At 36.1% G+C, this 69,487-nt stretch overlaps 3 protein-coding genes across 3 annotated transcripts; all 3 read right to left on the reverse strand.

Annotated features, from left to right (window-relative positions):
• Positions 1-6,018: 6,018 nt before the first annotated feature.
• Positions 6,019-9,568, reverse strand: LOC125659975 (uncharacterized). Its single transcript, XM_048891817.2, has 6 exons — positions 9,480-9,568; positions 9,318-9,376; positions 9,091-9,225; positions 7,638-7,752; positions 6,733-6,776; positions 6,019-6,632 (listed from the first exon to the last, which is right to left on the reverse strand). The coding sequence occupies exons 1-6, from the start codon at positions 9,566-9,568 to the stop codon at positions 6,019-6,021; spliced, it is 1,056 nt and encodes a 351-aa protein (XP_048747774.2).
• A 1,116-nt stretch (positions 9,569-10,684) lies between these two features.
• On the reverse strand, positions 10,685-22,582 carry LOC130050593 (uncharacterized). The gene is made up of 4 exons (XM_056150830.1): positions 22,549-22,582; positions 14,052-14,166; positions 13,702-13,736; positions 10,685-13,599 (listed from the first exon to the last, which is right to left on the reverse strand). Exons 1-4 carry the CDS (start codon positions 22,580-22,582, stop codon positions 13,001-13,003), a joined length of 783 nt encoding a protein of 260 aa, XP_056006805.1. The 3' UTR covers positions 10,685-13,000.
• A 2,623-nt stretch (positions 22,583-25,205) lies between these two features.
• LOC125659970 (nuclear pore complex protein Nup107-like) lies at positions 25,206-59,670 on the reverse strand. The gene is made up of 27 exons (XM_048891806.2): positions 59,519-59,670; positions 59,326-59,381; positions 58,369-58,466; positions 55,605-55,679; positions 55,388-55,476; positions 53,654-53,716; positions 53,490-53,562; positions 49,413-49,572; positions 47,486-47,615; positions 47,077-47,160; positions 46,029-46,120; positions 45,747-45,822; positions 45,207-45,320; positions 44,053-44,223; positions 43,016-43,218; positions 42,205-42,247; positions 41,147-41,216; positions 38,627-38,745; positions 37,916-38,051; positions 36,594-36,757; positions 35,681-35,783; positions 35,313-35,401; positions 35,067-35,138; positions 29,804-29,977; positions 29,590-29,658; positions 26,327-26,491; positions 25,206-25,466 (listed from the first exon to the last, which is right to left on the reverse strand). Exons 1-27 carry the CDS (start codon positions 59,519-59,521, stop codon positions 25,362-25,364), a joined length of 2,796 nt encoding a protein of 931 aa, XP_048747763.2. The 5' UTR covers positions 59,522-59,670; the 3' UTR covers positions 25,206-25,361.
• Between the last annotated feature and the right edge of the window lie 9,817 nt (positions 59,671-69,487).

A 69,487-nucleotide genomic window follows, 5' to 3' on the forward strand; every position in this document is an offset into this window, starting at 1 on the left:
TTTACCCTAGCCTATTACTTATTTTTATTTTTTGCCTACCTACTCTCTCCTCTACGCGCTTCTGGAGCTGTTCCCATCAGACTGATTGAGTTCCCTTCTGGAGCTGTTCCCATCAGACTGATTGATTTACCTTCTGGAGCTGTTCCCATCAGATTGATTGATTTCCCTTCTGGAGCTGTTCCCATCAGACTGATTGATTTCCCTTCTGGAGCTGTTCCCATCAGACTGATTGATTTCCCTTCTGGAGCTGTTCCCATCAGACTGATTGATTTCCCTTCTGGAGCTGTCCCATCAGACTGATTGATTTCCCTACTGCAGGATCTTATATACTACTGGACCATGTCTATCCAAAAATGTGGGCTTTTGAAATTTATGTTTTATCAAAGTTGAGTAAAACGTTTTCGCTTTTTGCTTTAAAAACAAAGTTTTGGTTTTATTTTGTGCTTTGATATAGGGAATATTAGAAAATTCATACATGAATTCAAACTTTTTAAAGATATGTTGTTTCATCTTATAGGCCTTTCCGAAAACGTGAGTTATCTCTCTTTATATTCTTACATTTAGTGTGAATATGACAACTTCTGGGTAGTAACACACTCATACTTCGCATACATTATAAGAGTTATATTAATATGGGTACTGTTCAAAATCGAAAACAGTTGAAATCATTTGTACGAGATAGTAAGAAAATGTTAATGGAAACAAAAACGAATTTCTTGATTGAATCGGGTGTGATTGGGGGGGGGGCGTTAAAAATTAAATTGGAAATCACGCAGACATTCATTTGCTTACTTACGACTGGCATAATTATTTTGTATGAAATCAGAACAGAACTTCTGATTCTCAAGAGATGATGGCATCTCACAAGGATCGACACGTGCAAAGATCTTGCCTAACACCCCCCCCCCCTTTTAAAATAGTAAAAAAATCAATTAAATTAGGAAATCAACGCTCTCATTGTTTTATCAGGGCTAAAATTATTCCACAACTACCAATCGACTCTTCCAAAAATAAACCAGACTACAATGTTTGGGTAATTTTCTCCAAAGTACCTCGACGTGTTCATTCTGTGTGCAAATCATTTGTACACTGCTGCATAAGCTGGAATTGTTAATATCAAATGATATGTTGTAAATGCAGAAAAATAGTTAATTAAATTATTTTTTTAAAATTGATTTTGATCAATATTGCTCGATTGATATAGATTATTTTTCATAGATCTGTGTGATCCGGAGGGGGGGGGGCTGCCACATTCTCAGATGTACTCTCTGGGGAAAGGTAAGTTTAACCCCCAATAGAATGCTTTTGACGTCTCTGTATCTTCCCTCTTTTACTCGTTTTAGCCCCCTTGAAATGTACTTGATTATGTATAGGCACGTATCGTGTCATAACAGAAATTGCAATGACAGATTTGGATTCCCCTTTTCGCCACAAATTTACATAATAATTTGAGTAAAACTCCAAATAATTTACCCAAAATGGCTGTATTTACAGGTACACACTCTAGCCGACTATAAATTCAGGGCGTTCAATTATAAGTTATTTTATTTTCAAAACATTGCATGTGAAAATGTCATTTTAAAGATGGTTTGTGACGACGAATTTCCTTATGGTTATACTTGTATTTGAAACTGTATAAAGTTTGTGGACAGACAGCTAGAAATATGTCAGTGGCCTCTCACTTACAAGTGCAGGTTGGGATAAATTTTACTCGCCAATCGAAGAGATGGACATTTTCAAAATCCAGAGGTGTCAGTCCGACATATTTATTGATGAATGTACTACATTGATATTGAACAAGTAACTTCTGATATTCTATTATAAATCTGACTGTATTAAAACACAGGCTAAAGATTTTGAGGAAATGTATGCAATATATTATATACATGTATTATAATTTCAGTCATAAAACACGTACAATCTTGGAAAATAGGGGGGTGGGGTAGTTAGAATAATCTAAAAGCGTCTCGGGACAGGCACTTCACTTTAACGATAGAACATTCAATCGGGGGAGGGGGGATCCTCCTCTACTTACAACATTGATTTTCTATTATCTTTACATGCAAAGTTGGTTATTTTCACGTGTATGAAGTAAACCTATGCATTGGGATTTTTTTTAATAAATGTTAAAATATTTGTTGGCGTGATTACTGTAAAATTATACAGCAATATCTTTGCTGCCTTCTGTACTGTTGATAATGACGCTTCTCGAATATACTACCCGAAAGTCTTAAACTACTGTTACGCAAGCGCACTACGTCCCGGATCAAGGAAAGATAACTCATGTTTTCGGATTGGCCTATACTCACACAGAAGTGTTAACTAACTAAATAATGTCAATACTTTTCAGAAACTCTCTATATATTTTAATGATATGTTTACTTGTAAGAAGGCGTGGAATCCACATTGCTTTTTTAAAATGCTTTCAGTTTAGACACTAGATCAACTTACCTATAACACCATCTTTATATCTCCTTTCAATGTGCTCCTTTTAATTCTATGTTTTATTCCAAAAAAGTTAAATAACAGGTATTCATGTCTTTTATAAACTTAGTATTTGGTAATTCTAAGATGCTTGCAACATAAATAAGTTTTATAATAAAGATAAAGCTCTTCTTTTCCATAATTCAAATAACATTTCAATTTCGCGATATATTTTCATCCAGTTTTTACTGTAACATTCATTTCGTCTTGTCCTATATAAATGCCTAAAGACTTTACGGCTTTCTAAGTTACTTTAATTCCTTCTACTGTTTCAAACTGGTTTTTAAGGTTTCCAAGTAAAATGTATTCTGATTTGGTGAAGTTTATTTTTAAACCTGCTTATTCACAGAAACTGTTAAGAGTTTTAATCGCTTGTTTCAGGGACTCGGTATCACTTAATGCTATTGTCATGTCGTCCGCATGTTGGATTTTTTTTATTTCATTCTCTAGGTTTTTAGATGTAAAGCCGCGGATTGAGTTGTTCGTTTTAATTTTATTTGACAGAATTTCGACAAGAATGAGGTATAGAATAGCTGAAATCGGACAGCCTTGTCTGATTCCCCTGTTTGCCTTTATTGTAATGTCGTATTCTTAATGGGATTGATAAGATTGATCAGTGTTCGTTACCGTCAATAAAAGCAGGCGCGTAGCTACGTTTACGTCAAAACGCCCGGGCGTACACATAAAAAACCCTATTAAATGCTACAAACATAGGTGAAAAATAAGTGTCTGCAGTATCTGCGGTACATTAGTCTCCCTATTGGTACTGATATCTTGGATATCTTGTTAGTGTTACACCTTTCCGGGTCTAAGCCGTTGTCGTTACGGCATGTTTTCTCTATTAGACACTTCACCTTACAATAGGCGTACCCATTAATTAACTCAGGCTACGCCACTGCTAAAAGTACAGGAATGTTGTGGTAGCGCTGAAATTTTAGACAAGACAAGTCTTTAACGCATGTCATTTTTGGTGCACTGTTAAAAAATAATGACTATTTCTGTTCGTTCAGTGTGTTACAGGTTGACCGGAATTAAGAATTAAAACAAGATCTTAACCGTTTTCACTTTCACTTTAAATTGTAGATATATTGTCCATAATCACTATTCACTACTGGGTTAGGTATTCTTTACTAGCAATACAACCTCACATTTAGTCCAAGAAAAAGGGACGGAAGAGTACACCATTATGAATTTATGACTAAATTATTCAAAACTGTTCGATTCCTTGAGTTATTTTGGCTGGACGCCGTACCTGCAGTACATGTGTTTCAACCATTATACGATTGTAATCAAAATCTATAACAATATATGATAATTATGCGTTAAAAGTGACAAATGTATGGCACAGGTCTGGTAACAATTGCTTGTTGATTTTTTGCACAAACATCTGGCCCATAATTACAAATAAAGATAAGTTCTCATTTAAAATTCAGTATTCATTTAAAAGCATCTAACACATATTACATGTACATGTATCTAGAGCTGTTCACAAGGAAGCGAGATTACAAATTAATCTTGACCTGTTCACTAGTAAGCGGCATTAGACGTTTAATTTGAGCTGTTCACTAGTGAGCGAGAAAAGTTTAGTCTAGAGCTGTCGACAAGCAAGCATGACAATAACTTTGAGATAGAAATTTTGACTCATAAATGAAACGAGAACTTCAGATCTATCCAGGGGTCTGTGTTAGCCTAACTCTCTATTCTATATTGCTTATAGGAGTCATGAGATTGATCACTGTTCGTTATCTTCGCATTTCATAAAACCAGTAAGCGAGACAACTGTAGTATATAAAGGAGCTATCCAGGCCGATATCCACGGTCTATATAGACCTAATTACTACATTCCTTCCTCCTTAAATAGTCTTCGCCCTCGAAGACACACACAACCCAGGTTCTTTTCGCCCTGGTAGGACAACCTGCAAATCCAGGGGTGGTCACGGCACCAAATATAGTATAGGAGACAGGAGAAAATATGTGGCTTGACCGGAAATCGAACCCGGGACCCCAGTATTACTAGTCAGGTGCTCTAACCACTGAGCTATGCAGGCCGATATCCATGGTCCGTATAGCCCTATTTACTACACAACCAATGTAATCTAGAATAACGTTAATCTACAGCCGTTTACTAGTGGGGGGAAGAACTTTAAATGATAATTGTTCACTTGCAACCTCGGTAATCCAACGCAACGGTTCTTTGTCATCCAAAATATGTTAGATGGTTATTCATTGGATACTATGTGAATATATAGTTACTATAAGCTAGATCGTGACAGGTGGAGGTTCAATCACAAGTTATGAGATTCCAATTAATTAGTGGAGTGGATGTTTGAAGTGTTTATCAAAATTCATGATGTCATGTCGAGTGTTTGAATGATTTGAAGAATCATATCATCTGCTTTATGTAATTTATGTACCTTAACCTACAAGCATAATATAACAAAGTTCATCATTTCTTTAACTGTGAACTTTATTTCCAGACTAATTTTTGTATTGTTGTGCTATGAATAAAAACTGGAAAGGATAAACAATTTTCAGGAAACGTAAGAATGTCAAGCAATGCAATTTGAAAATATATACTAATAGCACAAGCGTGTTGTGAAAATATATCTGCACATCTGTTTCCTGTTATTTTACAAATGAAAGAAATTTTTAAATGTTTGTTTCTTTGTTTTTTTTCCCTAGAATTCGGATGCCATCATCTGCAAATGAAGTGTCACAAATTTAGACCTACGCATGGTGCTCAGACCGCTAACATTGGTTGAGTTTATTTTATCAACGCCAAACGAAACATGGTACCTTGGTTTGTAAAGTCTCATTTAAAAGACCCATGACTCTCACTTCTAAAGTCACCTTTGGTGAATACAAGAGATTAATCACTGACTTTCTTCACGATACGAATGATTTGACCACTGATCGAAAACGATCGGTAAAAGTAAAACTCTGAACTGATACAACACCGTCCTTTTCAACTGTGGAAGCTACTATCTTGACATAATAATTGCACCTCGGCACCTTAGGACTGGCAGTTAAATAGGAATTTTGCTTTGGAAGTTTGTGCTTTGCTTCATCTTTGATTCGCAGTGACGTGTCGGGGAATATAATAGTATTAATGTTATTGTGAAATAAAAGAAAAACAATACGTTGGCGATGCAGAGAAATGTAAAACTATGTAGTATATTCACAAACTCGTAACCCATAAATCCAGTGCGCCAGGTGTCACTAGCTGCATACATACGAAAACAGCGCTTTATACAATGATCCAATATAAATCAAACCATTTTAAAATGTGAATTTCTGTCATAGCTAATTCAAAATTCTAAATTGGAATCTTTCAATATCTTAATTTCTTGATGTCTGCAATCTCCGTGGAAGGAAAAAAGTATTTCTTTGTAAAAGGCGCGTCAATATATCGGTATCTCAGTATTTTCTGTATGATGTTCCTCAGTATCTCAGTATTTGTCCGGATGAGGTTCATCTGTTTTTTAGTATTTTTCTACTTGTATGAGGTTGTTTGCATATGAATGCAACTTTAAACTACACCAAATCATTGAATTCGGTATCTTCAGGGTACTGTTGAAAGTTACGCAATTTTCTTGACAATTCTTCTAAGTGCATTGCTTCTATCTTCACCTTTACTGATGAAATTCCATTTTTCTTCATCATACCAGTTTTAAAATGTCCTATTTCGCGGATGTCATGGGTTCCAAATATATCTGCTGTTTGTGAATTTTTGTTTAGAGTTTCGCTGCACTGCTTTACGGACAATAAAGATCCATTTTCGCTGTTTTTCGATGAACACCCCGAGTCTGTATTATTGCAACAACTGTTTGAACTGTGTGGAGAGTAGAAGTCTTCATCAGTTTCCTGACTACTATCGAATGGCAAATCTATTATGTCGTAATGGTCGACTTCCATGTTCATATGACAGTACACACTGTCTGATGACAACAGCTTAGCATGACTATTCTCTTTTGAACTTATCGAATTATCAGTAAAATCATTTTGCTGACAACACATTTGAGGTTCTAACGGTTCAAACTTCCCGCCGTGAAATGTTGATTCTGGATCGCCACTATTAGCTTCGTTACTGGAAGATGGACTGAGTTGAGGGAATCGATTCAATGGTATCGTACTGACTTGTAATCCGCCTGTGTGTATAGTTTAGGAAATTTCTAGAAAAACTTATACTTCTCCAATTATATTCATTTACTTTAAACATCTTTGATACGAAATATGAGTTAGAATCACCTTTTTGAATCAATGAATCTGGAGTCATTAAGGTTCTGTTTCTGCTGTAATACAAGAAAAGTATATACTTAATCAAAATCGTTGGAAATAAACAGGCAATTCGCACGGAAGAAGAAACAGCAAGTTGCCTCTTTACACTTTGAACACGTTTATCAAATCAGCACGAAATGCCGTAGTCTTGAAAGATTTGATGATAGGCAATAAGTACATATGTCAAAAGGTTTTAAAAATGCAATTTGGAGAAAAAAGCCACGAGTTCCAAAAATTTATTTTAACAAAAAAGAAAGACGCTGGTCGATTTGATTAATTGATTGATTGTATCTTGCTTAACGCTCGATAATTTTTCACTAATATAGAGACGTCACCACGACCGGTAAAGGGCTTAAAATTTAGGCCTATGCTCGGCGCTTACGGTCATTGAGCAGTGTGGGTTATTTAGCGTGCCACACCTACTGTGACACGGGACTTCCGATTTTAAGGTCATCTCCGAGGACCCGTGACATTCACACCTGATACCGAGCGTTTGGCGATGGAACTGTCACTACCTATTTTAACGACATAGGTCTGTCGCGGCCGGGATTCGAACACCGGCCTTCCGCATGCCAGCAACCGTTCTAACCTCTCGGCCACTGCGGCGGTTTGGCGGATTTGAACACGGGATCTGCGTCTCAGTACCCCGATACGTGTCAACTGAGCTACGTAGATATACAGCCAAAACGATACAAGCCATTTCACATGGCATTTGAATCGCCATATTATGTATTTAAAAATTCTAGAAACATTTATATTTCCGCAAACACGAGATAAATTTCTTTTATAGAAACCATAAAATTATCAAATCATCAAATGATTCTGAAGACTTCCCAAGCTCTCATCCAATGCCAAGTGAAATTTTCCCATTTTACCTCTTTTTGCAGTAGATGACGATAACTATTATGAAAGTAAGACTTCCTGCCAATGATGAACCAATGATAACGCTCTCATTATTGGAATTCTCTGAAATAAAATTGATATCCTTATCTGGAAATATAAGAATAAGAGATAAATCAGTTTCTGGTGAAAATTATCTGACATCGGTAACTCTATTTGTAACAGAGACTGGTATATGCCTCTGTTGGGAATCAAACCCTGGACCTATGGCACAAGTGTCCAGTGATCTACCGATCGAGCTAAAGGAGTGACTCACTAGCCACATCTAATTGGAAGATCATGCAACTGATACTACCACATATTTAATTTATGTAGTTTATGTGACCAATTTTAATTCTTGTTAAAGATGGAGAGGGCTTACGGTGGGTGTGACCATTCATAAGGGGATGCTTACTCTTCCTAGGTACATTATCCTATCTCTGGTGATTTAGTGTTCGCGTTTCCCCAAATTTCAACATCGTATTCCCTATAGGATTGATCACTGTTTGTTATATTTGCCTTTTCCCCCACTTCACATGTATAGGGACATTCTACCATCACGTTAATGTTTAGACTTTCCTTTTCTGCAGTCAATATAAAATAAATAAATAGTATTCGTTATATACATACATACACACATACATACATAAATACTAAGGATAACCCATGAAAGCTCGAAAGCTTATTTCCAATGGGGTCCTTTGATGCACGGATGTTTGCGCTAGGGGGTCATTGATGTGGGAGGAGACGCACGTGTCCGAGCGGGCGACCGCCATACCCTCTCACATACAACCATTGCTGATCACGGGGATCGAACTCAGGTCGCAGCAGTGAGAAGCGAGAGTGCTACCTCTCCGCTACCCGGACACCCCTCCGTAAAGGATAGGAGAAGAAATAATGTTCCATACGTTCACTTTTAATCTTCCAATAGATGGATTCAACATGAAAATTTATCACGTGTTTACTCCTTTCTGCAATGGATTTCACCTATTACATAATTTTTAATTATTACACTATGTTTTTCCACGCTGTTTGTCACGTCACAAACAAACGTCAATTTTACGTAGTTTATTTACAAAATGTCTCGAAACTAAATTCCCGACAAAACAGCAACGTAAATGAATAATCGGTGGAGGAGTGTTAACATGTGTTGAAGATTATCTTCCTTGGTTTGTGGTTTGACAGGATTTATATCCAACTCGTGTGTTTTCTACCCCCTCATAAAGGCTCAGCGATAGAAAACGCACAACTTCTTGAATATAAGTCATATCAAACTACAAACAATGGGAGATCCTGAATGTATCAAAATGAAATAAAATTTTGTGGATTAAGATAAAAGTGGATTTGTAAAAGCTATTGGTCAGAAATATGTAATTATCAATGTGATCTTAGAAAGTTTGCGATTTCAGACAAATAACACTGAAAATTACACACAAATATTTTTCTTACCAGTCTGAGTTGAAGAATGACACCCAGAGACTTTGTCGCATGAAGAACAATTACAGACTTCTGCACATAAAGGTCCATAGAACCCGTCAGGACAGTCCTCCTTACAATCTATGCCAAAGGTGCCTGGCCAACATTCTGCTCGAAGACATCATTTATGATACATCAATTACCATAATAGAAAATAGTTCAAACAGTTCAGAATTCTCAGAAACTTTTCTGATAGTTACCTTCACATGAATCACCACGTAGTTTGTAATTACGACAGCATTGTAGAGGGTCGCCTTCACTGTTTGGAGGAAAAGTTTTCATTCAACAATGAATGGAGATCTTGAAATTAGAATATATCAAACATCATAAAATTCGTAACATACAATAAAACGTTTACATACTTTGAGCAGACTCCAAGATTCACTGTCTGAGCATCTGATATCACAACTAAACCATTCAACAGCCACACCAAATGAAATGTAGAACGCATTATCATGCACAATATAAAAGACCACATTACTAAGGCAGTATCATGGGCTTTCTGAACAACAAAATGTTTCCCAACGTTCTACCAGTATTTATTTACCTTCCCAAATAAACAATTGAATTCGGAAAAGTGCTTAGATGAGATTTCTGGTTGAACTTCCCTCTCATTTGAAGTGACACATCATTAGATACTACAGAATATATAACATACTTATCGTACGAAAGTGTGCTACAATTGACACCATTGATACCTGATCAAGATGTAGAGTGTACGGCGGGTATGACCGGTCGATAGGGGATACTGACTCCTCCTAGGCGCCTAATCCCACCACGGTGAGTCCAGGGTTTAGTGTTTGCCCTGCTCTCAATGTTGTACTCTTTTGAATTGAATTATAGGAGTGATTATTATTCGTTTCCTCCACCTGTTTCGTATGAAAGGTTTAAATATCCGTGTTTTCAATGGGACGTAAACAACAAACGCACCAACATTCACCAATCATCTCTCAATTAGAAAACTATGCTGTTGCCATAAAACACTCACCTTTTACCATGGAAATCTTTACAGTACAATATAAATTTTTATTGAATTTGGAAATATTGAAACCTTGTATTCAAACACATATCTATCCACATCAAATCGTTATAATGAATTCTCTCTGACGTGATTCATGCCAATTGTTGAGTTGTTGTATATATACTAACTTTGAGTACGGATTTTTTCGTTACCTCAATCAAAATATAGGGCTTACGGCGGGTGTGGCTGTTCTACAGGGAATACCTACCAGACAACACAAATGCAATGCACCTAACTGCGATTCATTTAAACGTTTTGTTCCTCATCCAATAGTTCATTTTAATTCATACAGCATTTGTCGAATATTCTACTCTATTCCTACCAAGCTCCATTTCAAGAAAGTGTTAATCAGTTTCCGGATTTAAAAGTTTCGCATTTTTTAAACTTTATTATGGTAAAAGAAAGTACTGTGTCACTCTTGGATGAAAATAAAAGCTTGTTATTCTTTCTACATATTCAAAATTGATTAAAGAGTAATACGATAATTTCCTACTTCTACACCAATACATAACACATGGTCTTAAGTAATTAAATGAAGCAGGCACATGTTTATATAAAAATTCAATTCAATTTAATGCATTTGCTCAAACCATGTTAAACAGTTCATGAGGTACAAGAAATATAATACATGCAAGAAAAATCGTCAGAGGTTCATACATGGAACAATGCAACTTTCTTAGATATCAGAGGGGAACATAAAATACACTGTATTTATAAATAAACATTATAGTAATACTTTTAAGAGGAAGCAGAAGACCAATTACGAAAAACAACAGACAATATCAAAAATATGACAAACAAAAACACAGAGATTTCTTAATATTTTCATATCTTGAGTTGACAATAGATTAGAAAACCTCAGAACATTTGGTCTTTCATAAACAAATTTGTCTATGTGTTTTTCCTTAATTGTGAAAAAGTTGGAAACTGTGAAACAAAATGGAAATCATCTCCTGTTTCTCCTTTATTACAAAATGTACATAGTCTTTCATTCTGGGGAATACTATACCATCTTCCTGTCTCTGGTTAAACGGTGATTTGAAGTGCGAAAAAAGGTGTTGCACGTCTCATTTTAATTTTGCATGAAAGATCGATAAAATTAAGTTATTCAAATACATGTACATGTATATGATAAAATCAATCGGAATTTATGTCTTGATTCAAACATTTTTGAAAATAAGTTTTAAAGACGTGTATTGACAAACATTAGTCAAAATAATTCGAGTTTAAATCAAGCAATAAGCGATTTATATGATGTTTAGCGTTAAAATGAAGGGATATTCCCGAATTTAAGAAACACTGCCTCCGTGAAACAAAATAAACTTAGTAAGAACATGATCTTCAAGTTTTCCACTAAAAACCTTAGCTTTGAAATTCTGTTTTACAAGGACATTTTTTGTAAATTTCAAAAAATCGAAACAATTTTACTGATATTATTTTCAACTTCACCTCTATGGTAATTTTCCATAGGAATGTAAGGTCTACTGCGTGGTCCAGTTTTAGGTCATCGACTTTTACATAAATAAAAAAGGTCATCGACTTTAATGGGTAACGATGCTTTCTTTTTTAAGGACACTGTATAGTTTGTGAATAGGACTCGCAACAAACAAGCTGAATACAGCATGCAATGCCTGTTGTTTTTAATAAGCAAGGTGGCTAAAGAGAATTTGTATGTTTTTCTAACTGAAAGTTGTTGACAAAGGCATGGTGTCTTTTACGAAAAACCGTTGTGAACTTTGCAAAGTTTTGAAAGAAAAACTTTAGGGCCAAACAAAGTAAATAACTGTTAAACAGTTTGAGTGGAAAAGATTATATGTATTCCAGGAGCGAATTTCTAAAATGATGAATCAATGTACTTTGAATTATGTTGAACTTTATTAATGCTTATTAAACTTCCCATGTTTTGTTTTGTGGTCAGAGTCATTTACAATTGCCAACTGTTGGTTGTAGAAAATAATGCATACGAGTATACGTGATTTTAAACTGTAGAAGTACAAAATATTAAATATTTAATACACTCGTAACATGTAACCGTATACATTGTATCTGATACTTAGAAAAGAAAGACAATTTAATTTTCACGATTTCAAAAATTATGTTTAGACTACATGTATAATGTATTGACACATAAAATGTATTAGGCTTGTCCTTAGTACTGGGGAATCCTACAGGTACTTAAATGGCAAATACGCAATAAGAGAATAAATATGGATGAAGGTCAGTTCTACGTCACGAGTGCTGGCACAGAGCTCCGATTAGGAAACATTCCCGCTTCGGTGCAACACCCTCTTTCATAAATGATTTTCTTAATTTTACAGGCAAAGTAAGTACATATTTCTCTAAACCATAACAATGTTTGAAATGTTTATAAATCTTATCCTTAGAAGAGTCATCAACATCAGAAGACCATTTCTGAATAAATTGATCTTTCAAAATCAGATTAACTGCTGTAGATAACCATTTAACATTTACACAATAACCTTGCTCATTCCAAATATTTGAAAGTCCACACACGACTAAAATATTTTGAACACAGTCAATCCAAGGGCTTTTATATCCAACTTTATCATACTGGGTACAAAAATATCTCTAAAGAATATTAACAATTTTATTTTCTGAGTATAACAATTTTGCCCAGTATGTAACCATTCTTGTAAAAACTTTGACTTGATATAGATCGGAAAACTCCCAGATTTTCCATATATCATATGATTAGGAGTTGAGCTTTTCAAATTAAAAATAGTTTTCAGAAATTTTAAATGTACACGTTGAATTATATCTAGATTTTCATAACCCCATATTTATGAGGTAGGTCTGTATCTCAGTATTTGTATGAGGTTCGTCTGTACTTTAGTATTATTATTATTCGATATCTTCAGGTTTCCTTTTAAAGCTATGCAGTTTTCTTGACAATTCGTCCAAGAGTATTGCTTCTACCTTCACCTTTACTGATGAAATTCCATTTTTCTTCATCATACCAGTTTTAGAAAGTCCTATTTCGCGGATGTCATGGGTTACAAATATATCTCTTGTTTGTGAATTGTTGTTTAGAGTCTCGCTGCACTGCTTTACGGACGATAAAAATCTCTTCTCGCAGTTTCTCGATGAATACCCCGAGTCTGTAATATTGCAACAACTGTTTGATCTGTGTGGAGAGAATAAGTCCTCATCAGTTTCCTGACTATTGTCGAATGGCAGATCTATTTTGTCGTAATGGCCGACTTCCATCTTGAGATGGCTGTACACACTGTCTAGAGTCGACAGCTTAGCATGACTATTATGTTGTGAATTTATTAAATTATCGGTAAAGTCATTTTGCTGCAAATACATCTCAGGGTCTAACGGTTCAAATTTCCTGCCATGAAATGTTGATTCTGGGTAACTACCGTCAGATGCATTACTAGAAGATGGAGTGAGTTGAGGGAATCCATCCAATGGTGTCGCACTGACTTGTAAACCGCCTGCATGTATAGGTTAATAGGTTAAGCAAATTTCTAGAAACCTGATTCTATCATTTTCATTACCTTCAAAAATATTTGAAGCAAACTATCAGTTTGAATTACCTTTTTGAATCAGTGAATCTGGAGTTCCGTTTCTGCTGTAATACAAGAATAGACTGATACATGATCGGAAATAATGGAGAATTGGAACGGAAAAAGAATTATCTTTTTTTTTTAAAATCAATACACGGCGTTTTAAATTTTTTAGAAATATCTGTGAATTCTTTGAAAACTATGACTAACAGAAGAAGACAGAAAACATATGCGTTTAAAAATTCTAGAAAATCTTCATATTTCCGCAAACAAGAAATACGTTTCTTTTATAGAACCCGCAAAACCAACGTATTTCGGTAAATGATTCTGAAGACTTCCCAAGCTCTCATCCAATGCCAAGTGAAATTTTCCCATTTTACCTCTTTTTGCAGTAGATGACGATAACTATTATGAAAGTAAGACTTCCTGCCAATGATGAACCAATGATAACGCTCTCATTATTGGAATTGTCTGAAATAAAATTGATATCCTTACCTGGAAATATAAGAATAAGAGATAAATCAGTTTCTGGTGAAAATTATCTGACATCGGTAACTCTATTTGTAACAGAGACTGGTATATGCCTCTGTTGGGAATCAAACCCTGGACCTATGACACAAGTGTCCAGTGATCTACCGATCGAGCTAAAGGAGTAACTCACTAGCCAGATATAATAGGAAGATCATGCAACCGATACTATCACATATTTAATTTGTGTAGTTTATGTGACCAATTTTAATTCTTGTTAAAGATGGAGATGGCTTACGGTGGGTGTGATCATTCATAAGGGGATGCTTACTCTTCCTAGGTACATTATCCTATCTCTGGTGATTAAGTGTCCGCGTTTCCCCAAATTTCAACATCGTATTCCCTATAGGATTGATCACTGTTTGTTATATTTCCCTTTTCCCCCACTTCACATGTATAGGGACATTCTACCATCACGTTAATGTTTAGACTTTCCTTTTCTGCAGTCAATATAAAATAAATAAATAGTATTCGTTATATACATACATACAAACATACATACATAAATACTAAGGATAACCCATGAAAGCTCGAAAGCTTATTTCCAATGGGGTCCTTTGATGCACGGATGTTTGCGCTAGGGGGTCATTGACGTGGGAGGAAACCCACGTGTCCGAGCGGGCGACCGCCATACCCTCTCACATACAAGCACTGCTGATCACGGGGATCGAACTCAGGTCGCAGCGGTGAGAAGCGAGAGTGCTACCTCTCCGCTACCCGGACACCCCTCCGTAAAGGATAGGAGAAGAAATAATGTTCCATACGCTCACTTTCAATCTTTCAATAGATGGATTCAACATGAAAATTTATCACGTGTTTACTCCTTTCTGCAGCGGATATCACCTATTACATAATTTTAAATTATTACACTATGTTTTCCTACGCCGTTTGTCACATCACAAACAAACGTCAATTTTAAGTAGTTTATTTACAAAATGTCTCGAAACTAAATTCCCGACAAAACAGTCATTGATGAACCAATGATAACACTCTCATTATTGGAATTCTCTGAAATAAAATTTATATCCTTATCCGGCAATATAAGAATATCAAATAAATGATATAAAAACCTGATTAAAAGTCACTAACATCTGTACCTATACTTACTGTACCTATACTTACTTCATGTAGCTTATGTGACCAATTAAATTCTTGTTGAAGATGGAGAGGGTTCATTATCATATCTCTGGTATATCCAGAGGTCCGTGTTTTCCAATTCTTAATTTTGCATCCCTTGTAGGAGTTGTGAGATTGATCATTTTAATTTTTGCCTTTTTCTGGTTTCCCCGTATCACTTTAGCAAGTATTTAATACTTTGAGCGAAATAATGTTCCATAACTTCACTTTTAATGTTGTATTATTATTTATACGTGTTTGTCCAACTCTCTATGACCGCCGCGGTATTTTAGAAGACGAGCGTTCCCCCCGCATGCGGATGGTTGGGTTCGAATCCCGGCCGCGACAGACCCAAGTCCTTAAAACAGGTAGTAACATTTCCATCGCCAAACGCTCGGCATTAGGAGTGAATGTCACGGGTCGTCGGAAATGACCTTAAGAACGGATGGGACATCACAGTGAGTGTAGCACACTAAAGAACCCTCACTGCTCAATGGCAGTAAGCGGCGAACAAAGGCCCAAGTTTGAAGCCTTTCACCGGTCTTGGTGACTTCTCCATATGCGTGAAAAATTATCGAGAGGGACAAACAAGATACAATCAATCATACAATCCAACTCTATTTTGTATTCTCTATAGGAGTACGATATTGATCAACGTCCGCTATCTTCACCTTAATAGGAGTACGAGATTGATCGTTGTTCGTTATCTTCACCTTAATAGGAGTTATGAAATTGATCAACGTTCGTTATCTTCACCTTTATAGGAGTTATGAGATTGATCTCTGTTCGTTATCTTCACCTTTATAGGAGTTCTGAGATTGATCACTGTTCGTTATCTTCACCTTTATAGGAGTTCTGAGATTGATCACTGTTCGTTATCTTCACCTTTCTTGGATTCAAAATGGGAATATATCAAAATGAAATAAATCAGCGAAAAAAGGATCAAGCTCGTGGTGTAAGGCCTATTGGTCAGAAATATGAAATTATCAATGTGAGACTACAAAGTGTGCGATTTCAGAGAAATAAGGCTTAAAATTACACACAAATATTTTTCTTCCCAATCTGAGTTGAATTCGGCTGACACCCAGAGACCTTGTCACACGAAGAACAATTACAGACTTCTATACAAAAACGTCCATAGAACCCATCAGGAGAGTCCTTACAATCTATGTCAAACGAGCCTGGAGCGCATTCTGTCAGAAGATATTACTTATATAATATATCAATCTGTGATGAAAATCAGATCTTTGATCCGCTCCGTTATTGTAATGTTTGTGTAGCGACATTACAAAAACGGAGCGGATTAAAGATCTGATTTTAATCAGATTGATAATACATATTTATATATTTGAAAATAGTCCAATTAGTTTAGAATTCTCAGATATTATTTTGATAATTACCTTCACATGAATCACCACGTCTTTTGTAATTTCGACAACATTGTAGAGGATCGTCTTCAATGTTTGGAGGAACATTTTTATAAAGCAATGAATGGAGAATTTAAAAATCAGAATGTATAAAAATCATCAATCATACAATAAAATGTTTACATACTTTGAGCAGACCCCAGGATTATATATCTGAACAAGTGATATCACAAATAAACTATTCAACAGCACCACCAAATAAAAGCGGTTTATTATGCACATCATAACATTACATTACCAAAACCAGTATCATAGCTTATTCTGAATATGGAAACGTTCCCTAACATTCTAATAGTACTGATTTACCTTCCCAAACAGGAAAGTTGATTTGAATATGTGCTGAAATGAAATATCCGGTACAACTTCCTTCCTATTTGAAGTGACAATTAAACATATTGAGGAATATAAATTTGTTTTGTATAAATTTCATTTTTAATTACTACGAAATATGCACCATAATCATCATACGAACGTGTGTAATAATTCATAACATTTATACTTGATAAAGATAGATTCACGGCGGGTGTGGCCGGTCGACAGGGGATGCGTACTCTTCCTGGCCACCTAATCCCACCACTGGTATATCCAGGGGTTAGTATTTGTCTTGTTCGAGCTGATGCTGTTCATGAAGTATCCGAGAGTGAAGCGTAACATTTATTCCCTGTCTATACAAACATGAAATTCATTTCCTTTCAAATAAAAATGTGCTTGAACAGAGTGATCAATATTTAAGACAAATTTCGTTCAATATCCATCAATTGATTCAGAACACAATCATTTCAAATGTGACGCGCTTGCAAGGTTAACGATAAACTTTTCCCAAAACAGTATAAAAGTAACAAACACAAAATTGGAATGAGGTGTCTTATTCAAAGTTCTATAAGTTTCACATTTTATGTCCAAACTACTTTCCCTAGTTTTAACCTTGTACAAAAGAGTTAAATGTATATAATTTTATTCTTAACTTGCTTCTATACAGGTAAAGTTAATGATATTCACCAGGTCTAAATTTAGATACATGTGTATATATTCACTTGAAATACCAGTTCCGAGTTAGTTTGGGCGTAGCAGGCAAAGCGTGGACAGAGATAGTTGGCACCCAGTGTTTTATATATTGAAAACTTCACTTACTAATTTCTCAATTAAACCAGATTTCTGATGTCCAGGGTACAAGTACACCAAATATAGAAAACATTGCCATTCGCTAGTTACACCTCTGCCCGCCAAAGTTTGGGAACAAGAACATATGATGTGGAAGCAGAAACCAACTTTAATTTCATTAATTTAATGAACTGTAGTAAACAAAATATAATGTACAAATATGTAAAAGAGGAGAACAAACATATATTGTAAAGTGTTTTGAAGTTTGTCATTTATATATATATATATATATATATATATATATATATATATATATATATTGACAAGAACTCGGTCAATCTTTGACAAGAAGCTATGAAGTTGAAGATATATGTTTCATACCGACTGCTAGGTTGTTCTTGGCACACTGATTTTGAGTACGGATAATTCCGTTTACCTGATCAAGATATAGGTTCATGGAGGGTGTGACCGGCCGACATGGGATGCCTACTCCTCCTAGGCACCTAATTTCCCCTCTGGTATATCCAGGGTTCCGTGTTTGCCCAACTCTTTATTTTGTATTGCTTATAGGAGTTATGAAATTGCTCAATGTTCGTTATTTTCACCTTTCATGTACATGTATTAACTAATTCATGTTTTTTTTTACTTTCGGAATTCAAAGAACTTAAAACAACGGAAGAAAACAAATTAAACAAATAAACTTTATATTTTTTTTCCTGCCTTAGAGAAGTGCTCGAATCATATTATGTACAACCTTTAATTTTGGTTTGAGATTGATTAATTGATTGATTGATGTTTCCGCCACACTCAACAATTTTTCAGTTTCAGTTTTTATTGGAAGAGAAAACCCAGATAAAATGTACCTGGGAAAAGACCACTGACCTTCCGCAGGTAAACTGGGAAACTTCCTCACTTACCGGCGCGAGCTGGATTCGAACCCGCGCCGAGCAGTGATCGTGTGATTTTGAGCGCGTTGCTCTAACCACTACGTCACGGAGGCCCCTTGGTTTGAGAACACAGGTGCTTGTGGATAAAGGACTTCCACACACCACCCCGCCCCTTTCCCTATACTTTTAAATGTTCGATGCCTTTGGTATTTCGTGTATATGTTTCGCAAAATATTCAACTTCAGAGCTAGTGTTTTACCTCATGATTTGAGCTTTCAGATCAGGTGAGCTTTTCCGATCACATGTTGCCAGGCGCCCGTCCTTCTGTACGTAAACCTTTCACATTTCTATCTTCTGCAGAAACACTGCGCCAATTTCAAACTTGGTATAAATCATCATTGGGTACAGAGAATTTAAGCTTGTTGAAATGTGTGTATGTATGTATATATGTATATACCAAATAAACATTTATTTATTTAAGTATCTCTGTTGGAATATCTCTCGTAACTATTTTTAATAAATGCAAACACATTTATATAATAAATAACTTGAGCCATTCGAGCAATAAAAATGAAACTCATATACAAACATTTGTCTTACCAATCACCTGAAATCCAGAGACCTTGTCACACAAAGAACAATTATAGACTTCTGTACACAAACGTCCATAGAACCCGTCAGGACAGTCCTCCTTATAATATATGCCAAAGGTGCTTGGCAAGCATTGTGTCAGAAGATTTTACTCATTACATATTTATTACCATAGCTGAAAATAGTCCAGTAAGTTCAGAATTCTCAGAAACATTTTGATAATTACCTTCACATGAATCATCACGTTCTTTGTAATTGTAGAGGTTAACTTTTACAGCTTGGGGGAAAGTTTTCATAAAGCAATGAATGGAGATCTTAACATTGGAAAATATGAAAAATTCAAGGGGAGTATCATACAATAAAATGTTTACATACTTTGTGCAGATTTCAGGATTATCTGTGTGATCATCTGACATCACAACTAAACCAATCAACAGCAACACCAAATCATATACGTACAACGTATTATTATCCATAACATAAAAAGTACATTCCCAAGACCATCTTCTCAAGGCAAGGGTTATTGATTCGTTAACTCTCACTATAAGTACATAAATGAATAACCCCTGACTTGTGAAGATATACCATGCCAAGAATCATAGGCACGTTTTAGAAATAAAATGTTTCCGAACATTTTATTGGTATTGATCTACCTTCACAAACAGGAAATTTTATTTGCATATGTGGTTTAATGATATTTCCGGTTAAATTGAGACAAATTTGGTTCATTCATAGTGCATGAATTGTTGCAGATAACAATTTTGTCAAATGTGGCATGCTTGCAACGTTAGCGATTAACTTTTAACAAAAGAAGAATTGGAAGGAGGTGTTTTATTTAAAGTTTCGTAAGCTATAAAGTTGAAGATATTGATAAATATTTTTTTTTAAACTTGGAAAATTAAAACAACTCAATGCAAAGGAAGAAAACAAAGTAAACAAAAAACTTTACATTTTGTCCTGCCTTAAAGAAATGGTCGAGTCACACTAAAAACCATGAAGGACTGCCTCACAAAACCCTACCCTTTCCCTGTAGTTTTAAATGTTCAATGCCTTGGGAATTCCGCGTATATTTTTCACAAATTATTCAACTTAAGAGCTAGTGTTTGACCTCACTTCAGCTAAAAGAGCTTTCAGATTAGCTTTTCCAATCACGTATTTTCAGGCGTCTGTCCGTAAACTTTTTACATTTTCATCTTCGTCAGAACCACCGCGCCAATTTCAACGTTGGTACAAATCACCCTTGGGTACAGGGAATAGAAGGCTTCCAGACATAGTGTAAATTCAAATTTGTCCAAGCCATGACCACAGGGTTGAGATCAGTCCACAATGGGGATCACGTTCAGATATTTTTTTTTTTTAATTTTTAAATCTTGGCCCTGAGAACAATAGGGCCATGATTAGTCATAAATATATGTTAGCATCCCCAGTTAGTGCAAATTCAGGTTTCTTCACATTGTGGTCTTGTCCACCATAGGGGCTCAAACATTCAAACAGAAGTATATAGGGATAACATATTTAAAGTTCTTCATTTCAACAACAGCAGGACCATGATTTACAATGTTACTATGCAAACTTCTTCAGGAAGTTGAAATGGATTTTTTTTAATTCAGTAGATTAGATTTTTATAAGGGAATATACAGGAAATTTATCAGAAAAATTCGTCTCAATTTCAACAGTAAGAGGGCCACATTAAACCATATCAAAATGTAAACGCTTGAAAGTTTTGTTGAGTTTTTTATTCGTGTTGTTAACTCTGGGGTAAGGATGTATAAAATTTGACATATTGCATGTATGCATGAATAAAGATCTTTTTCAGAACAGCAACGTGATGTTAGTAATATTGGTATTGAGGCATATCCATGTTGTGTGAATTCAAGTTCGGTTTTCCTTTGAGGCTAGGTTGGGTTAACAATTTTTCATGTGAGTGAACATTGGAAAACACTTTAAAAATCACAACAGCTGAACAAGAGCAGGGCAATGGTAACTAGGTGGGTGATGTGGTCCATGGGCCTATTTTATTTCAATGAAATAAACAAATCCCACCCAAAAACCTATTTTATTGAATGCCATGTGCAGTGATTATAACAGATGAACTTTGTGATCATAAGAAAATATTAATCTAGGGTGGGGTGGGGTGGGGTGCAAGTCCTGTCCATAGGGTACGGATACGTAGGTTTCCTACGGGTACTCCGGTTTCCACCCACATAATGCCCCTTGTGACAAAATCCGTGCACCAAAGGAACCCAATGGAAATAAGTTTTCATGTGTTATCCTTCGTATTTATGTATGTATATTTGTAAGTGCATTTACATGTATACCGAATAAACATTTATTTATTTAATCAAAATTGGTACCGTATAAGTTTTACATTAAGTGAGTATCTTTGTTGAGATATATCTCGTTGTTCTTTATGTCTATACACTATCCGCTGAAACTTGTGCACAAATATTTTTCTTACCAGTCTGAATTGAATTCGGCTGACACCCAGAGACCTTGTCACATGAAGAACAATTACAGACTTCTCTACAAAAACGTCCATAAAACCCGTCAGGACAGTCCTCCTTACAATCTATACCAAAGTTGCCTGGCCAACATTCTGTTAGAAGATATTACTTATATAATATATCAATCTGTGATTAAAATCAGATCTTTGATCCGCTCCGTTATTGTAATGTTTGTGTAGCGACATTACAAAAACGGAGCGGATCAAAGATCTGATTTTAATCAGATTGATAATATATATTACCATGATTGAAAATAATCCAGTAAGTTCATAATTCTCAGATGATATTTTGATGATTACCTTCACATGAATCTCCACGTCTTTTGTAATTTTGACAACATTGTAGAGGTTCGTCTTTACTGTTTGGAGGAAATGTTTTCATAAAGCAATGAATGGAGAATTTAAAAACAGAATACATGCAAGGTGAAGATAACGAACAGTGATCAATCTCATAACTCCTACAAGCAATACAAAATAGATAGCTGGGCAAACACGGACCCCTGGACACACCAGAGGTGGGATCAGGTGCCTAGGAGGAGTAAGCATCCCCTGTTGACCGGTCACACCCGCCGTGAGCCCCATATCCTGATCAGGTAAACGGAGTTATCCGCAGTCAAAATCAGTGTGCCAAGAACGGCTTAACAATCGGTATAAAACACGTCAGACTATGTATATAAAAATCATAAAGGTACATGTAGAAACATGCAATAAAATGTTGACATACCTTGAGCAGATTCCTTCAATCTCTGTCTGATCATCTGATATCACAAATAAACCATTCAACAGCAGCATCAAATTAAACGTACACAATGCATTATTGTACATGATATAAAAATTACATTACCAAGACAGTATCATAGGCTCTTTTGAAAAATATTTCCGAACGTTCCATCAGCATTTATTGACCTTTACAAACAGGAAGTTTGATATGGATAAGTGCCTAAGTGACATTTCTGGTTAAACTCTTAATTCTAATTTCAATTCATCCATATACATTTAAATTATGGCCTTTTCCTTCATATGAATTAACCACGAAGTACTCCAAATATACAAAAACAGTTTCATCAGTTATAATTATTGCCAAAAATCTAAATCGGATCGTGGCTCATACTGGTATATTCTGAAAAAGGATAGAATAACGGTACTTTTGGTCACTTGAAAATAGTGCTTGTGTAATGTAATTGGATTGAAATGTCTCCAATCATTAACCAATCATAATACAGTATCCTAACCACTCAGGACTAAATGTATCAGCCAATCAACCTGAGGCAAAAAATAAAATAAAAATACAACCACAAGATGATATTCAGTTACTGGTTTGCACACCTTGGACAGTGGCACACCTCAAGGTTCTGTTATCAGTCCAACACTCTTCATTATCATGATCCACAATTCTCCACAACAAACAACCGCGCCAAGTTGCTGCTCACTTTCAGTTTGCAGATGACACACAAATCCATCATACTTGTAACTCTGTCCAAATGATCCAATCACTCTCAACTATATTTCTAATTGGTGCATCGATTAAAATTTCAAGTTGTCACGACCAAAAACCGTCGCCATCCTCCTTGGCAATCCTGGTCATTCTTATCCAAAAACACAAATCCCAACGTTAAAGTCTACCCTAGAAACTAGTCCATCAAAGTAGAATCCAAGACTACTTTTCTAGGGGTCGTTTCCGATGAACACATGTCATTCAAAACTCACATTGAAAACCTTGCAAGAGGGAGGGAGAAAATGAGAAATCATGTAACAAAATTTTATATATGGATATTTAGATTATCTTATACATGAAAGGTGAAGATAATGAACAGTGATCAATCTCATAAATCTCATAAGCAATACAAAATACATGTAGATATAGGGCTCACGGCGGGTGTGACCGGTCGACAAGGGATGCTTACTCCTCCTAGGCACCTGATCCCACCACTGATATGTTCAGGGGTCAATGTTTGCCCAACTATCTATGTTCTATTGCTGATAGGGATTATGAGATTGGTCACTGTTCGTTATCTTCACCTTTTATTAGAAAGATGTTGAGGTTCCTAGATGACAGTATCTTCGTAGTCTTTGGTGATCACTGATCAGGTCTTCCAACAGTCAATTTAAAATTTCCCAAGAGCATGAATTGTGCTCTTTTATTAACTGCCATGTTCTTATATTCCTACGAGACAGAATATCAAAAAACTTCTACACGAGAAATCTCTTGCTGTGGCTTTCAACTCGACATTTAGGTATATCGACGACGTTTCATCTATGAACAATTATAATTTCCATTCATATGTAGATTCGATATATCCCAGCGATTTCGAAATAAAAGACCATGCAGTTTTCCTCGTATGCTTCATACTTATATATTTCATTGAACATGCATGTTAATAGCAAACTTGCCACTAAACTTTATGACAAACGGGATGACTTCAGCTTTTCCAGTCTACTTCCCATATTTATGTAGCAATATTTCCATTATAATCTGCATCTCACAACTGAATCGATACGCAAGAGCTTGTACTGTGTATGGTCAGTTTTTAAATCGAAGTAGGCTACTGACAAATAAGTTGATGTTACAGGAGTTTCAACAGTCTCGTTTACAGTCAGCATTTCGCTAATTTTATGGTTGTTATAGCGATCTAGTTTACCAGTACAACCTATCATTGGGTCAAATGCTATCAGACGGGCAAGTTACACAGACCCCTGAACATACCAGAAGTGGGATAATCCGCCACCCTTGGGTCAAATGCTGTCCGACATGTTTCATACCGATTGAGGTCGTTCTTGGCAGATTTTGACTACGGATCACTCCGTTTACCTGATCAAGATACAAGACTCACGGCGGGTGTGACCAGTCAACAGGGGATAATTTCTCTTCCTAGGTACCTGATCCCACCTTCTGAATTTAAAAGAATTGTAGAAACATTTCTTGATTGGATTTCCTCTAAACTGCTGTAGTTCATGATTTCATTGGATATAGCTGCATAATTTGGTTGGCAGGTATGTTATTTTCCCTTAATGTTTTAACAAGATGTTTGCAAGCACTGTGATAAATTTTGTTAATATTTTGTCCCCAAGAACCTTCAACACTAAGCAGTGGATCTTTACAACAGTATTATTGGGAATTTCGCTCTCTGACATGCTTGTAAACAAAGTTGTCTATGTAAAATCTACATGTACGTACATGTGATGACGTCACACACAGCATAGGAAATCAGTGCAATGTAATGGTTGATATCCAATGGATAAAGGCGTTAACACGTGATGAATCAAATTACACAGTAGCATTTTCTACGTTTTTTGCGGCCCTATGTTCCCCAGGGAACCCAGAGGATTAAGTCAAGTAAGTCATTTACAACCTATTTCTAAATCAAGATAAATCGACACTTCTTTATTTCAGCTGCTTCATTTTTATTTGACACGGTAACATACTATCTACAACAACAGGAGAGCAATAGTCTCGACTGAACACATTGTCATTTGACCACACACTGTCTGTGATCTTTATTCCTGGGTTCTCGTTATCAATCACCCACTAAATCGTCTTCAGTCTATGTCGTATCCCAGCGGATCTTTGTTCTGATTTAATACAGCCACCGACGACTCCCTCATCAGATGAAGTAACTGTCGCAGTTCATCTTGTCGGAAAACCTACAACATAACAGCCAACAATTACAAGAAATAATAACTGTCGCAGTTCATTTTGTCGGAAAACCTACAACAAAACAGCCAACGATTACAAGAAATAGTAACTGTCACAATTTGTCTTAATGGAAAACCTACAATATACGATTATAAACACCCGTTATCACTGTGTGGAGTAGTTGGATTGTATCACATGCTGATATACGCAAGGTGCTAAAATTGACAGCTAAGACAAAACGCGAGTCCTGTTCAATACTTTGTAATTAGTAAAATGTACCTTATATACAGACATGATTCCTAAGAAAAGAAAAAAAAGCTGAAGGGGGGTCTGGGGGTCCTCCCCCAGCGGGGTGTCAAGGGGCAGCGCCCCTGATCTGGGGGTCCAGGGGACCGAAGGTCCCCCGGCCGAAAATGGCTATTTTAACATTTGAAAGCCCCTCAGGAATGACCTCCAGAGACCCATATTAAAGTTTTGAAGGTTTGACTACCTTCTCCAGCCATTCCCATTTCGATACATTACGTAGGCCCTTATCGATAGTTTTTACATCGCCACCTCGCTGCACAACGTGTGCAGACATTGTTTTAAAACGAGATCAGTTACTTAAATAAACTGTTGATTGGAGAAACCGAATAGCGAGACGACGATTCAACCAATGAACAATCAGAAAACATATATAACTTGAGGAAGCATTTACAACAAGTAAAACCCGCATCAATGACGGAAAATTCCGGAATACTAACAAAAGCGGATTTTAAAATTTAGAGCGGAAATGAGAAATATGGAAAGCGGAATTCCGCTTTAAAGCGGAGAAAAATCATGTCTGTATATAGTACGTGCTGGTCTGAGGAAATATAATAAAATGTACCTTATACAACATGTGCTGCTCTGAGGAAATACAATCAGCTAACTGTAAACACTCGGCGTATTGTTCTGTCTGGTGTAAAATGTCGTGCAGAAGGAAACACAGCCTGGGCAGAACGAGTTGACGCAGAGATTCCAGCTGTTGTTTCCTCCCGGGGTCTGAGAAATCCTGAAAGAAACCCAAGTCATATTGTTAGTCTCATTTCTCATGTTTGTCCATCTCTTTGAAAGAATTCACAAACTGAATACGAGGTCTAAATGGAAATACTCTATCCTTCACTTCAAAGAACACAAGTACCGCAAACAGGACGTAACACGCCCGTGAAAATGCTTACATAGGGTGTTTTTCATCAGCCTTAATTTGTAGAAATTTGCTTCATTTAGTATCAGGCTGTGACATACTTTCTTTGCATAATATGAATAAAGGGTCTTAGTTTAAAACTAACAGACAAACCAAGAGTTCCGTGTGTAAAATATTTCCCCAAATCTGACCAAGTTCAACAACCTCTCAATATCAACCTCTCAATATTGAAAACGTCAAAGAAAATCAAGATCCTTGCACTATGCACTTCTTCAAATTATTTATAAATACTCTAGCTTCTACACTGTGAAAGTAACTATGAGGATAAAGCATGTCATTTATTTAATATAATATTTCCTAAAATTTAAGTAAGTTCAACAACCTGTAATTTTCTTAAAAATTTAAGAAAATCAGAATCCTTGCCACACACACACATTTTCCATACTCACATAATACTGTGTAAAATGAAAGTCCTTCTGTGAAAATTGCAGAAGGAAAAACAGACAAATCACGTTCTCTCTCTGCAATAATTCCTCAAAACTAACTAAGGGCTGTTCCATTAAAACATATGAGGTACCCGGGGACGGCAATTAAAATAAAATCTATGGGTGCTTGTCATTGGTAGAAAATTGCATATATGGTGGGTACCTACTGCCAGAAAACTGCATCTGTGGGTGGTTGTTTTGATAAAATCTTTATTTTTTACCGAAACTGAGAGGAATGCAACAAGAGAAGGGAAGTGTTGAAAGTAGAATGTGAAACGAACGCCGTTTTCTGTCTTCATTTTATCTCGGTCGATGAGGTTCCGCGATCCGGTTATCGTTTCCAGTTTGACTCTAAAATTATAGCGACCGGAAATTAGGATTATCTCCCTTGTCCAAAATGGAAAACGAAACGTGCTCGTGGTCCATTGAAACGGTTTTTGATTTTTTTTTCTAGCTGCAATAATGTAGCCCTATCCGATTTTTTTTTATTCTGACGTTTTCGGGATGAGGCTACAATTCCATAGGATCTCCGTAATGGTGCAAAATAATTTTATGAATAACCGATAATAAACTCTGCACTGTGTATTAGTCCCAAATGTTGTTTACACCAAAAGGAGTACCAACTTTGTGCTCGGGCATGTCTAATAAAGGTGTTTTTCATTAAATATATTGTACAGCATGCAGAATTCTTCGTCTGCTCTGCCATGCTTGTTATCCCGAAATCTCGTAGGTGGATCTAATGAAAAAGCTAAACATTGGCAATCCGCGCGAAAATGTAGTTACTTGAGCCACTTCGACAAAGAAAGGAAAATCATTGTTGCAGAAAGAATTTACACTCTGCTGTTCGGTTTTTAACTTGATATTAAATTCAAACCTTTTCAATACCGACGAAATAGCTTTCGCCTCCATACTTGTCCATTAATGTAAATACTACTTTATATGACATATGCAAATGAGTTGACAATCGGAAGTTGAAACTTCAGTACATCAAACATGGCGCACAAATATGAATTGAGAAATTGGAATTTATCGAAATTGTTGAAAACGATAGAATAGAGCCTCACAAATCTTAAGTTGCAGGTTGTGAATTTCTATATTGACTAAGAAACATAGAATATCATTTTATTTTTGTAAAGAGACACATTTTCTTGTTTTTTAATACTCAAAATACTAGTCAATTTTAAAACTTTTAATAGTTGTTTTTGAACATTTACAATACTAGACTTTTTATGAACAGGTAGACTTATAAAATTAATTTAGTTCATCATGTTTAAGAAAGACAGTCTTGATAAAATAAATTGATGGTTCTATGATCAAGATTCATTGATGGCCAGTTATTTGAATGGTGATGACACCCAAGATACTCTTCTTTTTACTATCATGCTTGGGAACATCTGAAAATAGACCTCTATTCAGGGGTTATAAATAGTCATTCATACATATTGAATTTAAAGAAAAAGTGTATTTCAAATTTATTTCACTTCTATGGGTGGTGCCGCACTATCTAAAATTGCTTCTGTGAGTGGTACCTCATTACATTTTTATGCTTCTATGGGTGGTTACCCAAATTTTAAAGTGCCTTCCCCAGGTACCTTATATGTTTTAATGGAACAGCCCTAAGTTCAATAACCTGTAATTTTCTCAAAAATTAAAGAAAATCAAAATCCTTGCCACATGCACACCTTCAATACCCATATAAACACTCTCTACAATAAAAAGGTTCTAACTTGAAAACTGTGGGAGGAGTTCACCGAACAAATCATGAACTCTCTTTTTAATACCTGTATTTCCTCAAAATGGACTAAATTCAACAACCTGTATTTTTCTCAAAAATTGAAGAAAATCAAAATTCTTGCCACATGCACATCTTCTATATCCATAAAACAAGATGGTCCTCACTTAAAAATTGTGGGAGGAGTTAGCCAGACAAATTATGTACCTACCATATAACAATAATTTTCAAATAAAGGGGCACAACTCCTGCGAGAGGTCAAAATTCTAATATGATCTGAAATGATCCACAAAGAAGCTATATAAAAAGCTTCAGCTTGATTTGTGACCGAGAAATGAAATTAGAAACAGAAAACCCCCAAATGGACGAACAGACGGATAGACATACCAACATTGCTGTACCATAATACGTCCCGTCTAAAGATGGGCATATAAAAAGTACAAGGTAGATTTCAAATCTAACATTATATACCTCCCTATAAAAAATATAATGTAGATTTAAAATCTTACATTACATACCTCCCTAAAAAGTATAATGTAGATTTAAAATCTGACATTACATACCTCTCTAAAAAAGTATAATGTAGATTTCAAATCTAACATTACATACCTCCCTAAAAAAAGTATAATGCAGATTTAAAATCTGACATTACTTACCTCTGTAGAAAAAGTACAATGAAGATTTAAAATCCAACATCATATTCCTCCCAAGAAAAAACAATGTAGATTTAAAAATCTGACACTACATACCTCCTTTTGGTCCACCATCCAGCCACCATTAGCAAACAACAGAACATTATAAATCAGTTTTGTAGTGCTCTGAAAAAGGAATGTCATCACTTCAGTTTTCATGAGAGAGCTTTCCCATCCTGTATCAGCCATTCATAAACCTGAATAGCAGTAACGAGTTTCACAAGTTATTAAAAGAGAAGCTTTACGACAACTTCCCACTGAGAACACTGACCTCCGTCTGAGCTAGAAGCGCCCTCTGCCAGCGATCCAGTTCCTGTTCATACTGCTTGAGTCGGTGTTCAAATGCCACTTTTTCTGTGAACGAGGCTGCATGCGGCGCCGTGGGTTTCACTGGCTTTGTGTGGTGGAACTTGTTAAACCAATCATTGAAACTATCCATGGCATCCTAGTGTATTTAATGTACACAACATTTAGAATGAAACAAGAGGTACTGTGAGCAATGCTCACTAAGAATACCCCCCGCTTACCCCAATCTCCCAAAGGGTGTTGGTAATAGGTATAAACTACCTCTTTTCTGAGTGTAAAAAACAAATGGCATGACAAACCGAACCATATTGCTACTTCGATGTCCAGTGCACGTGACCTTTGACCTTTTGACCCCAAAATCGATAGGGAACATCTTCATCCCATGGGTAGTCCATATGTATGATATGGTGACTGTAGGTGGAAAGGATAACGCTTTAGAGCCCGGAAACCATATTGCTACTTCAATGTCCAGTGCGCTTGACTTTTGACCTTTTGACCCCAAAATCGATAGGGAACATCTTCATCCCATGGGTAGTCCATATGTATGATATGGTGACTGTAGGTGGAAAGGATAACACTTTAGAGCCCGGAAACCATATTGCTACTTCCATGTCCAGTGCGCTTGACCTTTGACCTTTTGACCCCAAAATCGATAGGGAACATCTTCATCCCATGGGTAGTCCATATATATGATATGGTGACGGTAGGTGGAAAGGATAATGCTTTAGAGTCCGGAAACCATTGCATCTACAGACGGACGGACGGACGGACAGGCAGACGGACAACCTGATTCCAGTATACCCCCCCCCCCACAACTTGTTGCGGGGGGTATAACAAGAGGTACTGTGAGCAATGCTCACTAAGAAAACCCCCCCTCCGCTTACCCCAATCTCCCAAAGGGTGTTGGTAATAGGTATAAACTACCTCTTTTCTGAGTGTAAAAAACAAATGGCATGACAAACCGAACCATATTGCTACTTCGATGTCCAGTGCGCGTCACGCTTTTGACCCCAAAATCAATAGGGAACATCTTCATCCCATGGGTAGTCCATATGTATGATATGGTGACTGTAGGTGGAAAGGATAACGCTTTAGAGCCCGGAAACCATATTGCTACTTCGATGTCCAGTGTGCTTGACCTTTGACCTTTTGACCCAAAAATTGATAGGGAACATCTTCATCCCATGGGTAGTCCATATGTATGATATGGTGACTGTAGGTGGAAAGGATAACGCTTTAGAGCCCGGAAACCATATTGCTACTTCGATGTCCAGTGCGCTTGACCTTTGACCTTTGACCCCAAAATCGATAGGGAACATCTTCATCCCATGGGTAGTCCATATGTATGATATGGTGACTGTAGGTGGAAAGGATAACGCTTTAGAGCCCGGAAACTCACTCAAATGTAGCATCCAAAGAGACACAAACTCACTCAAATGTAGCATCCAAAGAGACACAAACTCACTCAAATGTAGCATCCAAAGACACACTCACTCAAATGTAGCATCCAAAGACACACTCACTCAAATGTAGCATCCAATGTGACAAACTCACTCAAATGTACAGTACGGCCATCGCGGATCCCGTATTAGACCGTGCTCCCCCGGGGGTATATTAATCCTTCCCGCGCTATCCCTCCGCTAGATTTCATCGCAGGGCAGATTTTCACCGCCGCGGTGTGAAGTACCGTTATTTACCTGTTAGGAAAAACTAACTGTACGATAGCTATTTCATTCGTCGGCAGAAAATGAGTACGGCTTGCTTATGGACAGCTATCTCGCATTACATACCGGTATATTAAATAAATCATTAAAATAAAATCAGGGACCTACTAAAACCAGATATACTTAGGATTTAGCATATTTAATACACCTCCAATTTTTTTATTCTATAAAAAAAAAAAACAACAACAAAAAACCAGCATTTAATTTTGTTTTTTAATAGTATTTTTATGCTACATTTAATGATAAGGATTAGGAGCTGTGTCCTAATATTTTTTACAGTGAAAAAATAATACCAATAGATCTACAAATGACCGTATACGAGTGCAAAATTAATATGTTCTGTCTGTTTTAATGGTGTTTGTGTAGACTTCGAGAATTGGTTCAAAAATTTATTAATAACAAAATATCATTTTGTATGTTTTAAGAATAAAAAAAAAAGTAAATTTTATATTATGCTAAAAGAAAGATTTTTGTTTTCTCATTTCAATCGAACATTGTTTATATGCACACCTGTTGGGTCCCTGCTGCGCGTGTTCTTAAAACAACACACGAGGGAGAAGACCCTGTGTGTATATGTTCAACGCGTCGAATACAGGATGTCAAAATGGTAATGTCTCTACTCCAGGGCATGCAATCTGCTTATCAGCTTACAATTACCTATACCCAACAAATTTTACCAGTAATTAAACTAGGGTGTTTGTTTTTAATTCCTTCGTCAAATGCTGGTTTCCTCGCTTATAACTTACTAATTCCTTTTATTACGGTACATATGAATGTCAGTATCATCAAAATTACTCTCTAATTGCATGTTAAATCAAAATTTAATACACGTTGTAGAGTAAGGCCACACATATACGACAGGGGTGGCGTATACCCCAAAACTGTGTTTTACTTTCCCCCTCTCTCTCAGATGTTCAAAGCTCCAAAACTGTAATGAAAATTTGAGAATTTGGATCCAATTAATATTTTATTTTAATTAGATTGATGCTTTATTTGTATTGATTACCAAGCGGTGTTTGTGTGGCTAGTCTAATGTTGTCTTGGCAGTTTCACGGGTAGAGCATGCGCTGATCGAGGTCTGGGGCGTTGAAGCAGACAGGAAGTGTTATGTAACAGATATATACACATACCCGAGACGTTCTCTACACAATGAAACTTGTTAAGTTAGGATGTCTTCACAATGTCTAGAAGAAGAAATGTACCGTGTATCTAATACTGCTCTTTCGAATTGGGGGGAAAATGGTTTGGAGAGAACATTAATTAGAACATATCCTCACATCACTTGTCCCCTCTAATCTTAACATTTTGTATCTACATCTTTCGTATGCTGCGGATCACGTTTATGGAGACGTAACTTGGGCAGATTTTTGTCAAATGGTTAAAAATTGTCCTCACTTTACACGTTTTATCCCCCCCCCCTCTCAAATTTTATATAGAGTTTTTTGATACTAGGCTTTCATTTTCCTACTTTAATATTTGCGTGATATTTGTACAAATACATGTATAGACTTATATTCCTGAAAAATAAGTTATGAAACCACCAATCTGTGATTGATACTAACAGGGATAATCAGTTTTCGTGAAGTTACTTTTGCTGTTTCACGGGTAAAGCGTGTGTCAATCGATGTCTGAGGCGTTCAAGCAGACAGGGCGTGTTATGTAACAGATATACACATACCCATGACCGTTTCTTCACAGTCCAGTCAGCTATGTTAAATAGTGTACTCTCTCTCTCTCTCTCTCTCTCTCTCTCAAATCTTATAAAGATTAGAATTTGCTGATGCAAGGTTTTCCTTTCCCTACATGTACTTTGATATACATTAATTTTATCCGTGTTTTGTTTTTAAATATTTGTACAAATACATTGTATAGAATTAAATTCCTGAAAAACAATTTATGAAGCCACAAATATGTGATTGATACTGACAGGGATAATCAGTTTTCGTGACGTTACCTTTGCCGTTTTACGGATAAAGCGTTTATATATGCACTTGTATATGGTCATCTTCCGACATTGGTATATGGTAATCTACCCTTATATTGAATGTATGGTTCAATAAAGGTAACATGAGAAGTTTTTGTAAAATGTGTTTTTACAAGCAATGCATGCACATGTATATGACAATTTAATGATTTATTTATAGTATTGCTGAACAAACGATCTGTTTTCAGTTTATGATCAGTATATATATATATATTTTTACGTTAACGGGAGATAACTCGCGTTTGTTGATGGCATTAATCATCTACAGGTGAGACCGCGGCGAGGACAGCGGGACCGCGGGGGAGCGCGGGATATGCACGGTTACCTGAGCTATACCGCGGTAGCTCTATCCCGCAGGGGGGGGGGAGCGCGGAAAATACGGGATCCGCGCTGGCCGTACTGTAGCATCCAAAGTGACACAAACTAACTCAAATTAAAATAAAATGCTATTTTTGGGGAACATTTTTCTTTCAGGAAACAGTAGAGCATAGCTCTGGACAAAGAACATTTTACTATCATGTACACTGCACGATTACTGGAAAGATGTACCTATGATTTATAATCATGAATTTTGCCCAAGCCTGCACCTAATGTGTTCTAGAAGAAAAGTTGCAATAAAATTAGTGGTTTTACATGAAAATATTAAAAATGGTGAAAAAACAGCGTGTTTGTGATGTCAAAATTCCAATTCATCATTTTCATCCCACTGAGAATAATAACCTAGTTGTATTTAAATTCATCCTCTAAACAACATACATTTAAATTTGAAACAAAATCACGACTGTTGATTTTAGTGGGCAAATACAGTTCTTATCTGATATATAATCGTTTCCCTAATTACAGCAAAAAAATTTGCAGTTTCATCATAAAATAAAAAAATAAATCAAAAGCCCCTGAAGAACTTGAACTCATGATCTACAGATTGTAAACTAGATACTGCTATTCATTGTGCTAACTAGATATGCAATAAAACTAAAGGGTTAGGGGATTCATTATGATTGATTGGTTGTATCTTGTTTAACGTCTCTCTCGAGAATTGTGCACTAATTTGGAGACGTCACCAAGATTTGTGAAGGGCTTCAAATCTAGGCCTATGCTCGGTGCTTATGGTCATTGAGCAGTGAGGGTTCTTTAGCGTGCCACACCTACTGTGACACGGGACTTCCGTTTTTAAGATCATCTCCGAGGACCCGTAACATTCACACCTGATGCTAAGTGTTTGGCGATGGAACTGTCACTACCTGTTTTATCGACTTACATGTAGGTCTGTCGCGGCCGGGGTTCAAACCCTGACCTTCCGCATGCAGGGTGAACGCTCTACCTCTAAACCACCGTGGCAGTATTTTTAATGATGTTTATTCATGCACTTACGACAGACTTCCTGTACAAATATTGTTAAAGAAGAATGTTTTATTCGTCTTTAAATAACTAAAAACAACCTTACCACATAGGACTTTATGCACAGATAACAACCTTACCATACAGGACTTTATACACAGATAATGAGATAACAACCTTACCAAATAGGACTTTATACACAGATATTCTCGGATGGCATTATCATCATCTGCTGGCAGGTCATCATTTCCAGTCTACAAAAAATCAGTCTGCATAATTATATATGTACAGGTATTTTGGTCAAATTATATTTGACAATATATTATTGTATATTAGAATTTATAATATTTGACAATATATTATTGTATATTAGAATTTATAGACTCTAAAAACCATTTTTATTAACATGTGCAACATCTGTTCTGTACCTGTACATGCCAGTTCCTGTATATAATGTCTATAGAATCCATGGGTAATTTGTCAAACACTTCTCTGGCTGCAGTAAGCTTCTGAACAGCTGCAAAAAGAATTCAAAATGAAAAAAAAAAAACATAATGTGTTAGATTTACATGTGTATATCTGTTATCTATCAAATGTCTATCAGGAATAGGTTAAGATTGACATGTATATATCTGTATATAGGAGTAAGCATCCCCTGTTGACCTGAATAAGTAAACAACACTTCATGGATGCTACACTAACCTATAAAAGCCCTCATCACAGCATTGGCCTGTTTAATGGCCTCCACCCTCTGGGCCAAGTCAAAGATGAGCCAGTCAATGGCTGCTACACTAACCTATAAAAGCCCTCATCACAGCATTGGCCTGCTTAATGGCCTCCGCCCTCTGGGCCGAGTCAAAGACGAGCCAGTCAATGGCTGCTATTCTCTTCTTGTCCTCCTGAAAATGTTACAGGGGAAAATGATAACAGTTTGTCTGTATAAAGTATAAAATCTAGCATGGATATAAAAGAGATAACCATAGCCTGCACTTAGAATTGTCAATATGCATACATACACTGTACAGTAAACCCTTTATCAATATATACACTATTCTGTATACATACTGTAAACCCTTTATCAATATATACACTATTCTGTACACATACAGTAAACCCTTTATCAATATATACACTATTCTGTACACATATACAGTAAACCCTTTATCAATATAATTATACACATGCAATGTATATACATTAGTGTTTGTTTCTGTGAGTACATTACCCCCGAGTTTCACCTGGCCTACAGACACATTACATAAAAAGAGTTTCAAATTCAAGATACCAATCTAAGAAATGGTTCTACTGTTTGAATTTTCCAAAAAAGGATTTGATTGCTCTGGAAATTTGCCAGTGATACCACTACTGACAACTTGGAGTGGAAGTGCACCTTTCAGAAAGTGTCGTGATTGACCGGGATATTTTTTATGAATTGACGGATGGGGAATTCAGATTGATTCACTTTCAACATGCAGTTTCCAGTATTTACTTTAGCTTGTATTTCTTTCAGACATCAGTTCATCAATTAAACAGTCATAGTAAAAATACTACCCAGATAAGAAGTTAAACACATTAGCAAAGCTCTGGGCAATGTAGTTTCCGTTAAAACTGTTGAGATTTGATAAGACGTCGCCACACTTACGGAAAGTGACTAAAATAAACGTTCCCCTAAATTATAAGCAATCCTAAGTCCTCCACAGTATCATTACCTCTGTGACAGTGACATCCAGACTAACGTCAGTCGTGGCCGGCAGTCCCCCTCCACTTTTGTTGCGGATGTTTTCCACCACCGTCTTCGTGATCAGAGGGATGTCCAGATTCACCTCCTCCGCTAACTGAAGACACATCTGTTTCTCATCCACATTAGTGATTCCTAAAAATAACATCAAATCTCCACTACAAATACGAATTATAATCATTGGCATTAGCGATTCCTAAAAATAACATAAAATCTCCGCTACAAATACGAATTATATTCATCCACATTAGCGATTCCTAAAAATAACATCAAATCTCCACTACAAATACGAATTATACTCATCCACATTAGCGATTCCTAAAAATAACATCAAATCTCCCCTACAAATATGAATTATACTCATCCACATTAGCGATTCCTAAAAATAACATCGAATCTCCACTACAAATACGAATTATAATCATCCACATTAGCGATTCCTAAAAATAACATCAAATCTCCACTACAAACACGAATTATATAAGCTTTAATATAGCATATTGTATCTGCATTCTCATACATACATTTTACTTATGTGCTATTCAGTGATGATGTAATAAGTGACAAGTGAATCACTCGATAAACATTTACTTTTTTTTATCAGTTTCTCTAAAAATAAACAATAAAATAGTCATCCTTTGTATAATTACACAAAAATTTTTGTTAATGAGAAATTGTAAAAATTTGTAACCTAACACTGCTGTATAACATTCTAAACAATAACATCAGTAAAACTACTGCTCCCTAAACTGCGTCTAACCAATGAACTACTTCATATGACGAATGACTCGCACAATGATCAATAACTTTTGAAATATTGCTGAAATGAAGTTTTTTTTTTCATGTACAGGATATACATGTACATTTATGTTGAGTGACATTTACCTTTACAAAATGACCGTGAGTGAAATATGTCTGGAAGCCATTTGCCTGTTACTTATTTGTGCAATATATGATCAATAGCTGTTGAATTAAGGCACTTTTTCCTTATATCCTTCTATATAAGATTTATGTATAGGTTCTGAGTAACGTTGACCTTTCCAAAAATGACCTTGGTCCCAAAGCCCCTGTCCCGAGGAATATCTGTGATCAATTGTGATCAATCCCTAATGAAACATGGCTGCCACTACATGCTTCCCCAAAAATTTCGGCTCATGATTTACGAGGAGTTCCCCGTTTCTTGTATATCTATCTACATAAGGAATATAAATCATGTCGTTATAACCGTTAATTCGTGATAAGTGTGCCAGCTTTAACCATGTTACACTGTCTCTACTCCGCCTGATACGTTACCTTCCAGGAATTTGGCGTACCAGTGGACCTGAGCCTTGGGATGGAGTTTGGACACATAGTGAGACACCAGTTCCTTGTGATCGTCATTGATCAGGTACTTCACATAGGCCTCCAGCACCAGATTACAGCTGTCTTCCTGACAAAGAAAGCAATACCAGATTACAGCTGTCTTCCTGACAAAGAAAGCAATACCAGATTACAGCTGTCTTCCTGACAAAGAAAGCAACACCAGATTACAGCTGTCTTCCTGATAAAGAAAGCAACACCAGATTACAGCTGTCTTCTTGACAAAGAAAGCAATCCCAGATTACAGCTGTCTTCCTGTCAAAGAAAGCAACACCAGATTACAACTGTCTTCCTGTCAAAGAAAGCAACACCAGATTACAGCTGTCTTCCTGACAAAGAAAGCAACACCAGATTACAGCTGTCTTTCCTGACAAAGAAAGCAACACCAGATTACAGCTGTCTTCCTGACAAAGAAAGCAACACCAGATTACAGCTGTCTTCCTGATAAAGAAAGCAACACTGATCAGATGGGTCCAAAATCGGGTGCCACTTTTTATGAAAAAATATATTTAAAATGAATCGCAATGAAAGGTCTACTTATTCAATAATGGGATTACTTCACAAAGCATGTTTACTTCTTGGAAGTTTGTTTTCCATTTACATTTTCAAAGAATACTGAACGTTTGAGCTGCGATTTCTAGTTACATTGTATCGTTGCTGAGTGCTGCGTATAAAGAGCACGATGTGTGCCATAAATCGGATTAAATGCTCCGGCAGCGTCTTCTCTTGTCCTCTAATCCACTGCGTCATTACTTCTAGTAGCTCTACAAAAAGAAGACGGTAAATGTTATCTACAGGTTTTCTTGTTACAAAAGGATAAATATCTCAAAAACTTGTTTTACTGAGGGGATAGGGGTGGGGGAGGGGTGTAGTTTTGGAATCCAGTTCTGGTACAGTAAATCATATTCATTCAAACCAAATGTTAAGACCCCTTGCAAAGGCTGAACTTCATCCCCTTCTGAGAAAAATGCAAAAGAGAAAGGGAAGTATTAGTATGCATGTAAATTTTATCTTAAGTCAGTGCATGTCCCGTGTTATAAGCTTACATATGTGTGGTTTTTTGTTGTTTTTTAACTTAGAATTGCGATTTACAAAAAATCAGCACCTATCTCAACTACCACGGAGAATGTAAACTTGTAACTCATTAGAAAGTTGTTCATGCTACCACTTTAACAGTAACATCATTACATCTTCCATGTGTTTTACACTCCTCAAAGCAATACAAAATCGCAGCTGGAACCTCCTTCTTCTCACATTACATTCACTGCTACAGTGGACCAGAGTTAAGTGATTTTTAGTCTTACTGTTCAGGGTGTTACTAAAGAACCAAGCAAAACCACAGTGAATCGCTTTAGGGCTGTTCCATTAAAACATATGAGGTACCCGGGGACGGCAATCAAAAAAAAATCTATGGGTGCTTGTCATTGCATATATGTGGGTACCTACTGCCAGAAAACTGCATCTGTGGGTGGTTGTTTTGATAAAATCTTTATTTTTTACCGAAACTGAGAGGAAAGCAACAAGAGAAGGGAAGGGTTGAAAGTAGAATGTGAAACAAACGCCGTTTTCTGTCTCCGTTTTATCTCGGTCGATGAGGTTCCACGATCCGGTTATTGTTTCCAGTTTGACTCTAAAATTATAGCGACCGGAAATTAGGATTATCTCCCTTGTCCAAAATGGAAAACGAAACGTGCTCGTGGTCCATTGAAACGGTTTTTGATTTTTTCTAGCTGCAATAATGTAGCCCTGTCCAATTTTTTTTTTATTCTGACGTTTTCGGGATGAGGCTACAATTCCATAGGATCTCCGTAATGGTGCAAAATAATTTTATGAATAACCGATAATAAACTCTGCATCCCAAATGTTGTTTACAAATTACACCAAAAGGAGTACAACTTTGTGCTCGGGCATGTCTAATAAAGGTGTTTTTCATTAAATATAATGTACAGCATGCAAAATTCTTCGTCTGCTCCGCCATGCTTGTTATCCCGAAATCTCGTAGGTGGATCTAATGAAAAAGCTAAACATTGGCAATCCGCGCGAAAATGTAGTTACTTGAGCCACTTCGACAAAGAAAGGAAAATCATTGTTGCAGAAAGAATTTACACTCTGCTGTTCGGTTTTTAACTTGATATTAAATTCAAACCTTTTCAATACCGACGAAATAGCTTTCGCCTCCATACTTGTCCATTGATGTAAATACTACTTTATATGACATGCAAATGACTTGACAATCGGAAGTTGAAACTTCAGTACATCAAACATGGCGCACAAATATGAATCGAGAAATTGGAATTTATCGAAATTGTTGAAAACGGTAGAATAGAGCCTCACAAATCTTAAGTTGCAGGTTGTAAATTTATATATTGACTAAGAAACATAGAATATCATTTTATTTACGTAAAGAGACACATTTTCTTGATTTTTAATACTCAAAATACTAGTCAATTTTAAAACTTTTAATAGTTGTTTTTGAACATTTACAATACTAGACTTTTTATGAACAGGTAGACTTATAAAATTAATTTAGTTCATCATGTTTAAGAAAGACAGTCTTGATAAAATAAATTGATGGTTCTATGATCAAGCTTCATTGATGGCCAGTTATTTGAATGGTGATGACACCCAAGATACTCTTCTCTTTACTATCATGCTTGGGAACATCTGAAAATAGACCTCTATTCAGGGGTTATAAATAGTCATTCATACATATTGAATTTAAAGAAAAAGTGTATTTCACATTTATTTCACTTCTATCGGTGGTGCCGCACTATCTAAAATTGCTTCTGTGAGTGGTCCCTCATTACATTTTTATGCTTCTATGGGTGGTTACCCAAATTTTAAAGTGCCTTCCCCAGGTACCTCATATGTTTTAATGGAACAGCCCTTAGCTCTAACACGCAGGTACTGCTCTATATTTTTTTAAATCTATAGTCAAACATTGACAACAGTAACAGCCACTAACACAGTAGGCTATCATTTCCTTTTCTTTTTTTTTCATACACTATAGTGAAAGTGTCTATTCCTGGGCCTAATAAGGAGAAATAGGTCAATTCGTAAAATTTCTGACAGCTATAAATCAGGGTTGACATTACATGTATATTAACAATTTTCAGCCTTTACAGCCCGTATAAATCTCACATCAAATGAAAAAGCATCACTCACTTTCAACATCCCCGAGGATGACACACTTCTGAATCACATGGTAAAAATCTTGAGATTCCTTTCTGACAACCTGAAATTATACAGAGGCTTATTAAACTTCTTCACACTCAGTGACAGTGCAGACCAAAGACTGTAGACGTTTTCTTCTGTGTGGCACAAATTTATGCCAAGTTCACAGTCACTGGAAATCTGTGGAATATATTATATGTACTACACGTAGCATATTGTCAATTGATCGCACACAGTGAATTCTGGACCACTTCATTAACAAAATTATTCTACATGTAGCGTATTGACCATTGATCACACACAATGAATTCTGTCATGAATGATGAGTCAAAATATACCGTCAAGCAATCATGATGCTTATGTTTAAAATTGCTGGAAAATCACTGGAATTCTCTTACAAATTAATTTCATACAATAGTACCTGTATGAAGGAAATTGTACCACTAGTGTTTTCTTTGTCTTTGTCCACCTGATTAACAATACCTTCAATAATTATCTCACTAACTTTCGCAATTACCCCCTTAACTTCAATACACCCAATACTGGTCGCAATAGCTCAGTGGTAGAGCATTTGCTTTGTAAGCGGGAGGTCGTGAGTTCAAGCCCCGTTCATGCAATGGTGTGTCAAACCTAAGACATAAACATAGGTAGTGATTGCTCCACCAAACTCTCGGCATTTAGAAATGAGAATCACGCGTCTTTCGGATATGAACTTAAAAATACGGAAATCCCGTGTCGCTGCAGGCATTGGCATGATAACGAACGCTCACTGCTATGACCCTGAGTACTGATTAGTGGTACTTCACCTACAGCTGGTGACGTTTCAATATGAGTGAAAAATTCTCGACAAGACGTAAAAAAAAAATTAAAAATCACTACACCCCAAGCTGTAGTACATATCTTCCTATCTTCAATAATTACCTAATTACTTCATTAGCTTCAATAATTATTTTCATATTTACTATAATTACCTCATTAGTTTCCATAACTACTTCACTATTTACTATAATCAATTCATTAGCTTTCATAACTACTTATTTAATAGTTACCTCTCTAGCTTCCACACGATGGAAAATGGTTTCTGGGTCTGTCCTGAAATTGTTATAGAGAATGCTTAGTTGATAATCATATCATAATCAATTTCCAAGGTTTCAATACATGCACTTGGCATAGATGTAAAATCTTCTCTAATGATTGTCTACAAGTTTTAGTAGAGAACTATGCGTGGTTTTAGTAGAGAACTATGCGTGGTTTTAGTAGAGAACTGTGCGTGGTTTTAGTACAGAACTGTGCATGGTTTTAGTACAGAACTGTGCATGGTTTTAGTAGAGAACTATGTGTGGTTTTAGTACAGAACTGTGCATGGTTTTAGTACAGAACTGTGTGTGGTTTTAGTACAGAACTGTGCGTGGTTTTAGTACAGAACTGTGCGTGGTTTTAGTACAGAACTGTGCGTGGTTTTAGTACAGAACTGTGCGTGGTTTTAGTACAGAACTGTGTGTGGTTTTAGTACAGAACTGTGCGTGGTTTTAGTACAGAACTGTGCGTGGTTTTAGTACAGAACTGTGTGTGGTTTTAGTACAGAACTGTGCGTGGTTTTAGTACAGAACTGTGTGTGGTTTTAGTAGAAAACTATGTGTGGTTTTAGTACAGAACTGTGCGTGGTTTTAGTAGAGAACTATGTGTGGTTTTAGTACAGAACTGTTCGTGGTTTTAGTAGAGAACTGTGTGTGGTTTTAGTAGAAAACTATGTGTGGTTTTAGTAGAGAACTGTGTGTGGTTTTAGTAGAAAACTATGTGTGGTTTTAGTAGAGAACTATGTGTGGTTTAAGTAAAGAACTACGTATGATTTTCACTCACGGTTGTTCCCAGTACTCTGATGGAATGTCCATACTAGTCTCCACTGCACACATCGTCCTGATCTCGGTCTCAGCCCGGATGTCCACTAACACTTTGTAGTGAGCCCACACATGGTCTGCCCAGGTCTTACACACAGGCAACATAGCACGCAGGTTCCCACTTAAAGCACCGTAGATACTCTTCTCATAGATATCATACTTGGGCTAGATAAAAAAGAAATATGCATTGACTAAATAAAAAGTTTTTCAAAATTACAAGATTGCTACGCGTAGTCGTATGTCCCCCGCCACCGCAAATATAGTCCCTTGACTCATGTAAAATTTGTAGAATCAAAATTGCGGTGGAATATGATCAACTACATATTGAAACTAACAATCCTGCAAAATTTGAACAAATCCGTAGAGCGGTCTCAGGAGTTGCATCCACAAAGTGTTCCTAGAGCATAGCATGTACAAATTCAACAGTCCCATAACTCCTGTAAAATTTATCAAATCAAATTGGTGGAGCAATATGATCAACTACATACGGTGACTAAATTTGAACAAAAGCTGTTAAGAGGTTTCAGAGGAGTTACATCCCCAAAGTCAAGTGGGACGGATGGATGCACGGACACCGGTATTTCTATGTCCCCTTCCACGTAGCGGTGGGGGACAAAACTTGAACAAAGGCTGACAGGTTCTCTTTTGATGTTTCTCTCACTATTCACACCTTTCTCTAATACTGTTCCCCAATAAATCCCAACCATTCACGTTTTCCTTGTAATGTATCAGTAGGTTAGAAGGTGCGAGGTGCTAATAGGGGGTAGGTGGTGGAGAGAGTTGCCCCCTACCACTTGAAGGTTGTGGGGGAGGGGGGTAGAATTTTTTTTTTAAATTAGACTGATTGATGCTAACGTATTGGAGGGATCTTTCTTGGAATTATAAAGTCAATAAAATTAGCTCTGGCAAAATATATATACCCATTTTTATGGGAAAATCACAAAATTTACAATTCACTAAAAATTCCATATATACGGTACTAAGACTAGATTTATTTACATCAGTCGCCATGGCCCAGCACATGCTTTTCCACACCACACGATGGGGATTCCCAATCACTGGGTCAATCTGTCCATTCGGACCCTCAAAGTTTGGGTCATGATACAGCTTCCACCCTTCCAGCGTGGCTGCCCTCCAAGCCTGACCGTGGCTAATACAAACTTCCTGTGCCTGCAACAGACAGTTCACATGTACAAGTCCCATCACAAACAATTCAAAGCTGTTCTTTACAAAACCACTGCATATATACGTCATTCCATATTTTACCTGTCTGTTCAGTTTTACTTTGTCAAATTTGACAAATTCTATCTGTTTATTTTTCTTCCCTAACTTCTAATTTGACCTTCTTTTTTTTTGGTCCAGATTGAACTTGTTTTTTTGTCCGGCTTTACCTTGTCTCTTTGTTCAGCTTTACTTTGTCTTTTTGTCCAGTTTGACCTTGTCTTTTTTTGTCCAGTTTGACCTTGTCTTTTTTTAGGGTCCAGTTTGACCTTGTCTATTTGTCCGACTTACCTTGTCTATTTGTCCGGCTTTACTTTGTCTTTTTGTCCAGTTTGACCTTGTCTTTTTTTGTCCAGTTTGACCTTGTCTTTTTTTAGGGTCCAGTTTGACCTTGTCTATTTGTCCGACTTACCTTGTCTATTTGTCCGGCTTTACCTTGTCTTTTTGTCCAGTTTAACCTTGTCTTTTTTTTGTCCAGTTTGACCTTGTCCTTTTTTTTTTGGTCCAGTTTGACCTTGTTTATTTGTCCGGCTTTACCTTGTCTCTTTGTCCAGTTTGACCTTGTTTTTTTTTTGTCCAGTTTGATCTGGTCTTTTTTTGGTCCAGTTTGACCTTGTCTATTTGTCCGGTTTTACCTCGTCTACTTGTCCAGTTTGACCTTGTCTCTTTGTCCGGTTTTACCTTGTCTCTGTCCAGTTTGACCTTGACTATTTGTTCAGTTTGACCTTGTCTCTTTGTCTGGTTTGACCTTGCCTATTTGTCTGTTCTGACCTTGTATATTTGTCCGGTTTGACCTTGTCTCTTTGTCCGGTTTGACCTTGTCTCTTTGTCCGGTTTTACCTTGACTCCTTGTCCCGTTTTACCATGCCTATTTGTCTGGTTTTACCTTCTCTACCTGTCCGGTTTTACCTAGTTTCTTTGTCCAGTTTTACCTTGTCTATTTGTCCAGCACGTAGGCAGATAAATAAATACTGTAGAAGTCTGCTCTCATCCTCCTGGTCCAGGTCATCTAACATTTTCTTCTGTCGGAACGGAGCGTCCGGATCCTGTGAGATAATAGTCTATGTTTAATTCTGTGAGATGATAGTCTACGTTTAATTCTGTGAGATGATAGTCTACGTTTAATTCTGTGGGATGATAGTCTACGTTTAATTCTGTGAGATGATAGTCTACGTTTAATTCTGTGGGATGATAGTCTACGTTTAATTCTGTGGGATGATAGTCTACGTTTAATTCTGTGAGATGATAGTCTACGTTTAATTCTGTGAGATGACAGTCTACGTTTAATTCTGTGAGATGACAGTCTACGTTTAATTCTGTGAGATGATAGTCTACGTTTAATTCTGTGAGATGATAGTCTACGTTTAATTCTATGGACTTTTACAATAAACAACTTTGTACAGATTATAACATACCGTTTCTATTTTGAAATGCAAAGAAAAGTAAACTTTATCATTTCCTCGAAATCTTACCATCTCTGTCACCAGAGGTCTCTCATTTCCAAACGTGGCCCCTCCTGATTTCCTCAGTTTGTGTAGAGTGTTCTCCCTTTAACACACAATAAATCAAATGAAATCATCCTACTGACATAACATCTACAGGTCAGCATAATCTGAACTATGTAGGTGTTCGTCAATTTCAAAACATGAAACTAGACAGGTATAAATCCTCAGAAATCTGCTTTCACTATGCAATTATCAAATCAGCCTGTATACTATTGACAAAGAACTCAATTCTACAAAATAAAAAATCACCATGCTACAGCTCTGTCCGAGAAGAATTTGACATCATCGCCATAGTTATCCATGACATCAAAGGCACAGTGTTCCAACCAATCAATCACCAACTATAAATAAACATGTACGGTACTTATATTGATAGTGTATTCTTCTATAAATATCAACTATTTAATCAAAATCTAGCCTTCTCCAACCATTACACTGGAGAAGGATCTGACAGCATTGCAGGTCATGTTATTGACCCCAGTCTCATGAATAATTCAATAAAATATTCGACCAATAACAATAGCTTGACAAGGAATCAAGGACCAATCAGGAATCGTTTTATGGAAGTGTATTCGTATTGTAAGTTTATGGAAAACTATATATTCCAAATATCAGTGTTAGAAGATGAGCAAAGGAGGATCTTTGTTTTTTTTTTTATAATTTATTAATTTTTTTGGTTACATACAATACATCAAACACTTACACAAACATACCTTTCATGCAAAGGAGGATCTTAATATTATACATAAATTATCGTTAAAATATATTTTCTGTGGCTTTCTAACATTACTCATGACGGCCGCCATCTTCTTCGATTATTCTCCCATTCTTCTTGGTAATTATTGACACGAGTATGATAAATACCAAATGTGTTCCGATATAAAAGCAAAACTTTCATGTTAACAAAAGCCATCATTTGATTGGTCAAGTGTGAAAGGTGAAATAACATGACCTCAAATGCAATGATGTCAGATCCTTCACCAGTATAATGGTTAGAGATGATCTGATTTTAATTAGATTGTAAATAGGCATGAACTTATATTGAAATAATGTATTCTTCTCATGCTGGGCAACAATGAATATAACACTGGTCCTGTTAAAAAACATATCAGGTTATACAAAGGAATTCTTTATTCTCCTCTTTGTCCCCCCCCCTCTCCCGTAAAAAATTCACTGATCGACGTCTGGGTATCTGAAATTTTTACCAAACTCTCTCTAATGAGACCTCCCCCCTGTAAATATTTTACAGATGGGGGAGGGGGGATCATTCCTGGGTATCTGGAATTCTTATTCTTACCTGGCTCTCTCTAATGGTGCTGTCCTTTTCAAACAGTTTGGTCACTGCTTGCTGTTCACTCTGCTTCATACTACTCAGAGGGTTCTAAAACAAACAATCAAAGTAGTGAAAGTACTAAAACAAAAATGTAAATATACTAGTCAGAGGTTTCTAAAACAATCAAAGTACTGAAAGTACTAAAACAAACAAAAACGTGCAGATATACTTCTTAGCTGGTTCTAAAACATAAATATGTGTGTAGAAATGAATTTTATAGGATATTGAAATAATACTTTTAACCAATACAATCCCTAACAATATTCTATAGCATAAATAACAAAACAAAAGAAAAAGCTATTGTACATTTTGTAGTTATTCTATGCGATTTTCATAAACACAGGAAAAGTGATCATCATCAATGGTTACTTACAATATCATCCATAGCCATCTGCATTTCTTCCACTTCCTTCTCCAAACGATCGTGAAACAGAACGTTTATCAGCTGCCATGTATGTTTCTCCATTTCTAAGGTATGTAACATGTTAAATATCTTTTGGAACCTACAAAATCAATTATATATATAACAGACCTACATAGCAGATTTCACACTGCATGCATAAAAAACAATTCAGAGAACACTCATGTACAGATATCATCAAGACACTGGTGACCAAAAAAATTTAGTTAGATTATAGTCGTTACTTTAATTATCTTGGAGAACAAGATGTGTTTGTGAAACACAAATGCCCCCGATAATGGCCAATTCCGAAGATGGCCAAGGTCACAAGGGCAAATATCTTGGTACCAGTAGAAAGATCTTGTCAAAAGAAATGCTCATGTACAATATGAAAGCTATAATATTTACCATTTAGAAGTTATGACCAATGTAAAAAAAATTAAAGTAGGTCAAATGTCAAGGTCAAAAGGTTCAATACCAACGGAAAGATCTTGTAACAAGGAATACTCATGTGAAATATCAAAGTTCTATCTATTAGCAAGGTTAAAGTTTTCAAAAAGTAGGTCAAATTCCAAGGTCAAGGGTAAAAAATGTTGGTACCCACGGAAAGGTCTTGTCACAAGGAATACTAATGTCAAATATCAAAGCTTTATCACATATTGTTCAAAAGTTATTAGCAAGGTTAAAGTTTTCAAAAAGTAGGTCAAACTCCAAGGTCACGGCGTCAAAAATGTTGGTACCCACGGAAAGGTCTTGTCACAAGGAATACTCATGTGAAATATCAAAGCTCTATCATTTACTGTTCAAAAGTTATTAGCAAGGTTAAAGTTTCAGACAGAATGACAGACAGGACAAAAACAATATGCCTGCCCCCCCCCCCCCCCCCCCCCCCCCCCCCCCCCCCCCCCCTGATCTTCAATCTCGGGGGTATAAAAATTACCCATAAAGCTATACTTTTAATTCACCTAAAAACCTTTTAATGATACATGTATCTTTCCTTTTCTACATTTCATAAAATAAGTGTTTCATGTTTTATTTCTTAATGAAACCTCTAGTTCCATAACCTCTTTTAATCTAATTACATTTGTATATGCTGTCAGTGATTTTTTTTTTGGTTTTTCAAACTACCACCCCTCCTTTTGAATTGGGAAAAATTAGCGACATTTTCCTCAAATTGGGAAAAAATCACCGATAGTAAATTAAAATGGTAAAGATGCATAAAATAATCAAATAACAATTTTTTTGTTTGAGGTTTATTTCAGATCTGATTTAAAATCATAAAATAAATATGTATTGGAAGTCACACCTTGTATAAATATCATTTCCTTTTTCTAAGAAGTACTTATTGTCTAATATCATAAAGAAAATAATAAATTATTGATTCACCAGCAATTGTACCCATAATCTTGTATATATTATATTAATAATCAAGTTTCCAGAATGTCTCTCCTGTTTGTATTTTTCGGATTTTAGTAAAACCCTATACTGTTGGACACTTCCTGTTATTAGCCTGATCCTACATATAATGGTGGTCAAACATGAAAGTGTCAACAATATGGCTTAATGTGTATCTGAAACTATATACTTCGCTGCATATCTGCTTATATGGATGCCTTCATTGTTTTACATATTCTTTACAATTTACAAAAGCTTTTTGCATGTGCAGTGGTTTGGAGAATAAAACTGAAGAAAAAAACGTATTTACTCTTTGTCAGCAATATACGGTAACCTTTTTTTTAAATGGCCTAATTTCCCTAAATTAAAAATTGGGAAAACACATATATATAATTGGGAAAAAATAACTAATTTTTGTGAGGGGAAACAGCCGAATATCGGTGGCATTTTGGCCCAAAAAAAATCACTGGCTGTTCTTTTTTTATCAATGGTACCGTAGCCTTACTTGGGTTCATTGCGACTGGCTGCCCTTTTGATCAGTTTATACAGTAGAGTGACCTGCTCCTGACACACAGCCTCGTATTCCTTCAGGAGGTCGAACGCTTGTGTCTCTGAGGGCTTGGTCCTCATACACTGGAGGAAATCTCTGTACATCTCTCGACACGCTACAACAGAGCAAACAATGACCTAGCTGAAACACAACACCAAACAATCAGATATCATTACAGGTAACATCATATTCACACCTGATACTCCCACAACACAACAACACACAATCAGATATCATTACACAGGTAACATCATATTCACACCTGATACTCCCACAACACCACACAATCAGATATCATTACAGGTAACATCATATTCACACCTGATACTCCCACAACACAACAACAACACAATCAGATATCATTACACAGGTAACATCATATTCACACCTGATACTCCCACAACACAACAACACAATCAGATATCATTACACAGGTAACATCATATTCACACCTGATACTCCCACAACACAACAACAACACACAATCAGATATCATTACACAGGTAACATCATATTCACACCTGATACTCCCACAAAACAACAACACACAATCAGATATCATTACACAGGTAACATCATATTCACACCTGATACTCCCACAACACAACAACACACAATCAGATATCATTACACAGGTAACATCATATTCACACCTGATACTCCCACAACACAACAACAACACACAATCAGATATCATTACACAGGTAACATCATATTCACACCTGATACTCCCACAACACAACAAACAATCAGATATCATTACACAGGTAACATCATATTCACACCTGATACTCCCACAACACAACAACACACAATCAGATATCATTACACAGGTAACATCATATTCACACCTGATACTCCCACAACACAACAACACACAATCAGATATCATTACACAGGTAACATCATATTCACACCTGATACTCCCACAACACAACATAATCAGATATCATTACACAGGTAACATCATATTCACACCTGATACTCCCACAACACAACAACACACAATCAGATATCATTACACAGGTAACATCATATTCACACCTGATACTCCCACAACACAACAACACACAATCAGATATCATTACACAGGTAACATCATATTCACACCTGATACTCCCACAACACAACAACACACAATCAGATATCATTACACAGGTACAGACCCTGAAACGTGCTACTACACCAGTTGCACGGTACGGTTCGGTACGCTTTATGAACGGTACGGTTCGTTTTCTGAACGGTACGGTTCGTTTCTTGAACGGTACGGTTCGTTTCTTGCACGGTACGGTACGCTTCTTGAACGGTACGGTTCACTTCTTGCACGGTACGGTTTGCTAAAAATAGCTGCACGCTTTGTGAACGGTTTGCACGTTTTATTAATGAGGTGGGCGTGGCCTGAACGCTTTGACTTCGTGTAAATTGTACGTTTCGATAGTTTGTTTTCACTCGATCGGTCTTATTCGGCTCTTTGATTATCGGCTGCAGGATTTGTGGTTGTGTTAGAATGTGCACATGGGGAAATGAGACGTTATTTTTGATTGCTTCGATGGAATAATTCCATATTGATAACGTACATAAAAGTTATGAATAAAAGTTTTTAGAATTTGCTTAAGTCTAAGTCTTAATGGTTGTTATTACGTTTCAATTTGTTTTTCATTTCTCATCAGACATTTATTAATTTACGATTTTATAAAAAGTTGTTACATGAACTGCTCCCCGACATGGGCGTGCGTAAGTGTAAAAACAAAGCGTATTAAGTTTCCGGATATAAATTACAGTGCCTAAATTGGAAAAGTTTTTAAGAAGAAGTGAATTTTGTTTTGAATACACTAAAGTCGCAAATGACACAATGATTATTTTCTGCACTTCACATTTATTGTGATTTATCATCGGCATTATGAAAGATCCAGGATATCTGCACGTGAAGTTTGTACGTCCTTTTTTGTCAGCATTCAGTCATTCATAATTAATAATGTTAGATATCTGTTGCATTTGTCTTTGAATCAAATAAATTGATGATAATACATATAATATATATTCCTATCCTTTATCACGCGAAGTCCGATTTTCATTTCCCTGACTTTATTTTTGATCACTGAAAATTGAATTTAAAAAAAATTAACAGAAAAGTAAGGCAAGTGTGTAGTTTGCAATAAAAATGTTTCATATACCTTTTCTATATATTGTTGAAATACTTGAAAATGCTGAAATGAATAATTTTTTGCGGCCGATTTGATGCTTTGCATCAATTTAACTTGTTTACATTCTTTTACACATGTATGTATCTATTTATTTCTCTGTCGATGTAATTAAAAATTGTTTATTAGTGTATATAATAAATCCGCCAATCTACATCTATCTATATGGGTCGTTATCAATGTAGAAGAGAAAAAGATATGTCAAAATTATTGCTAATAAAGTAATGAAAATATTACAGTGTAGAACGTGACAATTTTTCTAATCGGTCTAGAAATTTCTCATATGATTCAGACACTGTACGTAGGAAAGTACATATTGAATACATTAACGCTACAAATATCAATTTCATCTTCTTACGGCAAGCCCTGTGCCATACGTGTAGTAGCATTATCAGGGACGTCGACGTCCCTGATTATATGAAGAAATTAAATAGGCTACTTGTAAGTACCATTACAGTATTGTAGTTAACTTCACCCTTGAATTTAAAAGAATTGATTGAAACAGAAATTCCGTTAAAACAACGAAATGCCCCTTGGTTCACTCTTTAAAAGTCTGCAAGTGAAATATACATCCACAGTACACAGGACTGGCTGCAGAAGCATGCATGCAAAATCCGTGCAGTGATCTGACGTCTATTTCTGTTAACAGTTCACAGTATAAAACGAATTTTTATGCATAATTCAGTCAAAACTTGAGTACTTGTTGATAACATACATACACTGAAACAATGTGACATTTACGGAAAGTAATTTTTAAAAAAAAAGAATATCAAAGATCGGTGATTTTCACAGTTGATAAACCAGCTTCGTGATGTTTGAGGATAATGCTTCGAATAGCCAGCGATAGTCTACGACCTCCTTTCCCATCGGGCGCCATTGTGAAAATAATATACTGTGGCTGAAAGAGTGGGTCACGTGACATAAATTGCACGCTTTCTGCACGGTACGGTACGCTTTCGGGCTTTTGGGGGCGGGGTTTGCATAATATTATCCTGCACGCTTTCTGAACGGTACGGTTCGTTTCTTGCACGGTACGGTACACTTCTTGAACGGTACGGTTCGTTTTTTGCACGGTACGGTACGTTTCTTGAACGGTACGGTTCGTTTCTTGCACGGAACGGTTCGGTTCGTTTTTAAGGTGTAGTAGCACGTTTCAGGGTCTGTAACATCATATTCACACCTGATACTCCCACAACACAACACCACACAATCAGATATCATTACACAGGTAACATCATATTCACACCTGATACTCCCACAACACAACAACACACAATCAGATATCATTACACAGGTAACATCATATTCACACCTGATACTCCCACAACACAACACCACACAATCAGATATCATTACAGGTAACATCATATTCACACCTGATACTCCCACAACACAACAACACACAATCAGTTATCATTACACAGGTAACATCATATTCACACCTGATACTCCCACAACACAACAACACACAATCAGATATCATTACACAGGTAACATCATATTCACACCTGATACTCCCACAACACAATAACACACAATCAGATATCATTACACAGGTAACATCATATTCACACCTGATACTCCCACAACACAACAACACACAATCAGTTATCATTACACAGGTAACATCATATTCACACCTGATACTCCCACAACACAACAACACACAATCAGATATCATTACACAGGTAACATCATATTCACACCTGATACTCCCACAACACAACACAATCAGATATCATTACACAGGTAACATCATATTCACACCTGATACTCCCACAACACAACAACACACAATCAGATATCATTACAGGTGACATCATATTCACACCTGATACTCCGGGGTCTTCCTCCAGCAAGAGATTAACATTGGTGGTGGTAATTTCTTCTGTTTCGTCTTCTCCCTGGAAACATTGGCAGACATGTGAAACAAAAAATATCTACTAAAGAAGCATAGCATAAGATATCAAAATACATTAAAGATAAGAAACATACCAGATTTGCGATCAAGGACTGTCCATACATTGTAGAACTTGCCAAGTGTCTTCCAAACTGACTCTAAAGATCCAAAGAAAGAATTCAATTCAGAATATATAAATGTACATAAATTTTCAATGTACGTAGGCCTATACTTGTCAGCAGATCTCTACACGACAGAAGGAAGAAATTAGCTCAGGAGAAGAAGCCTATATAGTTTACGGTCGAGTTATTCCTGCTTTCTGATTCTACGTGTCTTACTGTCATTGCTTCAGTAAGAAAATCTGAAATAACCTTTTGCACTGTTCAAATTCACACAATAAGCTACCATGTACTACCTTGTAAAGTGCACATTTTCTCTCCAAGGAATTCTCACGTGGGGGATGTGAGCAAGTCATAGGACTAAAAGGATTATCACTTTTTCCAGGTTTAAGTTTCGAGTTCAAAATTCAATAAAAAAAACTTTCAAAACGAACCTCCTACAACGGTGCCTGCCTAACCTGACATTGGGAGGTCGACAAATGTTGTCGGAATAAGTGTGTCGAAATAAACAGTGTACGAAACAATGAAAATATGAAATTGAAAATAAAGGTCAGAATGTCCAGTAAAACGGATTACAGAGGTGTAGGATAAAGCAGGTTTTACTGTACATGTACAAATGTATTTTCCACACGTTCTTTGTGTCATCTGCCATATTTGTCTAAAGTTGTGATCGGCCCATCAAAACTTACTAAAACTTGTACCCATATGACAGCTTGGTTGTAAACTGAAATGTCAGCAAAAAGACCCAATAAAATCATCCTGTTCTTGAAGTTAATTTATCATGAATTCCCCTAGTATTAAATCAGAGGTAACTAGTTTCTCGAAGTCAATTAGAAGTCAATGTAAAATTCAAAGGAATCTTGATAAGCATGCCTACATTCAACAGAAAACCCAACATAAATCAGAAATAAGTTTATTTTTATCTCAATTGGATTTTGTTATTCACTCCTCAACAAACAGTTGAAGAAAGCTAATTTTTTAAGTCAACTAATTTGGTTGTACTGTAATGTACAATTTCCACATACCGTTCACCTATCTTTAATCCTGACAATTTACACATACATGTACAGTGTATTTTGCACCATTTTCTGGCATGTCAAAACAAAAGCTAATTTACATTCAATTTGAATTCTGATACTTAAATACTGCTCACAAATCAAACCATTTAGGTTATATCTGTGCGGTGGTCTCATACCATCAGTGTATGATCAATGACCAGATAGAGGGACCCTACATACCAATTGTTAGCATCAAACATGAATATTACTTAACAAACGCTCTTTCAGGATTCCTACTCAATATTGGGGAAGTGCACTACACATGCACACTATGCACAATACTTGACAGAAGTCTACAGTTGTCTTTCATTCTCTATCAATGGAAAGGACGATTATGATTCTGTAGCACTGGAAATTTTCTGTCACTGCTTCCTTTCCTCATTCTGAGAGAGTTGATGTGTGTAAATCTTACCTCATTCTGAGAGAGTTGGTGTGTTGTGTGTAAATCCTACCTCATTCTGAGAGAGTTGATGTCTTGTGTGTAAATCTTACCTCATTCTAAAAGAGTTGATGTGTTGTGTGTAAATCTTACCTCATTCTGAGAGAGTTGATGTGTTGTGTGTAAGTCTTACCTCATTCTAAAAGAGTTGATGTGTTGTGTGTAAATCTTACCTCATTCTGAGAGAGTTGATGTATTGTGTGTAAGTCTTACCTCACCCTGAGAGAGTTGATGCATTGTGGTGGGTGTAAACTGTACTGCTGTGTCATACTTGGAGCTGGATGTGAGAGACTTTGGTGCATCTAAATGCAAAAAAAATATTTCATTCATCTTAATGAATCTGTTTGTAAATAGCAATTAGTTATAATAAATTCCAGTCACATAATACAAAGATATATAATATTGAAATTTCATATTAAAAATATCATACAAGAAGCTCGACGGAGTCCACCTGTCCTTAACTTTTGTGTTGGTGATGAAATGCTCTCATCCAATATCTGCAATGCTGTACAATGTATAAAATTGAGACACATATAAATATTGTAGACTAAGACAACAATATAATAATAAACATTATAAAACAATGCATACATCAATAATTTTTCTAGAAAATATTTCATTAAAAAAAAACAATATACAGTGCTTGGGGTGGACGTTTGCCATATTCCCTAATGGTGAGTCTTTTTTAAAAGTGACGGGAGGAAAAAAACAATCAAAAGTGGCAAAACTCCTTTGTTGCAATAAATTGAATGTGTCTTGTGTTTTCTTTTGTCACCTGTTTGTTTATTCTGTGATCTGACAAGACAATGCCAAAGGCTGTGTGGGGACACTAAATGATCAATTGTTTTACAATAAAAGTCCTGATCATTGTGGTCATCACACACACACCCTCTACATTTTTTTAATGTTCAGTGGCTTTAGTATTTATTATCAAAAAATCAGGGATAGACATTAAGGTTTTACCTCACTTGCTCTTTGGGCAAGAAAACTTAAACTTTCACTTGTCTGAAAGAAAAACTTTGTTGTCCAAAATATTTTTACTTTAATACTGTTATAAACCTTTCAACCAGTAATTTTAATTATCTCCTTTTACAGTGTTAACCACAATCCATGAATAGCCCAGTTTTCCTTCTTTGTGCCACCAAATGTAAGAGCTTGGTTACAACTGTAAATTATATAGAGCCAATTATTTAAAATGATTTAAAACAAGTATACGCTCTGTCTAACCCTGGGGTGTTATTGTAGTTGAGTGCAATTGATGGCAAAATAAAAACCAAATGTCAAAGTTATAGATAAGAAAATCAAAAAGGCCAAGGTAGAGAAATTAATCTTTTCACCGCAAAAAAAACCCCGAAAAGGCAGGGGTCAACATTAACGTTTGTCCGCTTGTCCGGCACCAGTGGAAAAACATTTCGGACAAGTGAATATTGATAGGCACTTGTCCGATTGCACAAGTGCTTTTTTTTTATGTAAAGAAGTCTCCAAACAATTTTGTGAAAAGTTTATCGGTACACAGGAGTTTGAAATTTTATCAATAAAGTTAATTTTATTGATAAAATTTCAAACTCCTGTGATCAGTAGTTCAGAGTCAGAAGTAATGCATGGAAAATGAACTTCGATCCCGATATCAATCGCTATGTAAACTAGCTGAATCACACTCGATCGGGATCGGTGTTCACTTATTGTGTACTACTTTCAATCATTCAATACAGGAAGTCTAGATAAAATTTTGCTTTATGTGTTTGTTGTTTTTATCAAGAGAATATGATAAAAAATCAACCAAGCAGGTATAAAAATGGACTATATATTAAGTAAATTAAATAAAGTTTTCAAGTTGACAATATTATATTTTTTTTTTTGGAAAATTTTTGGGACAAGTGAAGTTGAAGTTCGGACAAGTAAATATCTTTGTCCCTTGTCCGAATGGACAAGTAGGAAAAGAAGTTCATGTTGAGCCCTGCAAGGGACGTAAACTTGCGGTGATATGTTGATAAGTGTACATGTGTATGCTCAAAATAAAATGCTTCAAACGTGCAACAAACGAGATTTTGGTCAGTAACTCAATGAAAATGTGCATAGATGCTATCAAATCAGTAAATTGCATTACGGGTAATAAAATACAAAGAACTGGCGATAGCGCTGAATTTCTGACGCAAGGTACAGACCATACTGCTGTCAGTATCACTAGGTACAGACCATACTGCTGTCAGTATCACTAGGTACAGACAACACTGCTGTCAGTATCACTAGGTATAGATCATACTGCTGTCAGTATCACTAGGTACAGACCATACTGCTGTCAGTATCACAAGGTACAGACCACACTGCTGTCAGTATCACTAGGTATAGACCATACTGCTGTCAGTATCACTAGGTACAGACCATACTGCTGTCAGTATCACTAGGTACAGACAACACTGCTGTCAGTATCACTAGGTATAGATCATACTGCTGTCAGTATCACTAGGTACAGACCATACTGCTGTCAGTATCACAAGGTACAGACCACACTGCTGTCAGTATCACTAGGTATAGACCATACTGCTGTCAGTATCACTAGGTACAGATCATACTGCTGTCAGTATCACAAGGTACAGACAACACTGCTGTCAGTATCACAAGGTACAGTCCACACTGCTGTCAGTATCACTAGGTATAGACCATACTGCTGTCAGTATCACAAGGTACAGACCACACTGCTGTCAGTATCACTAGGTACAGACCACACTGCTGTCAGTATCACTAGGTACAGACCACACTGCTGTCAGTATCACTAGGTATAGACCACACTGCTGTCACAGTCAGTATCACTAGGTACAGACCACACTGCTGTCAGTATCACTAGGTACAGACCACACTGCTGTCAGTATGAATTAAAACCGTAAATAAGGATTGTCATGCTGCCTAAAACTCAGTTTTAAATTGAAATTTATTTTCGTTCTTTTTAAAATCGTCTTCTCTCTGAATGATGGAAAGATCTTCATTTGGCAAGAAAGTAAAATAATACGTAAACTAAGTCAATGTAATATGGACAGTTGTACAACTGATAATGCAGCTACTTTACCAAGTACATTTACTAGCCCAATGGGCCAGTGCTGCAGTGCAGCAATAATATTTGCCCCAGGCATCAGGAATTCACATCCAATCCATGGATACTAATAAAACAGAGAGATATAAAGAGCGGAGATATTTACATTTCTGTATGTTGAGACTTCTTCGATCTGTTGCTCTTCTTCTGTCATCTATTCGTAAGGACGAAACACCCCGACCTTCCAACTGTGGTCTGATGCCACTGCAGTTTTCAAAATATTGAGATACGATTACACGATTGCCAAATATACACTTAACATAACTCATCTTCTCTTTACATGACAATTGTAAGTTTACAAGTTCTTAATCCGAGATTCCTCTGACTCTTACCCCCACTTTTATATATTGTGCCATGTGCAGGGGAGAGCTAGAGCAGACTCCATATTGAAAAGTGGGAATTCAGCTGTTTTACCTACCTCTTACAACTTTATTTTGCAGATCTATCTTCCAAGACGCGAGGATTCAGTTATCGGAGGATTGTTCTACAAATAGATCATGATAAATACGATGCTATTGCCGTTTAAACGGCCCCAACACCGACAAATGAAGCATCACTTGAATTAGGTCACCACCTCGTTATTCCATTTCTTTGCACATGACATAAGCACATAAACACACAAAATTCCATCATCTAAACGGCGATAGCATCATATTAATCATGATCTATTTGTAGAATGATCTTCTGATAACCGAATATTCGCATCTTGGTAGATAAATCCATGATCTGTATCTGTATCATACTCAAAAAGAAACTCACTGAGTGAGTATATATTATTGAGGATATTGGTGAGTGCGCGTGGAGGTATTAGTCACGCTGGTAACTTTTCTGATGATCAAGTTGTAAGAGGTAGGTAAAGCATTGACACCAGCTGGTTGTCGCTGAATTCCCACTTTTCAATGTGGAGTCCGCTCTGACTCTCCCCCGCACATGTCACAACATAAAAGCGGGGGTAAGAGTCAGAGGAATCTTGGAATAACAAGTTCTGTGAACAAGTCAACATCTAATACAACCCAACACTTAACACTTTATAATAAACAACATAATGGTAACTAACGATTACCCAGTAAAGGATAGGCTTGCATCAGTAGCGTTTGCAGTTGTGTCGCCCAGAAAACTCTGAAAAATAAAAGTTGAGGAAATTCGAATGATAGGAGAACACATTGATCATCGATTCACGTTTTTAAAAACAGCGAAAAGTGGGACGACAAGTTGCAAAGTACTAATATATAATTAGGTTTGGAAATAAATCACACCATTCTTTCCAATTATCCGCTTTCAACACTTTCTCAGTTTCTGTTCGCTGATGTTCCCGCGACTCATGCCATTATTTAGCTGGTACTCAACTTGTTGGGGACTAGTTTAATTGTAGGTATCAAGCCAACTCGTCCTACGACAAATTAGTACCACAATGAAGGGGGCTAATGTATACAATGAATTTTAAACAAACGGTTCCTTATTAAGAAAATATAAACCTAACCATAATTAGAATGGTTGATAGTCATGGAATTATCAAAATTACTTTAAAACGTTGATATAACACAAGTATAGATGCTTCGTTTGCGGTGTTCTAGTTTTTCTTTTCTTTTATTATTCATTCATTTATTTATTTATTTATTGCTTTCAATGTAGTAGCGAATTCAGCATTTTAGGAAAGGGTGTGTCTTAAGTTTAGAAAATTAAATATCATGGATAATGAATGGGATTTAAACTTTAGAATTATCATTACGAAGACTGTAAGCTATACATAGTCACTACTTGTTTAAATTCTTTATCCATAAATAAATCTACATTCTGCATATTTCATATTGGATAACTGTTATTTTTCTCGTGTCGTAGATTTCCTCTTTGTGCATCCACGTTTATTTTATTTTGCCGTCGTAATGTTGTTTTAGTTTGCTGTTCAAGCTCGTCTGAGCCACATGTATGTAATGAAAATATGAAGATAACGAACAGAGATCAATCTCATAACTCCTATTAAGAATACAAAATTAAGAGACGGGCAAGTTACACGGACCCCTGAACATACCAGAAGTGAGATAATCCGCCACCCTTGGGTTAAATGCTGTCTGACGTGTTTCCTACCGATTGTTAGGCCGGGGTTTTTTTTGGGGGGGGGGGGGGGGTTGGGGTTGGCATACTGATTTTGACTACGCATTACTCCGTTTACCTGATCAAGATATAGGGCTCATGGCGCGGGTGTGACCGGTCGACAGGGATGCTTACTCTCCCTGTAGGCGCCTGATTTCACCTCTAGTTGGTATATTCAGGGGTCCGTGTTTGCCCAACTCTCTACTCTGTGTTCCTAGTGGGAAGAATGATGAGATTGATCACTGTAAAATTCGTTATCTTCATCTTTCATACAAATATTAACACGAACAAACTGTTGAGTCACTTTGACAGCTTCGCCATGCCGCACTACATGTAGTTTACTGAGGGAATGGAGAGACTCGTATATTGAAACAGTGACAATACTAGTCTATTGAAAACCGCGCCGACTAACAGGGACCTACACAGCTGGTCACGGGTCTAATATGTTCAGTATATTTTTGTGTGTAGGCAGATTGGTGTTATGTTCTATATCTAGCTTGGATTTCTCGAAAAAATCTCAAACTTAATAAAGATTGAGTTTTCTTTTTTTTTTTTTTTTTTTTTTTTGAGCAGTCATGATTTGAGTTCAATCTCAGACTAAGTACAAGTTTGGAAAAAAAATTCCTCGAAAAATCCAGACTGGATACTTCTTTCTAATTCTGAACCCCCAATAGACAATCAAGAGATGATTATGATATGACATGATATGTCAATGGACAGAATCACAATAAATAACAATGCATATTTCAACATGCGCGGATCTAGATAGGAGGGGGGGGGGGTGGAATTCGCATTTAGTGGATGGATCCCACCATGATGTATGAACACATTGAGTTATTGCGTACATAAGTGCGCTATATATAATGAGAATTACAAATTACAAAATCATCATACAATAATTATATGTACAACGTGTTGTATAAGAATATATATGATTTGTTTAATTAACATGGGCGGTTAGTGTAACAAGTTTATTAGTACCCAATGTCTAATTATAGGTAATGATTCAACATATTGATTAATAATAACACATTTAACTATTTTGCCAACATCAAATATCTGAATAATGTAGTCCCTGGACTGATGGTATCATACATTATATAATATCAATGTGTTCGCCCACCTAACATTAAGGACGTTTGGCGGGCATTCCTTATTATACGAGATACTCTATATGTCTGGAATTGGATCATGTTAACATTGACAATGAGCAATGCCATAAAATATGCAATACTGTTGTTCTGAAGGTAATTATAGAAATGCCAAGCGACGGTACATGCACAGCCAGGCTAACTACTGTTCTTATACCCTAGACCTGTATTCAAAACATATGTCCATTTGAAAGTGACAAGGGGGGGGGGGGGTGTATACGCTAGGAGTTTTTACATTTTAAGATTACCATTTAAAATTCACGATCTATATTCCCCTTTTTAAAATAATTTTACTAATTTGTTCGAGCATTTGTACAGCTTTATTGATCATGAACCAGGTTAACTTTTGATCATTTCATGTTATGAATAAGTTTATGAAACTTTTTAGAGGAGTTATCGAACCTTTCTTTCCTCCTTAGTATAAATACATGAGAGTAAAAATTGTCTTTCATTAGGTGGTATGCTATGGCATTGTCATAAAGTCAAATGTAAAAAGTTGGTTTACAAATTTAATCTATTTATCTAACAAATTCGGTATATCATGGTCCACTTGTAAATCAATGAAAATGTAAACTTTCAGAAGATATTTGAACAACAACAAAAATACGAGAGAGAATTTTTTGGAATATTGGTTTAAGACAAGAGAGGAAGGCTGCATCATTGGCAAATTGACCACATATTTCGATCTCAAACAAAACTTCAATATTGAAAAGTATTTACTTTTGAAAAATGATGAACAAAAAAGATAGTACACAAATTTAGAATAAGTGCTCACAATCTCAGAATTGAGAGTAGGAGGTATGAAAAAATAACTAACACTGAAGGTAAAAAAGTTATACTTGAGAGAAACAAAAGAATTTGCAATATGTGTGACACGAATTGTGTGGAAGATGAGATACACTCACTTATTGATTGTCCTTTATATATAAGTGAAAGGCAGGCCTTTTTTCATAATATTTTTATAATACAAACTTTTTAAATTTGTCAAGTAAAGAAAAAAATATGTGGCTTATGTCAAACGAAGATAACATGTTGTTAACCAAGCTGAGTCAATTTTAATCAGCATTTTTTGAAATGAGAAACAATAATATACAATGTAAGAGGTAAAAAATGTATAAGTTTTTATAAAATAATGTATACCATAGATTCTACAATCAGACAAGATGTTCCAAGTATAACTCAGATGCTTATTCTACAAATGTTCATTATATATCATAAATTCTAATATAATACAATATTCTTATACATATACTGTATTTCTGGACAGCTTAAATTGCTATACGCTTTTTTTCTGTATTTGGTCTTTTGATTGTCACTTTTTCTTTCTTCTTCTTTTCTTTTAAGCTTGTATGACTGATAATCATAAGGTCCAGAAATAAAATATAAAATAGATATATAAAGTCATTGACTTGAATATAAATCATTAGAAACTCTGAAGGGACGTTTAAAAACTACAATCATTTATCAGGATGGGAGAATACCAGAAACTACATGACGAAAGGAGATAAGGAGTTACAGTTTCGAACAGAAGAAAGGAAGTTTTTGTTTCGTTAGGAGGAAATGTACAGCCTCGTGAACTGTGTGGTCAAACAGAAACGATGGGTTATATATATTCTCCCGGGAAAAGAACATCCTTAGCAAGTTCTCAGAACTCAGCTTAAATTTCGCTACCATACAATAGTGAAAAAGGAGCATTGTTACATTTATAAACGATATCAAATATATTGAATGCCAAGATACGAATGACATCCTCTTTCAGTAGTAGGTCGAATGGACATGCACAAATTATAGAAACCCCTAAACACTTGACAGGGAAGCTTGAAAGACGCAATTCAAATGGTTGGTTTATATTTTTGGTGGATGACAGAGGGCTATAAATAGTGTTCGTGGAAAGCCTTACTTCCCTTTTCGATTGTACTAAATCTGATTAAAATACAGATCTCTCAAATAGCTTCGCTGTGCGCTATTTGAGAGATCTGTATTTTAATCAGATTGGGTTAAGGCCTATTAATTACGGTAACAGAGGTCTGTAAAAAAAAAATTGCAGACATCAGAAGACATTAAATATAGATCCGGGAAATTTACACTTGAGTTTCTTTGTTTACAAGTGAATGTTTCAATAAATTATACATTCACCTGCATACTCAGATGACATGAGGAAAAATGAAACTGACTGGCTGTAAATAACGTGTGATCTCCCAAGTTTGCAATGAGGTGTAATCATACTTTAGTTATATATAACACTTAATCAAGAATTTGTCAGAGGGTTATAAATTTACTATCATTTAAAAAAAACATATTATGCAACAGTCATGTGCATTTCATGATGTATACCTGACGGTTTGATGAAATGACAGACTAATAAAATTGAATGGGAAAAAAAATACAGCTTATATTCCAAAGACGACGAAATGGTTGTCGTTGTTCAGATTTTGTGATTTTGTGAAAGATGTACTTAGATTAGACTAGACTTGCTCAAGTCTCTGTGTTGTTTCTATTACTTTATCATTTCATCTAAATATCTGCTCTCTACCATGCTTAAACGTAACCAAACATAGTCTTATGTTTGGCATTATTAAAAAGTATTGATTAAAGCACGGATTATTAAACATAGAGACTTGAGCAAGTCTATATTTAGATTTGATTTTAAAATTCAGGTCTCTCATATGCGCAGCGCTACTAACTTTGAATAGTGTTTTGTGTATCTTTGAGTTTAAAAAAATCTACACCACTATTTCATACAATGTTTAAATCCATGGCCCAGGTATTGAATAACAAAGGTGAGAGCAGGTACATTTTTAAAGCCAGTGTTGTATTGGTTGGTTAGAAACTGGCGGGAATTTCAGGCTGCTTGTACAGGTATATTTTGATGTGAGTAGTTAGACAAGTAGAAATAACAAAGATGTGGTTACTGCATTTTAATATATCTAAAGTACTTGAACTGTTCCATGCAACACCTTTACCTGTAAGTAAATAATCTATCCAAAAAAATATGTAAAATCACTGATTTAATTCTGTAAGCAATTGATGAATAAAAAAAAGTATTTAAAAAAAAAATTGCCAAACTTGTATTAAAGAGGAGAATGTAAGTTGCTAAATGTTATGAATGTCTGTTTACAGATATTGCGAATTTTTATTTTAAAGGGACATGGACACGATTTGAGCTGAAAATTTTCAAATTTTATTTTTCCATTTTTAATGTTTAGAATACTTAACTAAGGCATCTCTAATGGTCAGCAAAAAAATTGAATGTCAGATGTCGAGGTACATGGGAGATACAGAGCTCACAATCTTTGTTAAGAGAGGGGCACATAAAATGGTAAGAAATGAAATATACAGCACTCGTGATGTTCATCTGTTACAGTCAAAACATTTGATGTGCAGTGCGATGGGCAGATACTAACTCTGCGGGAATTGAAAAGATCTAAGCTTATCGCAGTATGTAAACAAGGCTCGTACCATGTTTCTGTTTACATAGGTTAAAGATACTAGTAAAAGTTCGTTTAAAGCAGATATTTCAATTTACAAGTTAATTCTGAACACAATTTTAAAATAGTATCTAGTCTTTGGCACATCGCATTTTGTTTTTAAAAAACAAATTATGAATTGTGCTCCTTTGTTAGGTGACCTGTTTTGATATTCTTATGAAGAAAGCTTCTACATGAGAAGGCAAAATATCTTGCTGTGTCATTCGATTCGACATTTAGATATATCGGCGACATTTTTTTTCTATTAACAATAATAATTTTCAATCATATGTCGATTCGATATATCTCTGTTAACTCGAGAGAAAAAGACACCACAGAGTCCTCCACATCTGCTTCGTACTTAGATATTTTATTGAAAATACCTGCAAATGGTGTGTGTGTATTTCAACTGATTCGATACGCAAGAGCTTGTTCTGCGTATGATTGGTTTTTAACTGATAAACAATTTGATGTTACAGGAGTTTCAACAGTCTCGTTTAAAGTAAGCATTTCGCAAATCCTATATAGTCGTTATAACGATCTAGTTTGCCAATACAACCTATCATTGGGTCAAATGCTGTCAGACGTGTTTCATACCGATTGTTAGGCCGTTCTTGGCACACTGATTTTGACCACTGGTGACTCTGTTTACCTGTTCAAGATATAGGGCTTACGGCGGGTGTGACCGGTCGGCAGGGGATGATTACTCCTCCTAGGCACCTGATCCCACCTCTGGTGTGTCCAGGTTCGTGTTTTCCCGACTCTATATTTTGTATTCCTTATAGGAGTTATGAGATTGATCACTGTTCGTTATCTTCACCTTTATAGGAGTTATGAGATTGATCACTGTTCGTTATCTTCACCTTTATAGGAGTTATGAGATTGATCACTGTTCGTTATCTTCACCTTTATAGGAGTTATGAGATTGATCACTGTTCGTTATCTTCACCTTTATAGGAGTTATGAGATTGATCACTGTTCGTTATCTTCACCTTTATAGGAGTTATAAGATTGATCACTGTTCGATATCTTCACCTTTATAGGAGTTATGAGATTGATCACCGTTCGTTATCTTCACCTTTATAGGAGTTATGAGATTGATCACCGTTCGTTATCTTCACCTTTATAGGAGTTATGAGATTGATCACTGTTAGTTATCTTCACCTTTATAGGAGTTATAAGATTGATCACCGTTCGATATCTTCACTTTTATAGGAGTTATGAGAGTGATCACTGTTCGATATCTTCACTTTTATAGGAGTTATGAGATTGATCACTGTTCGTTATCTTCACCTTTATAGGAGTTATGAGAATGATCACTGTTCATTATCTTCACCTTTATAGGAGTTATGAGATTGATCACTGTTCGTTATCTTCACCTTTATAGGAGTTATGAGACTGATCACTGTTCGTTATTTTCATCTTTATAGGAGTTATGAGATTGATCACTGTTCGTTATCTTCACCTTTATAGGAGTGATGAGATTGATCACTGTTCGTTATCTTCACCTTTATAGGAGTTATGAGACTGATCACTGTTCGTTATCTTCACTTTTATAGGAGTTGTGAGATTGATCACTGTTTGTTATCTTCACTTTTATAGGAGTTGTGAGATTGAATATCGTTATCTTCACCTTTCATGAATGTTCTGTGTATTCGTGATTGACGAAATATATCTCAGTATTGTGTTGATTGTATGCTTGTATGTTTTCATTGTTGTTTTCGTGCCATACAAGTTTCCCACCATTTCTATTATTTCCAATATATCATCGACATCTTCCATTGCTTGGATAAACGAACTGACAATTCTACAACCATCTTGTGAAATTACTCACCAAGAACAGATACAATTTTAACAGACTTTTTTCATCTTAATGCCCATGAAAAATTTTGACTAAATATTTCGAGTTTTCCAAACTATTAAAAGCAGCTCTATGAATTACTCTACCTCGAATCAAAAGATTTGAAAACTAGAAATATTTAGAGTGATTCACAGAGCAGTAAGAGATAATCATTTGACAGAAGGGGGTATAGACAGATAAGGAGGGATTTTTCCATTGACTTGGATAAAGTCATTACAGATTTTATTTTGAGAAAAGAACGGCGGTTGTCCTTTCTCTTCTGATAGTGTACGTATTCTCAGAAATATCAACAGCACAAAAACGTGGTAAAACTTATCTCATTGATCTAAATGCTAAAATCCCTAGAATCCACCAGCTTCCGAAGGCAAACCTCGGACCCCCCCCCACCCACCCACCCACACACACACACACAGCTGGAGTTCGTCAAGAACTGAATGGGGCCTTGAAGGCAACCTCCAACTCCCTGACTCTGTAGGGAGTCCACATTAAAACCCATCTAGCTACACCCCTCTTTGAGAATGTGTAATATTCTGCAAATACAGGTATGCTAATTCATATCATATTCCTATACTTGTCTTCGGTTAATCAATTTCAATTCTGTATATGTATAAATTGTAAGAAATACATTTATCATATACAATGACATTATGGAATCAAATGTCTACACATTCTAAATCTCTTAGATGTGCAAAGTCTTATAGGACACACAGACAGACACAAAGTCACACTAACAGACAAACACCAAGACACACTAAAAGACATACAAACAGACGCACTAACAGACGGACACCATGATATACTAATAGACGGATAGACACACTAACAGACGGACAGACAGACACCCACCAAGACACACTAACAGACAGACAGACGCACTAACAGACGGACAGACAGACACACTAACAGACAGACAGACAGACACACTAACAGACAGACACACTAACAGACAGACAGACACACTAACAGACAGACAGACACACTAACAGACAGACAGACAGACTAACAGACAGACACACTAACAGACAGACACCCACCAAGACACACTAACAGACGGACAGACAGACACACTAACAGACGGACAGACAGACACACTTACAGACGGACAGACAGACACCAAGACACACTAACAGACGGACAGACAGACACACTAACAGACAGACAGACACACTAACAGACAGACACACTAACAGACAGACAGACACACTAACAGACAGACAGACACACTAACAGACAGACAGACACACTAACAGACAGACACACTAACAGACAGACACCCACCAAGACACACTAACAGACGGACAGACAGACACACTAACAGACGGACAGACAGACACACTTACAGACGGACAGACAGACACCAAGACACACTAACAGACGGACAGACAGACACACTAACAGACAGACAGACACACTAACAGACAGACAGACACACTAACAGACAGACAGACAGACAGACACACTAACAGACGGACAGACAGACACCCACCAAGACACACTAACAGACGGACAGACAGACACACTAACAGACAGACAGACACACTAACAGACAGACAGACAGACACACTAACAGACAGACAGACACACTAACAGACGGACAGATATACTTACAGAAACATTAACAGACGGACAGACAGACATCAAGACACATTAACAGACAGACACCAAGACACACTTACAGACGGACAGACTTGCAGACACACTAACAGACAGACACACTGAAATAGAAATACATATGGTTGGATGTAAAGAGACATGAGAGAAAGAGTACTCTCTTAGTGTCGCTATTTTTCACAAAAGCTAAGAACAATGTACGAATGCAAAACAGTCTTGTGAAAATATAGCAACACGTGAATGTGTACAACACCGATCATATGCTGAACACATGAACATGTCTGTAGAACAAAAGCGTGATTTACAAATACAGCAAAACTTATTTATACATGTATATATAGCAATTTTAACAAAGAAACTTGAATTTTACATATAAGAATAATACGAGAATGTATAATATCAAAAATATAGCTTTTAAAAAGGTACAGTTATAAAAAAAAAATGAATTTGTATTAAGTATAGTTATAAAATATGAATATGTATTAAGTACAGTTATAAAACATGAATATGTATTAATTACATACATGTACACATGAGAATTGTTTTGTGGAGGACATATTCATTGGGGACTTATTTTCTTCTCTTCAACATCGGAAAACTTTTCTTTATTTGCCACCAAATTTAAGACAACAGCAGTATAAAAAAAAACAAACACAATAGTTTATGGTACATACATTAATTTTGAAAGTTTGAAAAAACGTTTTGTTTTTTATACATTTTATTTCTCGATAAAAGAAGTAACATTTCCACCTGATATAAACATGTAAATGTATATGTATATAAAAAACGTGTAAGTACTTGTATATAAAAGAGATACAAGTTAGATAATAAAATAAACTTGAATGAATACAAGTCTAGATCTCTTATTATAGGAGGTGTTTCTACATGAATGAGGAAACTGATTATGCAGCATCTTTCCATTGTTTTTAATATTTCCAGGATTATAATGAAAATAGTTTTAAATAATCGGTGACTAAACTTGTCGATTTCAATTCAAGGAATGTAGAAAAACGTATTGGAGGATTTTCCCGGAGATTGACAATT

Source organism: Ostrea edulis, chromosome 9 (assembly GCF_947568905.1).
Source record: "Ostrea edulis chromosome 9, xbOstEdul1.1, whole genome shotgun sequence".
NCBI lineage: Eukaryota > Metazoa > Mollusca > Bivalvia > Ostreida > Ostreidae > Ostrea > Ostrea edulis.

Excerpts from the sequence above, each read along its gene's own strand:
- LOC125659975 (XM_048891817.2), bottom strand. The coding sequence starts at position 9,568 with ATGCGTTCTACATTTCATTTGGTGTGGCTGTTGAATGGTTTAGTTGTG. Across the intron at positions 9,377-9,479 it reads AATCTTGGAGTCTGCTCAAA|TGAAGGCGACCCTCTACAAT; the intron begins GTATGTAAACGT and ends TCCTCCAAACAG. Across the intron at positions 6,777-7,637 it reads GTCATCTACTGCAAAAAGAG|CAGAAACAGAACCTTAATGA; the intron begins GTAAAATGGGAA and ends CTTGTATTACAG.
- LOC125659970 (XM_048891806.2), bottom strand. Across the intron at positions 55,477-55,604 it reads TGGACTCCGTCGAGCTTCTT|ATGCACCAAAGTCTCTCACA; the intron begins GTATGATATTTT and ends TTTTGCATTTAG. Across the intron at positions 45,823-46,028 it reads TCGGACAGAGCTGTAGCATG|GGAGAACACTCTACACAAAC; the intron begins GTGATTTTTTAT and ends TGTGTGTTAAAG.
- LOC130050593 (XM_056150830.1), bottom strand. The coding sequence starts at position 22,582 with ATGATCAGACAGAGATTGAAGGAATCTGCTCAAG. Across the intron at positions 14,167-22,548 it reads ATTGAAGGAATCTGCTCAAG|GTAAGGATATCAATTTTATT; the intron begins GTATGTCAACAT and ends TTATATTTCCAG. Across the intron at positions 13,737-14,051 it reads GTCATCTACTGCAAAAAGAG|CAGAAACGGAACTCCAGATT; the intron begins GTAAAATGGGAA and ends CTTGTATTACAG.